Raw genomic sequence first — 62,025 nt, 5'->3', positions numbered from 1 at the left:
TCCTTTGTCCTATCAGTATTAAGCTGCAGGTGGTTCAGAGTCCACGACACTGCAGCAGAGCTGTAAACTCTGCATCAGAGCGATCAGCTGATACGACAGTAACTGAACAAAATACAAATGATGAAAACATCATTTCTGACTCACCATTGAATGTCTTTACAGCTGCAGTAACAATGTTTGACCAGCAGATGTCATCATTTCGAATGTCAGAGGCTCTGAAAAAATGAATTAAAACACATGGACCTGAGTTTTCTCCTCAGTTAACAATGATCACACATGCAGGTGAACGAGCAGGTGAGAGGCAGGAAGTCAGCTTCTATTTTAGGTCAGGTGGACCAAAAGCAAAGATTTGTCTTTTCAAAAAAACCTCATTGCAGCCTGGTTTCATTCAGCCTGTTCTACAGACAAAATGTTCTTCAGCAAAATTCAAAGATGCTTTTACATCAATAAATTCTCACAGAGCAAACGTGTGTCTTCTTTCTTTGTTTGAAAAACTGACCAGAAGAAGAAGAATCACTGTGATGTTCCTTTAAGCTGCCTGTAGGGATTCACACTGTCACTGCACGGTGAATCTGTCTTTACCTGAAGCCACATAACAGAGACCTTTTTCCACTTGTTGACATTTTCTGTCGTCTGCGCCTGTTATCATTTTAATCACAGGATCTCACAGTGTTGTCATGATATCCAGCTATCTTTCCAGGTTTGATTATAGGATCACGAACGCAGGATTACTGTTTCCTAAGAGCAGGTTGTAGCTCGGCGTAAACACTGCGACGTATAACAGCTGTCAGCTTTACATGGCGTGTTCTGGCAGGGCAAGGTTTGACAAGTTCAACACCGCATGGAGCGAGAGCGAGACGTGTGAGCGTGGACAATTCTTCAGGGTCTCTGACTTCAAAGGATCTCCACCTTTAACACACACACACACACACACACACACACACACACACACACAAGCACACACACCGGATGTGTCCTCCAGCTGTGGAGGCAGGCCTACCAAACGATCCCGAGGGAATGTTGAGGGGAGGAAAGAGGGGGCATAAAGACGAGCACGGAGGGATGGAGTTTCCCTTATCTGGTCATGCTGCTTTTGCTTCCTTTTGAATAGTAAAACACAGTTAATGGACCAATTAACACACACACACACACACACACAAGTACACACACAGACTGGCGGGTTATTGTCTCACCCACCCAGAAACACACACACACACAGACACACACAGACAATGAAAACAGAAAAACCACAATATAGCGCACTTCACTGACAGCGCTCAGAGGGAGGTGAAGCGAGTGAATGAAAGAGAAAAAGAAGACAATCTCCAACAAGTGGTGAAGTACAAAGAACAAGAGAAGAAGTTCCCTGCAGCTGTTTTAGAGAGGAGGAGAGAAGAGGAGGGAGGGAGGGAGGGAGGGAGGGAGGGAGGAGAAGGAGGGAGGGAAAGAAAAAAAAAGAAAGAAGCCAACTCATCTGACACAAACAGTGGGCCAAAGAAAGGGGAAGAGCAGGAGCAGCAGTGTCCAGAGCGAGAGGAAAATCAAAGCTGGAGAAGACGAGCTGAAGTTTAAAAAGACGGAGAGGAAGAGAGAGTCTGCACAAAGACTGAAGTGGAAAAAAAAAAAAAGTTTGGAGGTGCCAGACAAAGGAGGAAAAAAGGGGGTTGAAGCAGCAGAGAGGGCCCCAACATTCAGAGGTAAGGAGCCGCTTTCCAGCCAGATCCCACGCAGTGAGTCCTATTTCTGCTCTGTGCCTTCATTTGTTACTATATATTTCCTCTATGCAACGTGTGTGCGTGGTGAGTTATGTGTGACAGATGAAACGGGGACAGGGGGAGGAGTGTGTGTGTGTGTGTGTGTGTGTGTGAGTGTGTGTGTGTGTGTGCGTGCAGGATTCAGGGGTGAAAGAGCTGCCTGGTTTTTTGAAGCTCTCAGCACTCAAACGCACCTCAGTTTGACTTTGTTTTTATGAAGTTTGTACATGCAAAGTCAGAGTTTTAGATACTGGGAGGATTACTGGATCGCTTGAGGACTTTTGAAAACTTGGGGGACAAATTTCCTGTGTGACCTGCCAAGAGATTAGAAAAAGTCTGCGGGACACATGGTGGAGTTAGCTCTGAGCTGGTAGGTGGTAACTTATACAGCCTGTGTTGTACTTATAGGATGACGTAGTGTGCAAAGTCAATGACATGATACACACTTTAAAACTTGCTTTTAACCTCTGTAGCTCAAAGAAAGTCACAAGCTAGAGACACGGCGATACGCCTCGCAAATGTCACAGAGCCGATTGAGTTAAGCACAGCATACAATCAGGCCTGTCTAACTACAATTGTTTAGATTTACACACGTTTTTTAAAGGTTTCAGACTTCTGGTTATTCACATATTAACAGAGCAGCAAAGTCAGGGTCAATCCCGGCCTCTTAGAGGGCGTTTAAATGGATTATAAAGTCTCTGAAATCGTGGTTGAAAGGCCTATGGAGCCATCACATTCAGTCCAGTAGATATGGAGTTGCACAGCACAGTACATAGACATACTGCCTGTAAAGAGCATGAAATCATATTTGAGAGGCATGCAAGCAGATGATAGCTAAGAGAGGAGATGGGAGGTTAGACTTTATACTTTTTTGTGTGTATACAGGGAAAATCTTACATTCAGTTGGAACTGACGTCACAGAAGCATTTTGCTTGTGTCAAAGGGAGCCTACTTTGCAACCAGTGCAGGAATGCATCAAATTATTTGATAATTGGTGGGGACAGCAGAGTTCCCCCACCCCCACGTTCTGCTGAGAACTCGCACAGTAATACCCCGAAGAAAGTTAGCCATCAAAGCTGCAGGAAGTGGAGGTCAAGGGTTAAAAGGGAGGCGATTCATTATTTTTCTGACCCCGTGCAGATGTCAGTGTTGTGTAATCTACAAGGCCTTGGTGGTGGAGACATGACAGAGGCAAGCTGAGGAAGATTCAGGCAGGGAGAGGCATGGCATTATGCTGTTTCTGGAGCATGTGATTCCCTGTGAGCAGCAGAATGTGGAGGAACATCATTGAATCTAATTGTGTGCCGAGCAGAGCCACGGGGAGAGATGGCTGCAGGGAGGAAAAACAGGCAAGACATGAAGGCTGTCTGGGTGGAGTTCAGCTCCGAGTGCATTGAGGGTTTGAAACACCAGAAGGCAAAACTGCTGTGTGCTTAAATATTTAACTGGAAAAGTTTCTTTTTTGGAAGTGAAACCACACGAGCATAAAGTAACATTCAAAGACCACAAATACTTTAAGTAGATCACTTGATTTTGAGTCAGAGAACTTTTTGCGTATTTCCGCCACCTCGTGCTCTGCAGGCTCATGTCTGTCATAGGTTAGCTTCCACGCCATTGCTCCGAAACTCCAAAGTCCGAAAAATGTCCCATTGGACCAAAAGCCCATTTGTCCAACAGCCCGTTATCCCAGAAGGCCAATTACTCTGAAAGATCTTCGTTCCCATCCGTATTTCACAATGACCAACTGCTATCCTGCCCCTGGTTGGCTCTGACTCTGACTTTTTTTGTACCCATAACATCTAACCAACCATCTAACTCTTATCCTAATCAAGCAACGAACACTGGCCAATCAGGGGCAGAGTAGGGCGGGACTTTGTGGAATGCTGGTGGGAAAAAATCTGGGAAAAGTCTACATTTTTGGACCACTGGGCCTTCGGAGAGCTGGGCGCTTGTTTCCAGGACAACAGGCTGTTGGACAAATTTGGTCCAATGGGACGTTTTTCGGCTACAGGGCTCTGGGATTAACGGGCCGTCGGAGTGTTGATCAGAGCATTTAAGCAACTGTGTCTGTGTTTCTTTTCTTTTCAGAACAGAGAGTAAAGCAGCAAAGGAAGAAGGCGAATGTGAATGATCGGATGTGCTGACCTTTACCCCTGGTTTATTTTAGGACAGCTCATGTTTCAAAGCTGGGAATGCTGGGACGGGATACTCTTGTCCTTGATTTACTGTATACCTCATGGTTCAAATTTACTGTACACATCAACTTCCAACAGCAACCATTTACAGAGCCTCCATTATATGATTCAGTCAGACACATTACACCTGCTGTATAGCTTCATATTAGTCCTGACAAGAGTGCAGCAGTCATTTATCTGAGGGCATATCAAATGCTTTCATATCATATACACTCAAATTGAGTTTTAAAGTGGTGATTCACAACCAGAGGTACTTGTGCCTGAGGGGGTACTTTTGCAGCGGTCAGGGAAGATTGTGAAATAGCTCAAGGAATTTGATAAAACAGGAATTACAGTTTGATTAAAAATATGTCCACATATTGGTTCAGCTGTTAACGCCTGAACTCTACAAAGTAAGAGTGCCGGAAAATACTCAGCAATCAAGCAGAGAAGCAAAGAGAAACAGTTAGCTTAAAATGATTGACACATGGTCAACACAGAGAGCTGAAAGTTAAGGGTAAATACTTAGAAGATGAAGCTAAAAGTTGATAAAGAGTTGAAACACTTAGCTACAAGCAGATAAATATTGGAAATGGTTAGCTACAAGTGATCGATAAAGAGTTTAAATAGTTTGATAAAAGAGGATGAACAGTTGAAACAGTTAGCTGTAAGCAACAGCTCAATAAACAGTTAGCAATAAGCAGATAAACAGCTAAAATAGATAGCTTAAAGTAATGGACAAACAGTTGAAATACCGTATGTAAGGCTAGCCAGAAGTAGATAAACAGTTAAAACATTTGGCTCACATTAATATCAGATGCACAGCTGAAGCAGTTAGCGATAGATGAACGGCTGAAACATCCAACATTCCTGGTGGTTGCACAAGTGTGGACTTAAGCCGATTTAAACATTCACAGTTCAACTGTATGACAAAAACGTTGTCTCGCTATTATATCCACGTTTTGATTGATAATTAAATTAGAAAATGCAGTTTAAAAGCAATTTAAATGAAAATATTTGCAACTTGGGTGAGATCAATACGGGGGTAATTGAGTTCATCTGACAGGGCTGTGGGGCTTGAGAGGACATGGATTTAATGGATGTGTGCTTCTCCACTCACTCCCACATGGAAGGACTTTTGCTGCTATTGTGAACTGACTTTAAAATCTCCCCACAATGCAAGTCGAGAGATAAAGCGAGAGCAAAATCTATAATTAATTTGTAAGTCACACACATCGTTCAAATGGGTTCACTTCTGCTGAACCGAGATGTAACATCATGCTGGAGACGGTCCCTCAAGAAAGGATCATTTTAAAAATGTCCGACTTAGATAACAGTTCATTCTTTCTAGTGTAGCTATAAAGCCCCAAAGCCCTCATTACCTGCACGTGAGGTGATTACAGAAAGGTCAGCGCGCAGATTAAAAGGCAGAGCGAGACCATACTCTAAACTAATCATATACTCTTTTCTCCCTCAGAGAACACGATGTCGACGCTGCCCTCAGAAAACAGCCCTGAAGATGCCAACAATCGCAGCTTCTGGATGGTAAGACCGCCTGTTGGTGAGCTTTATGGCTCCGTCTTTATCTGTTTGTCTCAGAGAGAGACAATAAGACTGATTGCAGATAGTCTTTCCTTGCTTTCTCAACTCTCAATGACCTCGCAGTCAAAACAGACAAGACCGTTTTGTCATTCAGGCTGCGTATCAGTGTGAACAAGGCTGTGCCTTCATTTTTAAATGTGAGCAGTAACCACTGTACGCTCTGAATCGCCTTGCTTGGGTTAACTGCTCTCCGGGAAAGGTTTAGTGATAATGTTCAGCTCATTAGGTATTTGATTGTCTGTGTTTGCCCGACAAAGTACACTGTATAACACAGGGTCATGTCTCCGGGGATCCAGGACAAGTTATTTATTTATTTTGTATTAAACTGCTCTCTGCAACATCATCATTCTGCTAAAGTAATGCTGCATAAGAAGAACGTTCACAGTGAACTAAAGGTCAACTCCTGTACAGATTACATTAAGTGACTTGAGGGTTCAACAGCGACTTCGTGAAGTCTGCACTGACAAGACCCCAGTGTTAATTAGGGCTTTTCGGGGTGCTGGTGGGTGGATTTTGTTTCCTTCAGACAGAGCCAGGCTAGCTGGTCCCCCTGTTTTTAGACTGTGCTAACAGCAAAGCTAACTGGCTGCAGCTCCGTTGGCTTTGTTCAGTCTGCTGGCAGATCGCGTTTGTTTTTCAAATCTGGTCTCAAAGGCAGATTGTTTGCGCTGTTATTTGCAGGTGATCGGATCAGATTTGTGTGTCCAGACGACACCAGTGTGTCTGCACATCGAACTCTTGCAAGGCACCAAATAAGAGCATTTACCAAAACTGTTCCTGCAACATAAGATCTGAACCACAGTCGAGGAAGAGTCACTCAGACGGAGCCTTTCCAGGATGCCGCTTTCATACCCAAAGCCAACGTGTTGCTGGCATCAGATTCAGAATAAGCATGAATTCAGTTGATGCAGTAAAACATTAAATATATCTTCGTTGTACTGTTTTCAGTTCAGTCTAAACGTGTGTTATCGTCAGTGGAGCTTCGTTCCTCCACAGCACACTTCACCGTTTCACTGAGAATAATTCCCGGGATGTTAAAACACATGATGAATTGCACTGACAGCCAAAAACCAACTTGTTTTATTTCAGTGTAAATCTCTGTGACTTTTTTTTTTATTGCAAATAACTCTTGTCATTGTAAACTGCCTCAATCTTCTTTACTGTAATTTAGCACTCGTAACAAACATGGCACTATTTTACTTTTCCATTCTGTGAGCTGCTCTGCGCTCTGTTTACAAGACACAGTTTTGTTTTGGCTCAGAGTTTTAAAGCCATAAACACTTCGAACATGCAAAGTGCCTGACTATCTAATTTGAGTGTGCTACCGCTTTAATATTGGCTTTGTCTGCCGTTGGCCTCGATGGGCTGCCCCACTTTCATCTCTCCCCTCCTGTAATTTTGGCAGCCTCCCGTTGTGCTGAATGCGTTTCCAGGCCAGCTCCTGTCTGTGTCATCCCGCCGCCATGCTCAAGGCCTGTCTGTCATTATACTGCAAACTTAAGCTCTTTTGTTTTTGATTTGCAATATCACCACCGCTTCAAGAGCTTTGCAATAACAGTGAATTTTGTCGAGTTTACAAGTGTGCAATTCGTACTAATACGCAGATACATTCGTGCTGCTGTGACGCCTTGGACTCGGTCCACTGTCCACTACTGATTATATAGACACACTGTGTGATCACTGACATGGTGCTACATGGTCAAAATGTGATTTTTTTAGTTTTGTGCATTGATTTATATCTGGTTTAAGTACTTTGGAAGGACATAAATATAAATGCTGGCATAAATATGGTTTACTTCTACTATCTCCATCTCCATTAATACTACCAGGGCTGCTACAACCTTTACGATTTCTTTACTAGCACTATAACTGCTGCCATTGACACTGCTGCAGCCTCAATACTGCTGCCTCAATACATCTACTGCGACCATTAGTAGCTCAATAACTGCTAATATGACTACTCCTGATGCTCTGCTTCAGCTGGTGGTTCCCAGCGCTCTTTCAGGGCACTGACATGCTTTATAGTCAGGACGGGATGGGATATGTGAAATGTGATTTTTCAGTGGAGGACTGAGGCCATTTTCTTATCCTGCATCTTGTTGCTTGGACAGATTCTGGAGTATTGGATTTGCATGTGGCTCAGAGATTGGCCGTCTGGGTCTCTGCAGTGTCCCCGTTGGCCTCAAACTGGATTCCTCAGCTGTTTCTGCTTAATTCTCAGACGAGTGAGGAGAGTCAGTGCAAACCACAACAGAGACGGAAAGCAAGAAAGGAAGGAGAGAGAAGATGGGGGCGGGGGGCTGATGAGAAGCCCCCCAATTGATTGTGATTAAGGCATGAGGAAACTGCAGTGTTTCATTAAAAGCATATTGAGCTGCGATCGCTTTCTGCGAAGGCTGTTAGTGACAATAAATCACTTCCACATTCACATTTTCACACACGCTGTATTCTAACCTCTGACCACTTTACATTTTATGACACCTGAAGCTTATCATGAATGGTATGAATGAATATCTATATGGGACGAACACATGTCTACACATGACTTCCTGCAGCAGGAAACGTGCTGCATATTTGTCTGACAACCGTTGCTCGTGCTGCCCGAATGTTTTGACACATAGACTGAACAGCTTGACCTTTCTGATGCACCTGCATCTAATTACCCACTAATTAAGAGTCCAATCGGATCGAAGATGTCAATTAGTTAAAGAACAAAGATTTAGGTTGGCGGTCGAATACAAATGGCAGTCGTGCGGGAAGCAAAGGTCTGCTCACGGTGGAAGAATGAAATATCATCTTACAGGGACTTTGCCAAAGAAAGGAAGAGCGCTGTGGCTGTGCACTGGGAACTGTGTATGATGCACTTATTGTACATGAGAAGTATGTTAGCATCAGTCATACAGGCCTGATTGGTCTGATATAAATCCCTATTATCAAAAACGCAGGCATTTTGACTTGACACATCAGAAAAAGCACAGGTGTATAATAACATCAATTATGTCTCTCTGGTATGTTTAGCTTTCCTGCTAAACCACGACACTGAGCCGGCATGCACAGCACCAGTATCTGCAGCTCCATAATTGATGTTATTAGTTCCACCTTTGTTTGACAAGTGCAAATGTCAGCCATGAGAAAGTTCTGCTCACTTCTGTCTATTTCTTACTCACATATTATAATTTCACGCTGTTTACAATGAGCGCGTTGCCTCAGATCATTTAACACGACGCGACAACGTATACGGCGTCCAGAAACTTTCAGGCGGCTGTTTAAGTGTGTCGGTGACGAGCAGATAGAGTCCGACAGAAAGTGAAAAAGAGAGTAGGAGTGAGTGCTGAGTAGGAGCTGACGGCGGCTGCCAGGAAAATTGCAGAGAGATTTCCAAATACCACATCTACAAACAACACATTTGCTGCAGATATGTTATTACACTCAGGGCCTTGCCTGTGCTGCCCTACTGTTCTCCCTCTCTGTCTGGCTTTTCATGCGCCCGGCCTTGTCCTCGTGTCCAGTGACCACACCCCGCGCTGCTGCCGGCGTTAGAGTTTACCACAGGAAACCTAATGCTGGTAAAGTGTCAGTTGTGGCACGTGGGGGTTGACCTCAGACGGCTGCAGCAGCGACACAGCTGCGAGACGAGACGAGGACTCAAGCTGGACTTCGTTATGAGAGACTGACCACAGACTACAGACAGACAGAAGCTCTTATAGAAGCAGAAGTGCTGGTGCCTATAGATATTTCACATGTTGGACATTCGCCAAACACAGATTAGCTAATAACATTATGGATGGCTGCATTCCATTTCGCTGTGCCAGCTCCAGTTCTAGGATTTCTACATGCTGGTTAATGCTGGCACGACTTACTGGGAACACCTAAAAGCAACAGAGCGATCATTAAAGGAACAGTTCAACATTTTGGGAAGTGATTGGCTTTGAGTGACGATCGAGAGTCACAGCACCTTGACTGACAGATTTCACACGTGAGATAATGTGTTTATTAGTGAACTTTAGAGGTGGCGGTAGATGGGTTTGCCACCTTTGGACAGATCCAGGCTAGCTGTTTCCCCCTGTTTACAGTCTTTATGCTAAGCTAAGCTAAGCTAACTGCTTCCAGCCACATTTCCACCACAGAGTGACGGAGTGACATCAGTCTCCTTGTTTAACTAACAAAATTAATGTTAACAGTTGGAGCAGTTGTAGTAGTAGTAAGAGAGGAAGAGTCGTGCTGGATTGGACCCTTTCAGAGTTCAGTTTTTAGTTTCTAATTCAGTTTGTCTAAATCAGTTCATGGTCTACAAGCTGCTGCCACTCTGCCAGGAATAAACTGTGAGCAGATGTAGGATTCTGTATTCTCTGGCGCTGAGATGGTGACATTAAGAGAAAAGAAACTAAAGGAGGGTATTGAACAGGGAGCAGGACGTCGTCCACGTTCTGCTCTTTCAATCTGAGGACTCAGTTGTGGGGTATTCGTGTTTAAAGCCCTCCGCTGGACCTCCCTCCTGCCCCTGTTTATTTTTTGTTAACAGAAGCTCTTCCTCTTTCTTTGTGTCCTGGCAGCCTGGGAACTATCAGCCCACTGTGAAGCGAACAGAGGATGCCTTCCAGGCCTGTAATGACATAGTGGCGTGTTTCCAAGAGCGGGCTCGCGTGGAGAGGCAGTACGCCCAGCAGCTCAGCGAGTGGAGCAACAAGTGGAAGCCCGTCGTGGACTCCAGTAAGTGCCGTAGCTGCAACGCCGGCGAGCTGTGTCCACCTTCTAGTGTGCATTTGCTGTTTCATGTCAGCAGTGGCGAGTCATCAGAATTGTTTCTGAAGTACAAAGAGAATTTGAGGAATGTGTGATTCGCTGGTCTTCGTCTTCTTCCCTCAGGTCCTCTGTATGGATCTCTTCTGAAGGCTTGGCAGTGTTTTCTATCCTCCGCTGACCGGCTGGCCTCCTTACATGCCTCCATCTGTCGCTCCCTGGTGTCGGAGGATGGAGACCGGGTCAGGACCTGGCAGAAAGACACCTTCCACAAGAAGCTATTTGGAGGCTTTAAGGAGTCCCAGGACATTGAGACGGGCTTTATACGTGCTCAGAAGCCGTGGGCCAAACGACTGAAAAAGGTCTGAATATTTAAGATTCAAAGTCAGGTTCTGTGGGGTTTTTTATATACTGGATTATACTGATGATTAAAGGCTGTAGCCTGAAAGACTGATATAAAATAGATGAATCCAGGCTTCATTTTTGGATGACAGAGTCATATTCAAAGATGTAAAATGCCTGATGCCAGCGCACCTGCTAAAGTCCAACTGAAATGAAATCTTTTTTTTGGTCTTCTCCTTTGAGAAAGAAACTGGAAACCAAAAGCAAAAAATAGTTTTTAATATATTTTTTGGTTTCATAATGATGGCCCCTAGTTCCGCTTTGAGGGAACACTGTTAAGTACTCGCCCATGCAGGTGGAGACCTATTTCAGTACAGCCAATCAAATCTTGCAGCAGTACAGCAGTGGTCTGTCAGCAGATCAGAGCAGACACAGACCCTGAGCCACAGCCCACATGAGCTTCTCCTTCTTATCTGCAGACATGAATGCACGTCTTATCCTGCACCTGAGCTCAGTGAGCGAGCCACCAAACAAACATCCACCACATGCACTTCTAACGTCAACAGCCTTCAGCTGCAGCACATTAAACAGCGTGTAAACATACCTGCAAAGCTCACTCCGGTCCAGTCAGATGCTGGTGTGGTTCTTACTCCAGCAGGCTGAGATGAAAAGGAGCATGTCTGATAAATCCTTCAAACCGTTTCCATTAAACTGGATGGCACCTGGAATATCAGACTCCCCTTATGGTCCATATGTGGACTGCTGCATGTTAAAAACTTACCTAAACATCATGATCTTTCCCACAACTTCCTGATCCACGTTCATCAGTTCTGCACATCTACCCAGTAGAGCTTTGGTCACATTTTCCCATGCAGACCAGGACTTCACTGACCTGAACAAAGACCTTTAAGCAAGATACCCACTTCTCAACAGTTTCCCTTCTGCCTTCAAAAGCAACGTGCCACTTGAATCAGAGCCCTTCTGTAATATGAGAGCAGCTAAGGACATTCATCAAAAGCAGAATCACATATTTGCATCAAAAATATGCGCGAGCCCCTCAGGGAATCAATACTTCATACATACTAAAAGTGACTGCAGCATCACAAATGGGTACTCATTAAGTAAATGGCCTCAATTCAAGATCTATATTTAGACCACGCAGACTTAATACACCACTAGTTTATATTCTGGCTAAGATGCTTTACAGAGACAGGTGCATCTCAGGTTTTATGTACAGATTAAACTGCTTTGGAATGAATGAGATGGTTTTTACAGCCTTTTAAAGTCCATATAGGCAGAAATATGCTCCTTATCCAATCACGACTGTAGATAATGTACTTCTGGTTCGTCCATAGCTGGACAAAGCCAGGAACGCGTACCACAAAGTGAGCCGTAAGGAGCAGGCAGCCAGGGAGCGGGAGGCCCACGCTCAGGGAAACCCGGACGTCGCCATCGACAAACAGAAGAAGATCCAGGAGGAGAGAGAGCTGGCTCAGCAGGAGGCCGAGAAGGTAATCTTTCATCTTTTTCTCGTTTTCAGTGCCTCTGTATGATTTGTGAGTGGGACTGTTGATTAGTCTTCATCTGTTCAGCAGTTTTGTCAGCCATTAAAAGCGGTTTTTGACCACTTTTGGTGCTACGGAGCAGTGTTTTTTTTTGAGTGGCTCTACAAGTTGTTGCCATCTGTGGGGCCAGGAAACCTAGCAATGCTCGGATTAGCAAGGCTGCTAGCTAGCAAAAATGGATCTAAACAGTGTAGTAGGAGGAAATGGTGGCTTATGTGGGATATTTAATTAAAGTTGGCATTGAATTTCCAAGAGGAAGAGTCAGGAGGAAGGCCTCCACGCTGAGAACTCCATCACAGCAAAAGTTATGACCAATCTTTTTGCTTTATTTTAGTCCTTTTAGATATAAGGTGTTGGGGTTGGGGTCAGGTTTAAAAGTGTGTCTAAACGTTTCCAGGTTCGTGCCCGCTACGAGAAAGTCCTGGAGGAGGTGAACCGCTACGCTCCGCGCTACATGGAGGAGATGGAGTCCATCTTCGACCAGTCGCAGGACGAGGAGCGCAAGAGGATCGTCTTCCTCAAACAGGCCTTTCTCTCCATCCACAAACACCTGGACATCACCAACAATGAGAGGTGAAGCGCGGCGCTTTGCATGTGTGTGCGCTGCTCAGCTGCTGTCTGCTCATTAGATGAAGATCACGATCAGCGGTTAAGCAGGTGGAATAGATTTTCTTATTTGCTGTTTGCCCGTCGCGTGTCTGCCTGTGTGTTTAGAGCTAAGTGTGTTAAAATCAATAACTTGACTTACTTTAGCTGTGATTAAATGCTGTTCCACTACACATGGCACACGAGTGTTTCTCAGTGACTCACTTCTACTCTGATAAAGAAAATAGCTAAGACGGCAACTTAATTACTTTACAAAATCTTCAGGGGCCACAGGGGGATATGGGGTAGATGAGAGAAATTATATACTCCATTAATCTGCTTAATTTTGGGGTAACACTTACTTAAAATGCTCTGGGTGGCAGTGCGAGGAGATTATGTCCCAATTAGAAATTTAGATAAACTTTAGTTACGGTGCAACCATCAGAGAGAATATCAGCAGGTTCAATGAAAATGATTACTATGTGATTAGCTATACAGCTGCCCCATAAAGTGTTCAACCTCCGACACTCCTGCATGTTTATTATATCATGCTTACATTACGATGCACTGTAAAGCCTTATGAGCCCCACTTTAAGCACACTGTCACCATTAGGCTGATATTTTAATACAGGAAATAACAACGAATTGAGCCTTTGCATCTTCTCGACTGAGGTTTGTTTGGCTCAGAAAGTCAAAATATTCAGGAGTCATTTCCCTCAGCTGGTATTTAAGGAGGTCAGATCATCCTTTCTGACTCTACAATGAGCTTACGCTGCTGGTTTTATGCTGAAAATTGCTTGAGGAAAAAGTCGTAGTCGAGCTAACAGTTGGACAGGTGAACTGAATTCTCTCAGTTCTTGAAAATTAGTTTATTTAATTTGATGAAGTGAATCTTAAAAATCATGAGTGAGTAGTTTAATGTACTTATTTTTTCTAAGGCAATGAGTTTGCATGCTTTTTTTTTGTAAGTAAAGCCAACTTATTACATTTTACATTTGTCAGAGATGGAAGCAGCTGAAACGTCGATGAAGTGGAAGCAGCCTAACTGCTGTTTAAAGAGTGCGATATGAAAGCAGCTGAACTGTAAACAGTAAAATGCAGCTTAAATTTAAGCTAAATTTAGCGAGTTAGAGTGTGTGCACTGTAAATAACTGAAGCGTCAGCTGATGTGTAAGCAGTGATAGCAGCTGAAAAGGCGGCTGAAGCGTAAGAATCAGCTGACGTGTCACTTGCTGTGTAGAGCAGCTGCAGCTTTCTGAAACCAGTGAGAGGCAGCGGGCTACAGGTCTGCGTTGTTTGTCCTGTAAAATCTGCATTTTGGGTGCACGTCTTATCCGTCTTCCTCCGCTCGTTCAGTGTGAGGGCCGTGTACGATGAGCTGCACAACACACTGATGGCCATCGACGAGCACGAGGACCTCCGCTGGTGGAAAAACACCCACGGGCCCGGCATGCCCACCGACTGGCCTCACTTCCAGGTACTTCATCATGTCAGTGTCCAACCGCATCTATTAGTTGAATTTATTAAGTCCAGTTTATTCAATAGATGTTGTTCTAATGTCTTCTTAGGAATGGACGCCCGAGAAGAAAACCAAAAAAGGGAAGAAGGAAGTAGAAAAGAAAGGAACAATAGAAAGAAGGTGAGGAAATTCATCCCAAAGCAAACACTGATCTGAAGCCGTGTGGCTGTTGGCTCAAACGTCCTTCTGTCTGTCTGTCTGTCTGTCTGTCTCTTCCACCAGTGTGATGATTGGAGGTGTGAGAGTCAGAGCTCTGTATGACTACGTTGGCCAGGAGACAGATGAGCTGTCATTAAAAGCAGGTAATCCTCCCACCGAGCTGCACTGTGCACAGCAATGATGACCGACAGCAGAATAATTTGTGTGAAGTTATTTGTCTTACTGTCCGTCTTTCAACTGTAACTGTCTTTTATTCTTCTGGAGCTCAAACAATTAGTTAATTACTGGAGTAGCTGATCAGCAGAAATCAATCGTCGACTGTTTTGAGAATCATTTAATGGCTTTTTAAGCTAGAGTGCCAAAAATGCACTGATTCTGTGCGAGTCTGTTGAATATATTTGGGTTTTGGACAGCTGATAGGACAAAACGAGTAATCTGAAGACGTCAGTCAGCCTGAAGCCTAAAAACTGGCTCTGTCTCCCTGCAGGTGAGGAGTTTTTGAAGGTCGAGGATGAGGATGATCAGGGATGGTGTCGGGGGATGAAGGACGACGGGTGGGAGGGGCTTTACCCAGCCAACTACGTGGAGGTGGTTTAGTTCAAGTGCGTCAGCCTGGAAATGAATCCTTTCATTTCGCTGTGTGAAGTCACAGCCGGGTCGAGCGTGTCAATGACGTGAAACCAGTGCTGCAAAGAAAAACACCAAGTCGCCAAAGATCTGGTCTGAGATGACAGCGTGATCGTGCTGAGGTGGATATTTTAGCACACAGAGATTTAAAGAAACTACGCAGGTTGTGTAATCTCTCGAAGGATTTTGACAAATGTTTTAATATATACAGTACGCATAGACCTCTCGTATTGAAGCCATATGATACACCAAGCTTTAATGTTAAGAAACAGGTACAAAGTGCTGCCGTATGCTATATAACTAGCCTTTTGGTGCTGAAACTGCATTACAGGACTGCTATTTTCTTTTCTTTTTTTTTTTTTTTCTCAACACATTGCTATTAAACTGCTCACAAAGCCTCTTGAAGAAAGCGACGTTAATACTGTGATTAGGATGAGTCTGAAGCAGCCATGCGGTGGAGTCAGCTGGAGAGATGTGCTGGATGTGACCTTTCTCTTCTGTTTTTCTGTGGTTTAATGGAACAGTTAAGACGTTTCAGGAATATGCTTGTCAGCTGTCAAACGCGCAGGGAGATGCGGAGGTTGACATCAGTTTCATCTGCTGGACGAGAGCATCGGCACACATTCCTGGAGCTCCAGCGACATCTTATTGTCTATCGTGTTGATCTAAAGTAGCTGTAAGAGCCTGCAGAGAAATATCAGCACACTCTGCAGTTCCCCTCTGCTCCACGGGGCTCTGTAAGATATTTCAGCACATTGGTTTTTTGGCTCACCGCTCCCATCAGTGTCGTTTTCAGCCGCAACAGGCAGCAGTTTTCAGCTACAAAGCTCTAAAAAAACCCACTGGACTCTACCTGCTCTGCACTGACCGACAGAGAGACACAGTTAGCGACTAGCTGGTGAACACGGTGGAGCATTTAGCAGCTAAATCACCACATATTTCCCCCAGGAGCTGCTGTAGAAGACAAACAGAGCTAAAAGAGAGTGAATATTGGACTCGTATTAATTAGCTGGCCGATAACATGACACCAAATGAACGCTAATGTCGCTCCATCCATGCTGGATGTGTACCTGGGGAACCAAGCTCAGCATGTCAGCTTGAAAGATGAGAATATGTCAGTTCACAGTTCCCACTTTGACTTCTTTAACCTCCTTTGCCTCCACTTCATTCATTACTTCCTGGTGGTTGGACACCTTGTTGTTCTTTATGGCTTACATTATGTGTAAATGAGGGCAGCTGAGGCTCAGGGTGAAGAGAGGGTTGTCCATTAACTGCGTGGTTGGTGGTTCAATCTTGCACTGGACCTCAAACTTGCTGCTGATAGCCCCCCAGTGCCTCACATGCAGCTCCACCACCATTAAACTGGGTGAACGCGATGCAGATTGTAAATCATTTTGTCAGCCAAAGCTGGAGTTTCTGCTTGTTTCCAGTCTTCGCACTGAGCTGGGATCCATTACGTACAAACATCCTGATGCCAAAATGATCATTTTTGGACGAGGATCATCAAAGCGTCCAGATGCTTTTGACAAACAGGCCCCGGGTCTAAACGTGTGCCAGATGCAAAGCTATTTCTGCTCAGAGATGAAACTGATACTGCTCTTCATCAGACTCTCAGTTTGACGCCAAACATTGACATTTCTGAGCACATCACTGTTCCTTTAAGACGAGTTCTGGGGAACAAACAGTTTTCCTGTCTGCCTGTAATATCTAATCATCTGTTGCTATGCTGTATGTATGATGCTTATCATCCTTACCAAAGTAAGGAAACAGCTTCCACAAGCTGCTGGGTTTGCCTTGTAGTTGGCCTTCTTCAGGCTCTGTGTGTGCTGTGTGTCTTTATTTGTCATGTAAAACTATGCAATCTTCTGTTTTTTTGCAAACTGCCTGTCTTTTGGAAATAAAATTTGAAACTCTTACACAAACGAAGTAAGTATCGTTGATTTTGTGTGTGTGTGTGTGCGTGTGTGTGTGCGTGTGTGTGTTTGCGTGTGTGTGTGCATGTGAGCAGACAGAGAGAGACTGTTGTTGTGTGTGTGTGTGTGTTTGTGAATCACTGTGCCATCATCCTCCGGCCTCCTGAAGTCCTGCCTGTGGATGTTAAAACATGTGCAGAGCTGTCAGCTCACACACACACACACACACACACACACACACACACACACACACACACACACACACACACACACACACACACACACGCACACACACACACACACACACACACACACTTGTACACAACAGTCACTTTTAAGCCTCACGCCCGTGTCAGGAGCAGTGCGTCCAGGTCAAACGCTGCTCTTTGTGGCGATGATGCCACCACAGAGTCAGATGCAGCCTGACATCAACACATGGCCATCAGCCAAGCAAACCGCCCCACACCAGTGTTTATGTTTGAGCCAGCCAACAGCAAGAAGTGCGGTGATAAATCCTGGTATATTGTTACTCCCTGCACACACACGCACACGCACACACACACACACACACGCACACACACACACACACGCACACGCGCACACACACAGTGAGTGTGAGTGAGTTTTGCAGTAAATACAAGCAGACAGGAGTACGTGGGAATGTCTGTTTCCACAGGAGTAATGGAGATAATGATGTCACCCTGGAAGGAATTTCCTCACCTGATGACAGTTTTCTTGCTCGTAGCAAACGTGGACTGATCTGCAGTCACGAAGACGGCTCAGCTGAGCTCTGACACCCCCCCACCCGCTGCCGCACATATCCGACAAAGGGGAACCTTCAAGAGAAGAAGAATACAAAGGACACTGAAAACAGGTGCTTTTTATTTGAGAGGAGCTTGTTGGTGACTGTCAGTGGTAAAATGATTTAGTATTCCCTTTCTACGCTATAAATAGCAGAAGTACAACCTAAAAATGCTCCTGCAGCATTTCTGCATTTCAGATTTTACCTGGAATAACTGATTCTTCGGCCACACTGACGTCTGCTCATTTACATCCAGTTAAGGAGGAACATCATCCTTCATTTGGAGTCACGTTTCTCACTCTTCTTTAACTCATTTTTGGTCTCTACCAAGTGCTGCAGCAAACATTTGGCCCTTGAGCTGCTAAAATGCTTCGCTGTGTTCACCAGCTAGTCGCTAACTGAGTCTCTGAAACTCACTATAAAGCTCTGTAAAGCCGATAGGAGCTGCAGAAGATGGTTACCTCCACTCTCAGTTTATCTTTTAGATGGTCAGTTCGTCAGCAGGGTTACAGGAAGACTTTACGTCCAACCTTCATGGAACTTGGTGGACAGGTGTAGCGTGGGCCAAGGAAGAACCCATTAAATGATGGTGAGGATCTGATTCAAGGGGTGGATAAACAAATGATTTAGCTCTGGCGGAATAAATGCCATTCATCGTAGAGTCCAGTAGATGGCAGTAAAGTTCAACAGTGATAAAACATCGCCAATAGAAATATAACGACTGTCTCACGAGCTATAACTAAGGCGTGGCTGGAAATGTAAAAACACACATTATCATGCAACTCAAGCCTACGTTTACTTACTTGTATCCAAATGTGAAACTGGACTATTGGCCTCTGAGCGCCTCTGTGAGCGGGTCCCTAAACGGTGAGCTACGTTATTATTCAAACCTTAACCTGCAGTGCAATAAGTCAAAGCTGTCAAATAATAAGCTGGAAAATTAAATAAAACTATTTGTTGCTTCCAGATGGAAACAGCGAAGTATGAAGACCACAAAATGTGACTTTTCTAAGTGAAGTGTGCGGTTAACATCCACCATCTGTCAGCCTCTGTCTGCCGCTCCGCTGTTTCATTTCAGCACACCTTGACTGCTCTGAGTGACAGCTGGTCACTGCACGGAATGAACCGGCAGCTTCGCCTGAAACAATCCATCAAAGAGAAGTTCAGCGGCAGAGAAAAACCCCTCATGACACCTAAAAATGCTCCGTGGGGAGAGAAGTCACACCGCCACCGGCAGTGGTCGACCGGCAAGTGGGAAAAGTCCCTTTGTCATGAGTCATCCTTCATCTTGTTTTTTAACAGACGGAAGAGAACATTTATGGGCGATGACGAACCGAGTGTGTGACCTGTGTGTTTGTTTCCTGCGCTGAAGTGTTCTGCCAGCTCGCTAACGGTGTATTTTGTCTTGGCTTTGATCCACCAAAGCCTTAAAAGAAAAAGGTTATTATCAGTAAATTCTCTGCCAATCCTGTGACAGATCACACTCATCTTCATTTAGGGAGTCTTCCAGGATGAAACTGGCCCTCACTCACACCTCAATTAATACAAATGATGTAAACAACACACGATAGGGGACGAGTGATGCGAAATTCAAGAGCTCTCTGGACGTTTCATTTGGCAGCTTCACCTGTGGGCCACTTTAGACGCAGCGCAGAAGCTTGTAATTGGTGGTGCAGACATTTGATCTGCATCCAGGGCTCAATGTCTTTTTCTGTCATATTAGAGGAAGAGCTGAAGGGCAGCAAGTTGTTTTTATGCTCCAGTCGTTTTACAAGAGCACGCTGAAAGGGTTGAGAGCAACACTGAGAGAAAGGGACTTTTTCAATTTACATCTTGTACCCAACTTCTTTCAGTCCTGACATGCTCTGTTAGCATCTTCCAATCACACAAACCGGGCGCCGCGCACCAAACTCCACTCTGAACTCTGCTCATTTACATTCATTAGCTCGAGCTCATTTCATACTGTAGCTGCAATGCAAACGCACACCCATTAACAGGTGCTTGTTTGTCAGAACAATAATGAGTGGAAACAGCTCATTTGCATGCTAATAGCCTCGTGATATTCAATTTGATGCCACTGAGCTTTCAAATACAAACTGCTCGACAGTTTTAGCTCTTGGTCTTAGCGACATGTGGACACCCACTTTCAGCGCAGGAGCATCGACCCCTTTAAATTAAATGAAATCAAATTGACTACATGCAATTTCTGATTGTTCATGAACCTAAAACCGTGTAATTATTCTATGATGTTATTGACATTGCTCGACAATCAGCACTGCCTGTGACAACAGTTATCATTCACGCCAATTTTTTGGGTCTCTGCACCGACGACGGCCTGATGCCTGATGTTATCTCGTCCTCCAGCAGAGGGGGCTGAAAGATCAGCAGCTCGACGCCTGTCTCCAGGAGAAATATGCACGCTGGGGTGGCAGCATAATGGGAAAATGTCTTTATTCCCTCATCTCTCATGTGGTGACAGGCAGAACTTTAGGTTGCCATGGAGAGAGCTGCTGAAAAGGGGCCATAATTAACGGAGCCATAGGACTCGGTTCAATGACTCATTACGTTCGGAGGAGTTAATGAGGAAATCACACAGCTCCTCGAAGGCAAATGACTCCGTATGTGTACATATGATAAGTGTCACATCATGAGGTGAATATTACTGTATGCCGCTGCAGTCGGTTCTGCAGGGTTAACGACGAGCATGTGATCTGCCCCCGTGCAGTCTAGTCGATAACTGGAGATGTACGTGTGTGTGTATATCTGTGTGTGCATGCTTGGGTGGGTGCATTACTGTGTGTGTATTGAGGGAATGACTCACCTCCTTGTCAGGGAGAAACAAAACATATGAACACTTTCTCAGGCTGTCAAACAGACACACACACATCTACTCCCCAGCTCCTTGCTCCAGATGTACTCTGGCGTCTATCTCTCTGCCTCAAATCCTCTCTCGCTTTTCTCTTTCCCCCTCGCTCTCCATAAGCTCAGGCTGCCCTGGGGAGACTCCTGTCACAGCTAAGGGCCAACAGTGGGCCTGCTTGGGGGTTTACAGAGTGGCTAAGAACACAGGAAAAGCCGCCCAACCACCTGTAGACCTGCCAAGAGCACTTAAGCGCAAACCGTCTCTCACAATTTGTCTCAAGGATGTCTGGAAAATCCCACTTGACTCTCTTGTTTAAACAACACCGAGGCCACCACCCGGGGACGCTCCCCCTGGAACTGCAGAGGCAAAGTAGAGGCCAGAAAGCCAAAGGTGCAAGGAGTCATAAGAGCAGAGTGAAGAGCTAGACTTCAGGCAGGCCAGGGGTACAGCCTTCGGGCCCCGGCTCACAGGAGCCAGACTCATCAGCACCAAGCAACGGGGTCAACCAAGGAAAGAGGTAAGCCCGCCTCTCTTGGCCTCTGCGTGTATAAGCATTCTTTTCATTTTAAACTGCCCAAAAATAATGAGCAATCAAGAAAATGGTTATTCTCGCATTTCAATTAGCCTAATTAAAGAGAGGGCAGCGGGCTACTCAGAAGAATGGCAAGCACTACAGTACAGTGTGTATTTGTAGGTGTGTGTGTGTGTGTGTGTGTATGAGTGAGAGAGGGAGAGACTCTCCAAGGGGTTCAGCTGGAACACTGCATCAGCAGTCAGAATGAGAAATTAACCATTTGCTTTCTTCTCCACAGCCTGAAGCAGACACACAATCTGGTCAGCGAACAAGCTGCCAGAGAAGCTTCAGCATCACACAGCGTCTGCATGAACCCACCGGATCATCAATCATTCACATCTCTGACTCTGAGCCCTGAACGCCTCACGTTCTCACTGTGAGCAATAATAATAATGATAACAACCGCTAAATACGTGCTCATCTCTAAGCGTCCTCAGCGAGGCAGACATGGTGTGTTCGTGTGTTTCTTCATCGCACAGACGTGACGGAGATGATGGCAGTGAAGGAGTTAAGCATAAGTTCAGCATCCAGTCTGACAGTGGGAGCCAGATGGTCATGTAGAGCACTTACAGTGACATGGGCCTACACAGCTCCCCCTGCTGGAGCACACACACGCACACACGCACACACACACACACCCATCAGTATCCACACATCACTCATTTGCATGCGAACACACACACATGAACATCTCCGGCAGATTACAGCGCCTGCGATTCCCAGGTCACCCCCCCCCCACTCCTCTCCTTCCCTCACTTCCTCGCTCCTCCTCTTTTCATTTCCCTCGGTCTCAGTCTGATGGCCAGAGTTAATTGGCTGCTGTCTAATTGCTGCTCATTAGCTTGAGTAACCAAACATGTGAGGCGTAACAAACAAAACCTTCCTCCGGCTCTCGCTCGGCTCGGCGCTGTGTTTTTGCAATTCCCACTCCAAGTCATCCTCACCCGCTCCTCCGTGGCTTCCTGAGCGTTATCTGCCTTTGTTTGTCGCTCCATCTTTCACTCCATTGCCTCGCTTACCCTGAACTGGAAGACATCAGACAGACAGAGACGAGTGAGCTCAACGCCAAAGCAAATAAGCACAAAATTTGAACATTAAAACATCTTGAAACTCGGCGAGCGTTCCTTCTTTATGCTGCTTTGTATTGTCGTATTAATGTCAGAACGTTTGCTGTTTAATCTCCTGCCTCTACTCATACAACGTGCACACAAGCTCGTACCCACACACACACGCACAGGCATATGTTTTTGCTTTTTTTTCATTTACACACATCCTAGAAATCCTCATAATGCATGCAAACACCCACCCACATGTGCAGACACACACATCAGAAAGGCCAGCCTCCTCGCCCACACCCGTTGGCATTTGGCAGGTTCTCTATATTTGGGTAGCGCCCCTCCCATGAGCCCAGCCTTCTCAGCTCCCCTCCCTATTTAATCTATCTTAGAAAAACCTCAGGGGTTTAATTCCTCTCTCAAGGCAAAGTGCTTTGCTGGCATGGCAGCCAAATCCATACAGAAGGAGTGCATCAAGCTTTAAAGTGGACATCTCAACAGCAGAGCAGTTTAGTCGGAGTGACGTGAAATATAGACCGTAGTGTGTCACTGTGGAACGAGAAAGAAAGGACAAAAATTGGTCTGGGGCTACTGCTGTCCTCGGGGGATTTGGAGTACGGTGGTGAGAAACAGTGGAACGAGTGCGGAGAATTACACAGCGCTCGTAAATGCACACACGTGCACAGACACACAAACACGCACCCACTCGCAAACCTTGTGATATGCCAAAAAAATTATTTACTACTCAAGAGCGGGCCCTAAATGATTAGATTAGTCTCCTGGCTCAGTGGCTCCTGTAGCACCAAGAGACGGGATGGGATGAGACATTAGTAACAGCAGAGACACAGAAAAAGAAGTGACGGACAGTAAATATGATAAGAAAAAAAAGAAGGAAGAAGGAAAGAAGTGTACATCTCAAAATAGCAGTAAAATCAACTCCACCAACCCCCCACATGGTGAGTCAGACCCTTTTCTCCCACCATACAAACTGGCGTTTGCAGCCCCCAAATATCCATACGGAGACCAAATCATTCAGTGAGACAAAAATATACACGGAGCAGTCGGAGTGCGAGGCTTCCAGCGCGCTCTCATTGGTCTGAGAGGTCGTCAGACTAATCAGCAATCAAATGAAGGACAGGAGCGTCTTTGGAGAGTTTAGCAGTTAGTTTGAGAAACGGTACACTGAGACAGAAGAGAACGCTGCACGCTGCTGCAGCTGGAGTCGATGTTTTTATCAGCACAACGCATCAAACCACCACATTTCACAGGGAAACACTGTCCTTTTTAACTTTACACCTTCAGTTACTCTGCTGATTTGGATTATTAGTACAAAATATAATTAAAGCATAAATTATGAAGTATTTTCATGGATTGCATAATGAATACTTTTACTTTTAGTACTGCAAGTCTATTCTGATGCTAATACTTATAGTTTTATTGAAGTAAACATTCAGGAGTTTTCTTTCCGGTGGACACGAATTGACTCCATGAAGGATAATGTCTGAGCACTGGATGTGTAAATAAGCAACTGTTTGCTTATAAGTTCACCGTATCAACTTAAAGGTCAGAAAATAGTTACAGGTTTGATATGAAATTCATGAAAGAAACGCTGAAAATGCCAGAATGAAAAGGCAAAGGATGAGTTTATGTTTACAGCAGCAACAAATGCTCGCTGGAAAACTGGTTTATTTCCAGTGGATCCAGAGCAGCATGGCATTTACTTTTGATTTGGTTTTTGGCCATCTGGCACATGTAAGTGCAGTAATGCCTCTTCTTTGAGCTCCGTTTTTGTCTCCACCAACTCCTGGAGGAAACATCTGGCTCAGGGTGTGACACTCAACTTTCAAATTAGGGACAAAATAACCACCGCTGACACAGGAAAGAGACACAGGAAACCACCGGTCAGCGTTTGTTATTTTAAGAAAGTAGGTGCCTTAACTTAACCAGACTGTGCAGAAATGTCCCTCAGCAAGCTTTATTTTATTTTGAAAGTCTAACCAGATGTTGTGCTTTTAATGTTATTATTGCTAACACCACAGTGGAATGAGAAAGACACTGGACGTGATGCAGGCACGAAACATACTTCCAAGTGTTAAAGTCAGGCGGAGCATCCTGACAAAATTAGAAAATTAATCTCCGTCTACACGAATCCTACAGATCAAATTTCATGACATTTCACAAATTGCCGTGGAGTCTGGTGGTGAACCGCTGTGGGTCACTGATGACACAAAAAGACACTTTGAGGAAAAACTGCTGAAATAAATGGAAATCATGAACCAACACAAAGATAAAATTGTGAGTTCATGTTGAAGATTTCAGCTGTGTTCAGATCATGTTTGAGGCGGCGCCAACAGCTTTAGAAGAACTCAATGCTGCCTCACCAAATGTTCTTGTTGGATCTTGGACTTTGGACAAAACTCAACAATGCAAGCCTGTCTATACACCCATCACACAGAGCACCCAGAGCTCAAGAATCACAGATTTTAACATTTCACAGAAAGAGCGCCCGGCTCCAGACCCAGCCATGCCAGGAGGAAGCTGGATGCCCCCACAGTGCAGCCCCCCTGACCTCAGCAGCAGCAGCTTCTTAAAGCCTCAGCCGCTATCTCCTGCCACTGGGGTTCACCAGAGGACTTTGAGGTTCCTGATCTTAACACATAATGCATACGGGGCCTGTCCAAACTGCTCCAGGCTAAGGGTGGGGGGGGGGGTTGGAAAAACCCCCAATGAGCCTGGCCGAGATACTGGACTGACCTCGCTGAATTCGCTGGAGGGCTTCTCTGCCAGATGCTGGCTGGTGAGAGGAGAAGCTGCTGAGTTCTCCTCCACTGAAGGCATCCGATTAAAGGAAGTGCCGAGGAAAGACAGAAAAATGAATAAATTAGGTAAAAAGAGCAAATGGAATTCTCTGATGAGAAATTAAAGTGGGTGATGGCAGTGGCTGATGGGTGAGGGGGAGTCACGATGAAGACAATGAAGAGAAAGAAAGAGAGAGACAGAGAGAGAGAGAGAGGGAGAGAGAGAGGTGGGCGATTGGTCCTATGAGGGAGTTGTCATGGTAACAAGTGATCATGATGAGGTTGAGAATGATCAGAGACGACTTTTGGAAGAAAAGTGCGAACACATACAGATGATGCATAATCTCATCAGACATGATACGGCGATACAGGACGGTGTGACGGAAGGGTTGGCGGCACGTGATGGAGATCGGTCTAAAAGTTTGCTTTTACAGTCAAATTCAAAACTTCTGATTCAATAAAGAGACGTTTCATTTACATTGCATGAAGCTGAAGTAACCCAACTCTCAAGAGAAATACGGTTTCATTACATAATCTAAGACGGTTTTATAATTAAGTGGGTTGTTTGTGCTGCGCTTTATTGCGAAATGATATGGCTGCATATCCAATTAGAAGGTATTACATTAGCAAACACACTGTGTCTTATATAGAGTGCATGCAGCGCCTGCAGCGCAAGCAGAATGCCCTCCTCAACCCTCGCCTTCACGATCCCTCTTGACCTCTCACTTCTCCGAAACTTTTTGTTGCTCAGCGGCGTCAAAGCGCTTTGACCATGTTTTGTTAATTGCTCACATCTATTAAATCACGTTCGTCTGAATGTGGTGAAATGGTACGTTTGAGTCCCCTGTTGAATGCTTCCAAGATGTCAGCAATAACTTTGGCAGGACTCAGTTTGACAGAGGCTGAATTCCACCGATGTTCCGCTTTGTTGGTGTTGCTGAGAAAGTAAAACTTAGTGAGCTATGGGCAACTTTGAATGTCTGTCCCCTTTGGCAAGACAAGACAGAGCAGACGCACAAAGACACCACTTTTTAAGCGATGCCTGTGTCTGTCTCCTCCGTCTTGCCTTGCCAAAAGGGACAAACCATCTTTTCTTCTGGTTAGAGATGCAGTCTTGAATTTGGGAACATGGCTGAATTATAGGTGAAAACTAGCCAGCAAAAAAGTCTGGAAATTTACCCAATTTAGAGAGGAACTGGATGAACAACAGGTTATTCGTCTCCTCTCAATAATGCAAAGTCAGAGAAGATGAGAAGACTGGTTTTCTGGCTCTGTGATTGAAGCGTATGAGCAGGTTTCAACGTACGGAGGGCAACCAGAACCAACCAAGGTATAAAAATCCTGACTTGTGTTGGGTTGATTTTGGTGGTAGTTGCTCAAAACCTTGGAGAACTGACGAGGTATACCCACAGAATGGATAAAACAATGGGTGTAGCCTCTGGCACATCACCCACAGGTGCGAGGCTCAGTGGGTCCGGCCGTCGCCATCTTGGCAGTTCTTGATGCCACCAAACTCCAAGTTAATCAAATGGGCAAAGAGGTGCAGCGTGGGTGGAGCTGACGTAGGCCAAATGAGGCTTGGTTGAAAGGTAGCATAGCCCATAATCACGCATAACTTTAAGCCTTAATATATGTAAAACGATTAAGTTATGTATGTATGTTAATATGGGGGTCTATGGGGACTTGGTTTTAGAGCCAGCCTCAAGTGGCCATTTGAGGAACTGCAGTTTATCACTTCTTCTTATTGGCTTCATCTTTTATCCCCAGAGGTTGCTGCTGGAGCTCAGATAATAAAAATCTCTTAGTTTTTCAGGGCCCGAATTCATCTTGGCTGTAATTATCTCAAATAATACAATGGGTGGTAATGGATCCCTGTGCAGAATCTATTATCTCTATTATATGTCAATCAGTATTTTTAGCCTTTAATTGCTTAGCAGAGGTGGTGGAAGAGAGTAGAAAGAAGGCTCGAGCTGATCAAGAGAGCGAGGATGCCGTGCATGCAGGCTGAGGGAGGAACAGAACCAGATCACGGCACCATCGGCGGCTCAGAGCTCATGAAACGATGCTGTTAGAGGTCAATGCGATGCCTTTTTAGGCACAAACCTTGGAGGAAACACTGGCTGCATTGCAATATTTGGCAGATACATTTCTAACAAATTTTAGGACTTTGCTCTTCGTGTTATTCCTAAAAACATTACGTTAAAATCTGCACTCAGACACATTTGGCCTTATCGAGTTGACACCGAGGGTCTTAGTCACTATCAGTCTCCCTCCGAGGGCTCGTCTCCCCTCCAGCGTCTCTCGGTCTACTTTCTTTAATATGTCCACACATGTGTGATGTTTACTGCTTCATAGCACGCGTGTGTGAAAGCAAGTGCCCAAGTGTGTCTTGCGTGCACTAGCAGGAGTGAATAATTTGCCCCATATATAAGAGATATTGTCACGCCAGAGCCTGTTTTACAGGAAACGAGGTCTGGGGTCTGACAGTCGCTGCTGCTTTTAGTTATCTCTCCTCTGGAGTCCATTTGTTTCCTCCTCTGCTCTCCTCTCCTCTGTATCTGGAGTCCCTCTCTATGTGTCCCTGTCCTCTTCTGTTGTGTGTCTCAGCCTCTCTCTGTGCTCTGCTGTGACAGTTAACAGAGGTCACTGTTTACTCTCATTTATCAGTCAATCATCGACCGCTGCAGGGTTCCAAACACAGCTACTTCTCCATCCCCCCCGTCCTCCTTTCACCACCACTGTTTCCAGAACGACGACGCAGACATGTAATTATGGGGAGTTAATTCATTAAACTACACAGGATGTTTTTTCAATTTCATATAATTTCCTTGATATCAAGTCCAATCCGGCTTAATTTCTCAAGTATGTGATGACTGACAAGATATTATTATGTTTGTCAGTGTGACAAATTATTAGTCATGGAGCTGGCAAAGCATTATTATGTGGTCAGTGAAATAAATCCTGACACAAAGGGACTCTTGAAATATTGTTTTGTCCATTTGGGAAATTGTCAGACATGAGGAGTGAGAAGATTCCATTATTTCGTCGATATGGTCGAATCTTGCCCAGCAGGGACGTCAGTGAACCCTCCCTCAGTGCGATCGCTGTTAGACGTGGACTCCAAACTTTCCTCTGAATCTCTGTCTTGATCTCTGCTCGTCATTATCATAATAAAAAGCACAAGATCAAATTTGGATCCACTTAAGCTGAGGTAATTCAAGCTCCCCTCCACCCTCATCGGCCAAAGCCATCTGATGCTGCAATTAGCATTTTTATGAATTAATAACAGTTTCATCAGAGCCGTTTTCTAAAAGTTGTGCATTTGGAATATTTCTGAGCCACGTGCACGTAGAACATCCACAACAGAGCTCATGATGAGGCCTGGATGTTCTCTGTGGCCCATTAGGTGTTGTTTGGGCTCAGTCTGGGAGAATGATTAATTCAGCAGTGTCTTTAAATATGAAGGTGCCTGCCTCCATCTTGACAACAGAACTCTGAGGAGGAGGACTTTCTTTCTGACCGAAAACGATTAACGCACAGGCCTCCTGTTTCACCGCACGTCCGAAAAACATCTGCAGCGAGGGGAAGTTTAAGAGACGAGGGAACGGCGTCCACGACTGGCGATCCTTTCCAAACTCCGCCATACGTCGCGCAGGGAGCAAGAAAAGCACACACTGTTCGCCATCTTAATTTATAATGGCAGCGGGCCCGTATGCAATGAACATCTTGAGGGGCAGAGGGATGACTTGTCTTACATAACTGCTAAAGTTGGCACCGTCTCAGCAGCAGGCAGAGCGCAAACCCCAATGCAGGCGTTCACACATGTTTTCAATCACACATCGGCCCGAAGGAGAACGCTCGCGCTACGCCACAGACCATCTTCTAATTATTCTATCGCAGAGATGGGATGAGGCTCTTGTTGATGAATGTGATTTGATATGGAATTGCACATCTGGAAATCCAAACATCTCTCATCGCTGTTCAAATTCATTTAGAATTGAATTACAGATTTCTTCATTTTGTTGATTCGACTCCCTTCTGGGAATAAGCCAAAGACCCCAAAACGGCGCCCTGCGGAGCGCAGTTTTAAAAACAACCACTTTGATACAATGTCTAAACCTATTCCCACCCGACCGTGGAGGGTCCTCATTATCCTGCCGGTGATGCTACAATAAAACAGAGAAACATTTTTATGTGCCCCCTCTCTCCATATATGAGGCCTGCAGGAATATCATAATCTAATCATGACTCCAATAAGACTGTCTCATTCTAACTAGATCATGGCCTCTGTGTACCTCAGCTGCTCTTCTTGTTGAGGTTTCAATGGTGCACACACACACACACACACACACACACACACACACACACGCACACGCACACACGCACGCACACACGCACACACGCACGCACAGAGGCTAAGAGCTGTGTCCTTTTTTTGGCTCAGAGCCGAACAACATCGGTCCTCCATCCCCTCTCTGCTCTCCGCCGCCTGACATCCAAGCAACACTTCCCTCTCACACTCCCCCATCCCCACCTGCACCTCCTCCTCTCATCCCAAAAAAGGAGTAACATTTGATGTACCCCCCCCCCCCCCCCCCCCAGCACCACCACCTCTCCAGGGGCATCTGCAGGAGTATTATTATCTAATCATAGCTCTAATAAGACCAAACAAGATCCTGGGCCCTTCTAACCCACCCATGTACCCTCCAGGCTGAGAGTGGCCATTACCCTCCACCCACCCCCACCCACCCCTTTCTCATGGGCTCCCACTGACACACACAAACACACCAGCACACACACACACACACACACCACCTCTCCCTCTCTCGCATCTCTACACGCCCCACATACATCAGTATGTCTTTAGCACTGGTCGGGCTGTACAGGCAGTGAGAGCAGAGACACAGTATTAGTATTCAGAGCACAGGGAGGAAAAAATGAGAGGGAGCGAGCGAGCGAGCCAGCGAGAGAGAGAGTGAGAGGGAGGGGATAGTGAAATAGAGAGGAGGAAAAAACACAAGGAGGGGGGGAAATATAAGAGAGGAATACAGGAAACGGGAGGGAAAAGAGGGGAGGGCAGAGATATCATATTGTTCATTTCTCCCTCTCAGTCTGCCATCCCGGTTGCGGGGCTTATTGCTCGGTGCGTCTTGGAGAGAAGAGAGAGGAAGAGGGAGAGAGGAGGGGGAGGACAGAGCGAGAGAGGGGCGGAATGCCCCTTTACAAGCGTCGCATCTGACTAAAACAGCGGAGAAGCTCGTAAATCGGAAATTGGAGCGAGAGGGAGACACTGGTTTCTGCAACGCCAAGGTAGGAAGATATTCCCTTTGTTGCTCGTGCAGCCAGCAGGCATTCGGCTCTGTGCTATCTGCGAGGTGTGTGTTATTCGCATCATATCGCCTTTGATCCTGCATCCCGCACCGGGCTCTGCTGAATATGCCCTAAATCTAGCAGCATGTGTCTGTTTTCCATTAATATTTAATGTATATTATTCGTGCATCACCCCGGCTCGTCCATATTGCATTCCGCCAGCAGAAGGTCCGTGTTCCGAGCACATATAGTGGGATGCATGTTGTGTGGAGGCAGTCTGCACACGCTATGTAGGATGTACTATCCTGTACAGCAGATAACAGGCTCCTCTCTGTATTACAAGTGTGTCAATGGCAGCTCGCCACACCGGTGATCAGAATTTAACTTTTTTTTATTTTTTTCCACGCAAACGCTATTAGACGTAAGACGAACAGACAGCGGGGCGCGCGCACGAGCACGCAGAAATCACACAGAAGACAGGTTGACGTGCGTAAGACGTGCGTAATTCCCCCCTCCACCCACACCCCCTCTACCCCACCCACTACCCCCACCCCAGTCCCCTCTTTACCATCAAAGGCACAGTTGCTCCGCTTCTTCCCACAAGAGCACCATATTTATGCAAATGGTCAAAAAAATAACCAACCACTGAGACACACTGACTCACCGACTCTGACACAGAGGTAGGTGAAAAATGAAGTGAGGGCGGCCGTTGTCTCTCTCTCTCTGTGTGTGTGTGTGTGTGTGTGTGTGTGTGATTACACTCCCTGTCTGTAAATAGGTCCCACTCTGCAGCTCCACTGGCTGCGCAAGAGACAGGAAGAGCAGCACCAATATCCCAGGGTTCCTGGCCGGCCACTTGCTCTCCATTTCCTGTCCCATGTTATAGATAATTTAGACACTTGCAGCTTCAACAGGCCCAGAGTGGTGGAAAGCTGTGAAAGCCCAAACAGCAACCTTTGATATGTGTGAATGTGGGCTAGAAATAGGTGGAGATGAAAGGAGACGGTGTCTGCCTGGATGTGAACCGGCGTTTGATTCCATGTTTATAGAGATATATGGTCTTAAGCAGATATTAAGGCCCAATCTCGCCCACCTCGTGTTATTTATTTGCTGAAAGGGTGTCCAGGAGCTATTATAGGACAGGCTAAATTGGAACAACCTCGAGGCTGAGGCTCAGCAAAGCTATTACCTCTAGTCAATAGACATTAATATCCCCACGTTCAATCTTGGCCTCATACGGTGCCGTCTCTGTCCCGGCGAGCCACAGTGCCGCTCCTCTGGAGTAACCAAAAAGATGTGTTGTAGTAGCCCTATCTGTTTACCCCTGTGCATCAATCTGTCACGGCCGAACGAGCGGAGAGGAGCGATGATAGCATTGTCTCAGGCAGACATCGCTGTGGCCTCAAAAGGAAGTGATGCAAAACAAAAAGGAGGCGATGCCAGCTCCGGTGGAGAGAGGTCACGACCTCTATGAATCAGGGATAGTCCTGACGAATGGCAGATGATCTAAGGGTACATAAGTACATCGATTTGAGATGGTACACAACACGATACGGCCCAGCAGGGTACAGCAGAGCAGACAGCATCAAAGTGTGGAGCAGAGAGGAGCAGGTCACAGGGCCAAGTCGCCAGTCTGTGGAGCTCAGCCAGGAAACGCTCTCCACGCAAACATTTCCATTACGGCGCAGACGCGGCAAGTGTGAAACTCGCTTAGACACTTAAGCAAATTTGCCGACTTTAAACAATAAACAACAACAAAAGCATTCAGGGCAAGGATGAGAGGTTCAATTAAAGATGACTTCCAGGTACAGAGGCAAACAAAAGAGAGAGCGTGGCAGTGGATAAAAGCAGGTTCAGTGAGATCTGAGTGAAACATCCTATTAGGTATATCCAATGGATTAGTCTCCTTTGTCTACAGAAGCATTATGTTATCACACAAAAAAGGGTCTGACTGCTCTCACTTCAATTTCACAATTATGAATGCGTTCAGTTTCTCCTCATAAAAATAGTTAAACAGTAATTCCTATTAGCTCGAGCTTAATGCAGAGAGGACGTGAACGAGCGGAGGCTGAAAGAGATTTTTATGAAAAGTGAATGAGGATATGATCTTAAACCCGCCCGATTGTTAGGCGAGCTCTAAATTTAAACTCAGACGAACCTCAAGGTAATACTACCACTGTGATATATATATTGATCCCGCTGCCTCTGAACTGGAAATTGCAGCAGCCCCGTGTTTGACGTATTTTATTCAGTGCAAAGACAAATATATAATTTGAGTAGAAAATGAAATGCCAAATGATGAGATGGGGCTGCAATAGATCACAGGTTTGTGGTAAGCATCTGAATGTCTTCTGCTTTTCATTCAGCAGACAGCAGTGTTTCAAATGCCTTATCACTGTAATTCCCAAACCCAGCTGAGGTGTGTGATTCATCCCTCAGAGACAGATTTCACACACAGATTTCAGTCGCACTCTCTAACACGATCCTTGTTACTGAAAAACCTGCCCCCCGGGTTTTATCAAATTCACATTCGCCCCGCTTGAGGATTTTTGTTTGTTTGTCGCTGTTTTCGGTGGAATTTCTGAGCAACGGAGAAAACCACTGGAATTCTTGTATCTGGGGTGCTGAGCCAAAAATATAAGAAATCCAATACAACTGCTCAAAAAAGAGTGAGGGAGCGCATTCGATATTAGATAAATATTTATGCCCCGGCAATAAGAAACGGGAGCGCTGTGTCCGGCTGTTTTTCCCCCCACATTTTGTGCATCCTCACTCTAATTTGTATTGGATTCACTTTTTCTCGCAGCTCTCCGTGCACCTGAGGGCGGCTCCAAATCTGTCCTTTCTGTGCAAATGCAAGAATGATCCCTTCATTATAAGGGGATACAAACATAAACGCCTCATCTGCTTCATCGCCTACCAGCTAGATTGAGGATGTAACTGCTGGACTGAGCCGTTAAAAATGAGACGTTTAGCTGACGCTCTTATCCGGAGTGATTAGCAGGAGGGGCCGGCCGGGGGCTCGGCGTCTCGGTCAAGGACGACCGTGGAGGGTCGAACTGGCAGCTTCTTCCTCACTGACAGACCCTTGAATCCGGGTTTGCGCCTGTTGACTGCCGGGTGCCTGGGCTTTCCCCCCTCGATTTAGCTCATGATCTGATTGGCCTGCTTCGCCCACGATTAGCCGCTGACCTCCTCCAGTTCCCCTCTTCTTTCTGTCACGTGATTGGACAGAAGCTCCGTCTCCTCGCTCCGTGGTGTGATTAGACTGTGACCTTGCATGCCGTCCTGCCTCCTCTACCCCGTCGGACAGTGACCTTACTGGTCGGCCGGTCTGTGCTGTGGTGTGCTCGTTCCTGGGAGTATTGATCCCAGGCAGAGCAGCAGTCAATGGAGCGTCTGTGGGAGGTTTAGTGTTGCTCTGCTCACTACAGTAAGAACGTGTGTTTCTGGTCATGGCGCTATCAGGGTGGAATGATTCGTCAACATGTTTCTGAAGGCATATTTATCTGTGAATAACCAGTGTCTGTAAATATTTAGCTTGTAGTAAATTGCATCCCCAAACCCTTGATTACCATTGTTGCTGTGTCACCCTCGCCGCCAGCTTCCTATGTTTTTTTTTGCCCTTCTCTGCTCCAGTTTTTTCCTCCCTCTTTATCTGTCTCGCCACCAATTTAATGTCAGCATCTCTTTTATCCTCTCTCTCTCTCGCTCCCCCCCGTCTCCCGCTTCCTCTGTCTCTTGCCACACAATCGTTCTTTCTGTCTGTCTGCCTCTTCCATTTCTTCTTCGCCTCTCCCTCCCTCATGATGCTCTCACTGGCATTTGAGGCGGCCAGTTTTGTGCCAGACAGCCATTCCTCAGATTGAGATATCCAGGGTTTTAAAGTCACTCAGACAGATTTACTATCTTAATGGGAGAGAGTGGTGGGGGGCAAGAGGGGGGCCGGTGTAGTGATGTTGGGTTTGGATGGCGTTTTGATTCGCTAATTTCGGATTCCTTTCGACAATAGGCTGAGCTGAGATGGACAGATAAATAGACTCTGTGCATTATCTGAGTTTTCCTTAGACCGACAGACTATCCTAATGTGACAATCAGCTTCTCAAAAGAGACAGAGACAGAGGCCGAACAAGAGGGGAGAAATGTGTTCCTGTCTTCAGGAGGAGACGGAGAAAACTGGAAAGGGAGTGGACGCATTTCTTGTTTCGGATCTTGTTTGGAGTGAAATATGTCTTTGCCTAATGCGGTGATTGATTGACGGTTGGGAGACAGATGGACACATAAGGAGCACTTTGCTAGGGAGGTGCCACTCAATACACAAAGACTGACGCTGACATTCTACAGAACAACATACATCAAATGATCAATAGTCCTTCCTCTGTCCGACCAAGCACCTCGCTTGAGCAATAGGCCCGCCGCCTCACAAGGGCGAAGCAGTTCGGCGGAAGAGTGAGCCGACCCCTCGCCGTGAACACTGCTTTGCTGGTGATTTATTCTCCGACCACACCGCCGCTTCTACGAGATTTTTGGCAAAACAATTCAATACTGGGGCTTTTGCAATGGATCTGTATTATTAGACACAACTTTGCATACATTCTCCTCAGTCTGAGTCCCTGGAGAGTCGCAGACTGTGAGAAACTGGAGTTTGGGCATTGACCTGCTTTTATTTAGACAGAATGAGTTCAAAAATAAAGACCGTATGCTAAGGAAGTCTAGTTTCTCTTGGATGAAAGGACAAGGAGCACGCACATAAGGCAGTCAGACTTAATACATCTAATTATACCTCCATCTGATGTTTGAGGAGGTTTTGTAGTCCTCCAAACCGTGCTCACTCGCTTGCTGTCCTTCTCGTTGCCTTACAGATTGATTCTCATTGTTTTTCAGGTCATGTTGGAGAGCTTCAAAAGAGTCTCCACAAATCTGACAGTGACTTCCAATCCATGCCGAGGCACTGGAGAGACCGTGGACGTTTACTGCCGGAGCTAAATGACTAAGAGCTCAACTCTGTTCCCAGCTTACAGTGAAGACAAAAAGCCACTTGTCTGCGGGCTCCCGTTTCTGCTCTTGGAAACATTAGGAAAATAACAAGCTAAAGGTTATGCATGCACTGCAGGCATAATTCTGCATTCCTCAGCCAAATCTATTTGTAAAGAAAATTTTACATGTAGAGTGTCTCCGCTCTGGCTTGCAAATTCAACATGGCCGAGAACACCGAGAGTCAAGCTCAATAAAGGTAAAACACACAAAGCATGACTTTATGACATTATTAAAGCTAATGAAATGCTTTAATTTGGATTTTTTTCTTCAGAACAATGGAGCTATATAGCAAAATGTGGAGCTAAGTCTGCGATAGCTGGTGGTTCTTCAGCAGATTGAATATGTTGAATAATTGGAAAAAATGTAACCTGTCATTACAAATAATAGAGAAACACTTGTTTCATTCACTTCACTCTCACATTGTTTGCATATTTGTGTTTTAGGGACTCAAAACAAGAGAGCTCATAATTATCTAAATTACTCCGTAATTGCTATAAGGAGTGTTTTGCTTCGGGATATCTCATGAAGTTTCAGGATGATTGACACGTTGGTCAATTTTAGACAGCAAAATGCTCTCCAGGAGATCTTTGACAGCAGGGTCTGTTAAATAACATGCACCCTGCTGAGTGAGCACTGAAGCAGCTGGCATTATTCAGAGTAGGACGATGAACATGTAAGTAAAAGGAACTCAAACATACGTATTTACTGTGCGGCATTCATACATTTTTGAAAATGAACCCAAGTTTTGTTTTACATGGAATTAGCTTTTAGCTGCTTTTTATAATTTTAATTCACTTTAAATTAAAATATTTAATTCGTACTTCAAGGCACAAAGACCATAGCAGGTAACTAACTGAGAACTCAACAGTGTGGCCACAAACTAGATAAGTATGGGTCAGCCTCTAGGGTAAATTTGTGTCCTGCTGCACTTCTCTCACTTCTTCTGTGGTGCCAGTTGCCGGGTTTCACTCTTCACAGTGTATGCTAAAGTGCTATTATATAGCACCGGAGCCAATAATGTATCAGGGACACGCTGATGGTTTTGGCATCACTTTTCTCACTTAATGGTTAAGGTGACCAATCTGCCAAAAACTTGATTTGTACTCTTTTATGTCCTTACACTCACGTTGCCAGTTTCTCTCCCTTTATCTCTTCCAGGGAAAGTGAGAGGGGTGGGTGTCGCTCAGTCATACATGGTCCCTGTGATCCAGACCAAGACACCCTGAAGAGCCCCTCCCGTCCTCCCGTTACTGCCGCTGCCCCCTCTGCTCCATCTGCCTCCTCTTTCTCAGTTCACACCTTGTAAAAGGTGGACGGGCCAACACTCTGCTTACCTGAGCGCCGTCCGATAGGTGAGGGCGGCGAGGGCTGCGCTGTCATTGGCTGACTGCTGGTGAGAGTGCGATGCGGATTGGAGGATGTCGGGGGACTGGGATGAAGACCAATGTAAGAAGGCGCTGTCGTTGGTGGAGGAGCTGTGCTTCAACTCCCCGAGAGGCTACAGCCAGAGCAAACGCTGCCAGGACTTCAGCTACCTGCTGAGAGGTCGACAGCTGGACACAGGTAGCTGACACACCTGGAGCTTTAATCATTTGATAATAATTGCATTTGTCAAGATTTTTCAAAGTGTGAAGGAAGCTTTTCCCCTCTTTATAGGATTCAACAGCTTATAAGAAGACTAAGAGTCTACAGCCACATTAGCGGCTCTGTCAGGCTGTTCACTGCGGCGCTAATATCAGCATGCTAACATGCTCACAGTGACGAACATGCTGATGTTAAGCAGGTGTAACATTTGCCGTCTTCACCATGTTAGTTTAGTGTGTTAGCATGCTAACATTTGCTCATTAGGATAAAGCACAATGTAACGCTGAGGCTGATGGGATTGCCATTAATTTTACTTTGTCATAAACCAAAGTATTGGACAAATTACACAACTATGACCTGATGACGGGGCTTCCTGAATAATACCTGATTACAGTTCATCCTGGGGGTGGGGGGGGTGGGGGGGGGCAATCCTACTGATAGCCATAGCAACATCGTCATCCATAGAGCCATAAAACCCACAGTGAAAACTTTCCTCCAACGGCCTTAAAGTAATACTTCACCCAAAAAGTAGCCTCTAGTATCAAAGACTCGCCCTCGTGTCGATTTTAACGGCACCTCGCACACGTTGGTGCTCGACTGCGGTCAGTTTGATTCATGTCAGTTCAGATATTCTCCAATGATAACAAGCTTTTACAGTGAAAAAGTGTTCAAACATCCGCAGAAACTTCTCAGATGGCTCCTGCAGAATAAACCACCGCTCTCATGCACAGTGTCTTCCGTCATTAAAAACTGATACAATTGGCTCAGATTTTCAATTGAACGCATCCATGTAGACCACAGCCGCGGTGCTCTGTGAAGCAGGAAACTACGAACTTAACAGACACCTTTCGAGCCTACAGGGGGTGAGCCTTTGATGAGAAGATTTGGTGAATTGCTTTAAGGAACTGATCACTCGCTCAAAAGGAATTCATTGAATTTTTAGTATCCCATTATGGTCTGAATCAGGCTTTTACACCCTGACAAGAACAGAAAAGCTAGGAAGACATCTGATGCTTAAAATACGGCGTGTTTTGTCATGAAAGCGGTAACAGTCAGAATATTGACTCTCAAAAGCTTCAGCAGAAGATTTTCAGTATCGCCTTGTCAACCGCAGACACATACGCTAACATGTTAGACTTAGAGGAATGAGAGTGTTCGGAGGAGTGCTCGTGTTTAAAGGTAGTTACTGCGCACTCACGACAACAAACCATGAAATATTAATCTGCAAGACTGAAAAGCTACGGTACACGTCCATCCCATTTCTGTCACGAGCCCAGAAAGAGTCTCGGTAGAATTCTGCAATTGTTAGCTCAGAATTACAAATCTATATACTGTATGTATTTCTTTTAGCACACTGAGTAGGTGCATCACGCTGCACGGTGGAGCGCATTGTGTGCAGAGTATTGTGTGTGGGTTCTCATTGAAGCATTTGGAAGTGCAATGCGCTGTTATGCAGATTAGCGTGGATATCTGTGGCTCAGTGTAGATTAGCCTGGATTGGCTGCATGTTGCCTCTGGAGATTTGGATGGCTCTGCGAAGAAATGTCAGGCCATGGTTTTAGGCGTTGGCCCCCTCGCTTACCAGCTGTGATTTTTCGGTGTTTGCTGACGGAAGTCTCCGAGTCCTCTGAGGACCGCGACTGCCGAGAGCTGTCAGCGAATGGCTTGTGTAAGCAGCGGAGATGTGTTTGATGTGCAGCAACGTACGGGTCCCTGTGGGCTTGCATCAGTCGCTGATTGACAAGGAGTCTCAGTCCCTCTTCGTGGTGCACTTCAGAGGCCTCCCACCTACCCACCTACCTGCCCGCTGACTTGCTTTTTATGTTTTGTGGATTAGTGATGGATCTCTGGCAGGATCAGTCCTCGGGAAGGTACAGCGGCTGCCCTTAAGAGAGACAAATGGAGGCGAGTGGTTTGGCCCCCGACAGTCCCGGCGCACGTTTGATCACAGCCGTGTCTTATCAGCGCACCCTGATCTGCCAACCGCACACAACCTACTCCTCTGCCTCCTCGCTTTGTTTTTCCCTCTTCAGATCAATACATTAACCTTTCCCATCCTTAAACCCCTCCCCTCTTTAGGCTTGGCTCTAAATCACTGTCAGCATGTTTTCCTCCATCTCACCGTTCGGGGGCTCGTTCTCTCTCTACTATCGCCTCTTTAGTTTCGACTCTTTCACACATGAAGTGGCAGTTGCATCGACTGTATCAACCCTCCTCCTCCTCCTCCTCCTCCTCCTCTTCCCCCTCTGAGGAAATGAAAAGGGGAATAAACTCAGTCAGCTTATATGTCTGTTTCAACACACGCACCAATCTGTTGTCAACGCTCTCCCCGTCCTTCCTGCCGTTCTGCGTTCACTCCGTTCCCCTTCATCACCACTGTCCTTTCTTTTTTGATGTTTTCTACCTTGTCCTACCTTCCTTTGCCCTCTTTTCCTTCCTCCCGCTCCATCACTCTGCCCTCCTCCCGTCTCCTGATTTCCATCGTCATGCTCTCTCTTGCCTTGCTTTCTCTTATTTTCCCTCCCTTTCCTTTCCCTTGTTCTTCACTTCCCACCCCGCCGTGTTCTCCACTGAGACAGATCAATGTCCCCTCGCCCATCCCCCACCTCCGCGGCCCCCCAATCATATCTTTTGAACAAGTGCTGATTAATGACATACACAGACTGATGAATAATTCACCATAGAGGGAGCGAGGAAGGAGAGGCAGAGGAGGGGAGGGCGGAGAGAAGGTAGGGGTGACGAACAAAGAGACAGTCGCTGAGGAGAGGAATAAAGTCAAAGCGTGCAGAGGCAGACAGCATGGGAAAAGAAATGACAGCGAGGAATGAGGGGTGTTTGAGGGGATTATATAGAGGAGAAAGCGAAAGAGAAAGAGGAGGAGGGCGGGTGGAGACAGCAGGCGAACCGAATTCCAGAAGATGTACCCCAGGGCTGGAGGATTGGCTGCTGTTGTCTTGTTTTCACTCATTTGCTCTCAGTCTTGTTGTCAGCCTGTTCCAGATAAAATTTCATTCTCTTTTGTGTGATTTAACAGTGTTTATGTCTTTGTCATGCACATAAAGACACCCTGAATTGAAGTAAATTGAAGGAAAACAGGGTTGAATAAAAGGAGGCCTATGTGTGGATCTGGTAGGGGATTCGGGAAACATTTTCCTCAGCGCCGTTCTACACAAAGGTGATGATTGGCCTGCCCGCAGACAGGAAGGATTGTTAATTGGTTGCCCTCTGGTCTGGATGGAGCCCAAGATGGCGAGAGGCAAACACTCCAGTTAGATGCTTCAAGGTGAGGAAGCGTACATGGTTAGCGAAATCTGCACACTGTACCGTAATGAGTTTCTTGGTCTACTTACAGACCATGAATATTAATGTTTAGGGCTCTGGGCCTATAGTTCACTTTGGGCTCTGATTGGTCCTTTTGTCAAGACAGTCATCCGACCCAAAACACGCTATTTATAAGGAGACTTCAAATGGCTCAGGATAATTATAAATATTCATTGTATATTTAGTCTATTTATTTATAAATATTCATGGGATATTTATAGGGTATTTACAGATTTATGAATTCATCATGACTTCACGAATCATAGACTCTGACACGTGCAGATGTGCACTTCAGAAGCGTAAACAGGACTACAGAAGTTGGCTCGCTCTGGAGCTGCTGTCGGCTCTTTGACAGAGGCCGGTGCTGGAACTGTCCGGCAGTCTGGTGCTGAAACTGCGCTTTTCTTTTATTCTGCACGCTTTTTCATTCGGATGAGTCATCCTCCACCCTCCCCAGCACCCACATCCTCTGTCCCCCCATATCCACACACACCCACCCACCCCTCAGACGCAGTCCTTGAGGCCTCACGGATTAAAAAGCTAATAGCCGTGAGGAAATGCTGGATGACATTGCATAGAGACATCACTGATGTTTTTCTAACTGTTTGAATCTTCTGTTTTTCCTCCTCTCTTCACCTTCTCCTCCCTCCACTCCATGTCTTCCTCTGGGCCCCTGCAGAGATCTCTGTCAGCCTGCTGTCGGTCATCGTGACATTCTGTGGCATCGTCCTCCTCTCCGTCTCCCTCTTTGTCTCCTGGAAGCTCTGCTGGCTGCCATGGCGGGACAAGGAGGGCGGAGGCCTGAGCCTGACGTCGGGGTTGCTGCCCGGAAGCGCCGGCGTCGGAAGCCTCGGAGGCACCGGCGGGTCGTCGCTCTTACCTCCGCTGCTGCAGAGGAAGGAGGGCCACTCCTCATCCTCGCTCTACCCCTCCCTGGGCCATCAGGGCCAGCACCACCCGCATTTCTCTGACCTGGTGGGGCTGGAGAGGGGGGAGGTCGGAGGTGTGGTTGGGGGCCCACATGAGACCCAGGAGCACTCGTACCTGGACATGGACTCCTACCCCAACAATGCTGGTGAGAGAGGGAGCTCACAGACATCTCTTAATCCCAGACTGAGTAATGCAACGCCTCAGTCATAACTTCTTATTTTAATATACTTATGGAGTACTGAATTCAATACATTTACCTACATACAGTAAAAATAACTCATCTGTGCTGCAACTGTGTGATGAATGCTGACCATTATTATACATATAAATGGGTTTTCTTACGGTCGTGCTACGTTCAAGGAATATTACTTTTTCATCTTGCTGGCCGCGTCTCTTATTACACTTACTTAGTTGTACAGGAGGAAAATTTAAAGAGGAGGTAGACTTTGAGCCAAAGTTTCAATTACCACAAATTAAAGCTACTCAGAGCAGCTCACTGGACAGACGCATATAATCACCTTTTAGGGCCGCTTTTGCTAACGTGTTAGCACGCAGTTGCCCCGGGCGCTGTCACGCCACTGGAGTCATACAACTCCTATATTCACCTCTCTTTCAGCTCTGTTTTGGTCTCTGCCAACCCCTCGGTTTTATTCTCTCGCAGCTAGTTTTATCAGAGCGTGTTTGCAGGAAACAGCTGCCTGATGCCGCTGACGCGAGCAGTGAAACTGAACCGAACGGTGAATGTGCCAGGAAACAAAAACAATGAGCTCAAAAGCTCGCCAGAGCTGCCGAGTTGGCTCATCATTCTGTGTGGGTTTGTCACCTCAACCAACCATTTTACATTGTACGTGTACAGTTATTTGATTTAATCTTCTAACACAGAAAATACATGCAGAAATTCAAGCTGCAAACATTTGTCAATTGAGAGTAAATGAATACATTTTGATAATCAATTTATCATTTTTCAAGAAAGAAAATGCCAAAATTTGACAGTTCCAGCTTCTCAAATTGGAGAATTGGCTGCTTTTCTTTAAGAAATCCAATACTTTGTGGTTTTTGAGTGTTTTTCAGACAAAACAAGGCATCTGATAATGTCATCTTCAGCTCTCGAGTTTTTTTCCCCCCATTTTCCACACAGTTTAAATAAACTGCTAGCTGCAGCTTTAACACAAACACACATAAAGAAATTGATTAATGTATTTTGACGAGAGTATTTCCAGAAAGCGGGTGATGGAAATCATCCAGTTAAGCCTAACAGGAACCCAAATACGCAGCAATCAGAGCGATTTTCACAATTAGAAAGAATCTGCTCTAAACTGATGTCGGAGAGCTATTTCAGGCCTGATGTGATGAAACAGCTCAGGCTACAGCTCGGAGTTTTAATTCTGCTGTTGTATTTATGCTGGCTGTCAACACTGGTGCAGGCGGTTTATCATTCTTCACAGTTAAACGTTTGCTGCCTTTATTGCCGTACCTCCTTGTTGTTTATGCCTTTCATGCTGGCTCATGTGCTGCTATTGTAAATATGTCTTCCCATTCCTTCCCTTCCCTTGGCTGTTAAATCACTGTCTGTTAAATCGATGCAATACAATCAATGCGATCAATGATGCCGACCCTGCATTACAAAAACAACATTGTTCTCAGCCACTGTGACCACTAAGGCCACAATAGTGACTCATCAAGGACTGCTTTGTCTGTTTTCTCACGCTGTTAGGAACTCTGAAGCTGAGTCAGACGTCTCCGGATGTCCCCAACTCAGAGGTCGGAGCCCAGCCCAATAAAGACCTGCCAAACGCTCACTCCCAGCAGCAGGTCACCTCACGGTCAGTTCATCGCTGTACCTGACACGTCTGCTGCTTTAAATGAGTGTGTGCGTTTGCCGCTTGTGTGTTTTTGTCATTAAACTCGGTGGATAAAGACAGGAGTGAACCTTAACCTCCAGCTGGTGCACGTTAAAGGAAAATCGACTGAAAACCATGATTGAATCTTTACAAAGAGGAGGTTTTTACCCACCTCAAAATGTTTTCATGAGCGCAGCGGTAAAGGACAGGTTGGGCGAGGATGTTGGCTTTAATCTTCCTCACCTTTAATGAAGGCTTTGAGGCCTGTGAACGTGAATCATCTCCATGTTTGATTTCTATGAAGTTTCATCTTGAAAAACTTCTCTTTTTTCAAAAAATGATCAGCACAGCTACAGATTCCACAATTCTACAACACCAGCAGACCCACGCAAAGCGTTTGGCTATTTTTAACAGATCTGCATTTGTGTTTTTTTGTGGTTTGTCCTCCACCATCACACAACTAGCCTTGATTTGGTAACACCTACTATGATGCATGCATGTGTGGAAAAGGTGTGTACTCTCGTATGCAAATAAAAACAGTGGGTGAACTCCATTTAAATGGTTTACCCAACACTGCATCTCTGATGAAGCTGCTGAATCACACTGTTGTATTGCATCCTTTTTTTGGTGTGTGTGTGTGTAAGTGTGTTTGTGTGTGCTGTGCTCTTCACTTAATATTCATCCTCCGAGCTCTTATATGTCTGTTTAGGCCCAAGCCCATGACTCACCAGCTCTCTAGTCCTGATTTCCATGCTGAGGAGAAGGAGCAGGTAACCAGCATTGGGCAGATCAAACCGGAGCTCTACAGACCCAAAGGCGACCAGGGCGAAGGCAAACAGGGCGACAACTGCGGCAAGATCAGCTTCCTCCTGCGCTACGCCTTCAAGTAAGTTCACACCTAAACACCCTACTCGCCCCGTCAGTGCCCTCTTATGTAAAAAGTGTTTACATTAGTAAATCACTGCCACAATAATTTGAATGAAACACGAAACTTTTCTATGGTTCTTCCTTTCCATGTGAAGCTGGAGTCACAAAACCATGAAATCTCAAAACTAGAGAGCGTCACCACAGGCCACCACAGACTGCGAAAGCATTACATGCCGACGGCCCTGTGAGGCTGTACACAGGCACAACGGTGCTTTGAGCTAAATGCTAACATTTGCTAATTTGTACTGAACAGAAAGAAATCTGCATCAAAGCAGTGGAGCGACTAATGCTGACATCCGTAGAGCCACGCTGCACGGTCAGAAGGTAGAAAAACAGATAAATTCATTTTTCTATTTTTAAGAATGAACAGTGTTTGATGAATCCGACACTGAACAGAGTGAACACGGTGAAGTTTTACACGTCCCTTAAAACCTTGTTTGAGGCAGCGAGCGCTGGGGTTCATGGGAAACGTGGTCCTCGGTTTGAAAAGCACCATCTAACATACGAGTAGTATGAAACGAGAGCGGCTGCTGGTTTCGTCCCCGCTGTGGTTTTATTTGTTTATGATAATCATACTGAAATATTAATGTCTAAAAACACGACAGTGGTAGCAGGAAGTGAAGTGACAAAGCAGCGTCGCAGTCTGTTATGAACTGTGTGGCACAGATTGCTGTAGTTACTTTCATTTTGCTCCTTTGACGATTCTCTGCTGAACATTCTGCAGAGCTCAGTGTGTAATTGGTGGACGCCACGCTGTGAGGACTGGGTGATGAGGGACCTCGTATGTGAACGTGCGCACTCTAAGTCAAGGTGGTTGAGGGTCGCGAGCGGCGTGCAGCTCGCTCGCTCGGCCCGTCTGAGGTTCAGCTGGCAATCCCCCATTTCTGCCTGCAGAAACATTACAACAGGCGAAAGTGCTGATGGTCAGAAAAGAAAGGGAGTGAGAGGCCGTTTGAGTCATGAATTATATATGGTGAGCCACTTTAAACAGCAGCCCCTGTCAACACATAATAACACCGGACTGTGTTATAGCTGGAGTTACAGATACAGAGAATTAACAAGGGAGTTGGATGGAGAGGAGGTTAATGATGAAAACTATTCACGTGTCCCTCTCCCCCCATTCACACAGTCACAGGGTGATTTATGTCACGCTGCGGCTGCCTGTCATTACAGTGGAGGGAAATTGTTTTGGCGAGGAAGAGGCGAGTTTATTTGTACAGCAAGTTTAAACAACAAAGCAATTCAAAGTGCTTTGCACCAGACAGGTGGGATTAATTAATGAATTAATTAAGGGAGTGACTGAGGAACAAAGGTTAGAGGTGTAGCTGCAAGACGAGTGTACGCCGACACACATGCAGAGGTGTGTGTGTTTGTGTGTGAGCGCTTGTGCGGCGATAAGACTTGTATGTTAATGTGCGAGACCCCGCTGTTTGGAGCGTAACAGTCAGAACAACAATGTCAATCTTCCTCAGATCCTCTGGGAAAGGCATTTCTATTGACAATCCCATTAAAAGCTGACACATTTCCACTGCGGGAATAACAGCTAGCTTTCGGGCATTGTCTGCCAGGAATAAGGCTGTGAATTTCCCCCCGCGCTCAGGCAGTAATAGGTATATTCTCTGCAGCATGCCTCACCGATTGTGTGAAAACCTTGGTTTTGGCTCGAGCTCGCGTCTTGTACTGTAATAAGACACAAGAGTGCATGAAAACCTGCAGCCGTGTCTTTGTAACAAGCAAGAATGCAGGAAAAATCCTGATGATTAAAGGAAGGTGGGGTTGTTTTTTCGTACACAAGCTTCCTGTTGTTTGCAATTATTTTACACCCGAGCTGCGCTGTGAACCACGCCGGCTCATCGCGGTGAGCCTCGACCAACATGTCCCAGAATCATACTGGATTAAAGATCATTCGATACATACTTGAATTGGTCAGGGTTTTTCTCATTAAAATAGTTATCTGGCTGAGCTGGAAATGCAATTTCCTCCAGCAATTTGCCCCGTGCATCATCTCCCTGATTTGATGTGATTGCAGAGTGGCCATGTTTATCCGATTGCCTTAATTGGATGTGATTCAGAGGTAAACACATGTCCGGATTGGCCGCGGTTGTATTGTCAATGAGCGTATCTTATTTGTGATTGGTACACACGGGCAGAGGACGTTAGAACTGCCGGGGTCACTGCTGGCGTTTTCCCTGTTTATCCTTCCTCAGCCCCAATGTTCACGCTGCTCTCCTACAGCAGCTAATGAAGTGCTGACACACTGGTTAACACGGGGAGACACAGTCTAACGAGGCCTGATTAAAGGCCTCCGAGCCGTCTTCATCTTCATCTTCATCTGGTAATTAAATACATAATAAACGGCGCGTGAGATGCAGCCGTGGTGGAGCATTTGAATGTAAAGTCCGTGTGTTGTATGTTCTCACGTCTATTTATTCCTGCGTATCCGTGTACCTTTTGACATTTGCAGTATTCAAACACATTCATGCCAAAAGCACACGTGTTCAGTGTGACGTTCTGTCGTTTCCGGCGTTTTGTTCTTGTCAGTGAAAGCAGCATGTTTCGCTCATGACACTAAAACTCCTCTTAAAGCCCAAACCTGTCATTTTTTTGGCCACATACAGTATTAAATATGTGCATACATACAGAGTTTGACTTCACAGGAGCTGAAATATTCAATTGATTAATTGATCAGAATCATAAGGAAAATATTCAGCAACAATTAATTGTTAATTTATTGAGCGAAAGTTCTGCAAAAATCAACCGGTCGCAGCTTCTCCCAGTGTTTCTCTTCTCTGTTTTATACCCAAGTAGTCTGATTATCTCACCATGGATTCAAGGACACTGTGATTTCCATTATTTACTTACATTTTGAGGACCACATGATGAATCACTGATGAAAATAATTGTGAGAAAAAAAAAAAGATTATCTGTACTCTACCACATTTTGCTGGTCAAGAAATAATTCAAAGATTAGAAAAACTGCAGCAGTATTTTTGTCTTTTCGTCTTCCCGACTGATTGTCGTGTGACCCCTTAGATTCATCTTAGGACCCCCGTGAGGGTCTGCTTCAGACAGTCGATGCACTGCTCATTCAAATGTTCAACACATGTAAAAACCCCAGTGCGCGAGAGCAGCAGCTCAGCTTCGGCCAGACTCTCACCGACTGCACATCTGTGCTGGCTGCGCTCACGTTTAACATCGCTGATAGTGCAACCACCATACAGCTGCAGGGATGACACACACGCACGGACACACACGCACGGACACACACGCACAGACACACACGCACGGACACACACGCACGGACACACACGCACGGACACAAACGCACGGACACGGATGCTATTTTGGCTACTCCTTGCTCTGGAGACACAAAACCTCCCACGCCATGATGTGTGTATAAATCCTGCACAGGTGTGTGTGTGTGTGTGTGTGTGTGTGTGTGTTGATCCTGTCTGGGTCTCAGTGTATTTGTGTATTTCTTTTAACGAGCATGTGAAAGTCTCATGGCGTTGCCGTCTGTGTGCCTCAGCACGGAGCAGTTGGTGGTGAAGATCCTGAAAGCTCTGGACCTGCCGGCGAAGGACGCCAACGGCTTCTCTGACCCATACGTGAAGATCTACCTACTGCCAGACAGGAAGAAGAAATTCCAGACCAAGGTGACTCCCCCTCCCACCGCGCTCACCTGTACCCTCAGTGGCAACCTGCCACAGAAGCCAACAAACAGAAAAGTCCCCTCAGCGTTGAAACTGGCTGTTTTCTCTCCGCCTGTTTCCCGCTGATGCCCCGGCCTCCTCATGGGGAATCATTACAGTTTCACTAATGTAATCTAATCTAATCTTGGGCATAATTTATTCAAGATAATGTGCTTCAGACTATTACAGGGCAACGCTACTCAGCTGCTGTGGTATTCTGGTGTTTGAGGACAGATGAGTCAATATTTGAGTACATTTTGGGACGTTCTGTACCAGGAAATGTGCCTTAGCCCTAAAAAAAAAATCCTCCTCTCTTCTAATTTATTCTCCGCGGAGAAGCTCAAGACATATGAGCTCAGTGGCCTCACCAATGTGAGCTGTAGCTCTCTGTTTTATGTCCATAAATATCATCTGTACTTCTGTACGTGTCGGGATGAGAGACATTCAGAGGCGGGAATGGGCCAGGACTGCTGTGGAGGCAGGAAAGCTGTACCAGTTTGAAATTTCTCCCCTTTGTGCGACTGTCTCCTGCACATCACAAAAGCCCCTTCAGCCATTGAAAAGTGTGAATGCTTCAGTCATTTGCATAATACAGCTCCTCTTTTGTTTGGAGTGTAGATGATTGTTTCATTTCAATCACGTCCTCATTAACATGGGATTTTTACACCTCTCATATTCTGCGTGCTTTTATCCCTCCAACTCATTTCAGAAGAGAAACCAGCATCACCTACAAGTAGATGGTGGAGCTTCTGGTTTCTAAAGGCACAGCGCCTACATTAGCTGCGCGTTTAATCCCGAGCTAACAAGTAATCATCAAGTGCTAATAAGCCGGAGTGACAGACCCACTCATGCAGTGACAAAAGTTGGATTTGGAAAATCGAGTGTGTCACATTTTAATTATCACAGGCTTTATTGCATGACAGCATTTATATCAAATGCTTTCAGAGCAAATAAATCCCAACAGCAAATCAACAAATTGTAAAAAATTCGTGCTGGAGATTGAAGACTAATTTGCAAATGTTGCCCACAATGTGTTAAAATATGATGAGCAGGAAATTACAGCCGCTCGCTTTCCAACAGACTGCGCTCGGGTTTATTTGACTTTGGCGACGGCGGAAAAGGCAGAAAACACAACAAACGGTCCAGAAAGAGGTGAAATAACTTGTCACCTGAAGGAAATGTGCTGTCAGTATTTAAGAGGAAGAAACGTGTTGGGGAGGAAAACTTGGAGTTTGGGATCTTTATTTCGTTTCAGCGGGTTTGATTTGATTTTTCCACAGAAAAGGGAAAACTCACTTTCCGCCCTGTGGCCGAGGAACGAGGTCGGCCAGCGCGGTCGGGGTTAATTAAGTTGCTGAAGGACACCTCGGCCACAAACCCCCCCAGAATACGCCTCGTGTTTGTAGGAGTGCAATCACTTTCCAATGCTTGGATCTACATGCAGTCTCCAGCATAATGCGATTCATCCTACAGACAATCGAAGGTTAATCAAAGCTTTTATACTCACAACAAGTCTCCGGTGTCTCATCTGTGAGGGAAAAAAAGTTGTCTCATCGGAGGTGATGCCTTTTATGTTTCCAATTATTTTGGAGAAAACAGAGGAAGAAGTGGAGGGTTTGCAGGAGCAGGAAACAGGCAAAGCGAAAAGCAAACATAAAATAATCACCAGCCGAAATCCAAAGAAAAAAGACGAGAAGCACCACAGCGAGAGCTCGGAGAGCTAAGAAGAGAAAAACCAGGATCTTGTTGATTACTGCTTTTAGAAAAAGCATTTTGACCAAATACAGCTCCGGTTTGTGCCACTTTGATCAGTTTAGTGTTCACATATGAGGCTTGTGAGTCACAGATAAAAGCCACGAGACAAACTGTGAAGCCCCGCCGGGCGGTTTGACAGCACGTCCTGTGTTTCTGAAGACATGTCCAGAATCCTCGGGGACGCTCGCAATCCGGCGGTATGAAAAATGGCCAGTTTGCTTGGTTAAAGAAAAAGAGTCTCGCTTTGCAAAACAGGTTGAAAATGTCCGATTTTTCAGACCAGCGGAACACAAGCGTCTTTGAGGATTCTGGACACGTCGTCAAAACAGCATTAAGTGCTGTCAAACAACCTGCTGGGTTTTTCTAGATCTGGCTTGAAGTTGTCTTTGACGAACCCTCGGCTCTCGTCTGTGACTGGAATGCAGTGATCAATGCACGAGTCTCAAACGTAGAAATGATGGCACAGACTGAGGCGAAGCCAGGAAACAAATACGCTCACACGCAGATGACAGAACACAAATTACCCTGTTAATTATTCAGTGTATACAGGGTGTCAATACGACGCTCAGAGGGCACCTACACGGAGATTAACATGTGAGCATCGTGGCAGGAGACAGGTCTGGGAATAAGCGGCTTATTTGGTAAAAAGGCAGGAAAAATGGCGAAAACTTCATATTGTAGTGAAATTAGGTGGTTCAATTTATTTTAAAATGATGACATTTTATAAAATGTACTTTAGGACAATGTTTTTAATGCTTATTGTCATTAATATGCAGTACATTGTTATCACTGGAAAGAGGGCCGCTTGTATGTTTTGCAAAATGATCGTAAAATAGGTTTACGTTTATTGGACGACATGCAGAATAAGGATTCTGTGGCGAGCGATTCATGCATTCAACAGATGAATGAATGAACCTGTCTGTGAAAAGGATGCATGAGTAACTCCAGCTGAGGTGACGGCCGCTGCTTTCAGTGGCAGCACATTACAATGACTTCACAGTGCTTTTGAACAACACGCATGTTCTGTGTGTGTGTGCGTGTGTGTGTGTGTGTGTGTGTGTGGATGCTTTTGTTCATCAGCACTGATTTGCTGGTTTAGTTTAATTTTTTAACGTTAAACACTTGGAGCTGCTTTGTATGAGATATACTGTACAAAGTTTGAATTGAATTTGGATGAGACAAAGTGCTGGAAATGAAGGCATCCCTTATTACACAGTAAGTCTGGAGTGTGTGGGCTGTAAAAGAAAGTAGTCCCTCGTTAACCCCCTTTTCACTGTAATTACAGTGCTGTTTCAGGGTGCAGCCTGTAAAATCACGTCACTGTTTGTTCCTTATACCTGCCCAGTAAGTATTTCACCGGAGCTGCGTATGTACAGAATAATCACCCTGTAACTTCTCCGTCTCTCAGGTCCACAGAAAGACCTTAAACCCAGTGTTCAACGAGACGTTTCAGTTCGGCGTGCCGCTGAATGAGCTACATTCCAGGAAGCTGCATTTCTCCGTGTACGACTTCGACCGCTTCTCCAGACACGACCTGATCGGCCAGGTCGTGGTGGACAACCTGCTGGACTTCAGCGAGGGCAGCGGGGACAAACCCGTCTGGAGGGACATCGTGGAGGGCACCGCGGTAAGGACGAGGCCAAAATAATCTCATTCAGCGTGAGGACGTGGTAGATGAGACTAGATGAAATCTGAATGAGGTTTGTGGCGATATCGCGTGCTGCTGGGCCAAAGCGGCGAGAGGCGGGACAGAACCGGGAAAGGAGCATATCAAACATGACACATTCAATTCAAGGAGAAGCGCACGCATCCACTGAACGTATGAATTCTGTTCAATTTACAGACAGACGGCCTGTAAACAACGTGTTTACGTGTCCACCTCTTCCCATCACAGCAGGGTGGTGTCACAGAGGAAACAAAGACTGAACCCAAACACAGACTGAACAAAGGCTGAGCTGGTGCAGCTCAATGAATTCATTAACACGAAGAGGGCAAATGACAAAGACTTTTGGGAAGGTGAGGGTCAAAACTAGAGAAATCAGGCCAAAAGGCAAACAAAACCAACAAGAAGTGACTGAGAAACAAGCCGTCCAGGGGAAAAACACAGAGGAGGGAGGACTAACCAGGCACAGGTGAAAACACACGAGGGACAGGTGACACAAATCGATCAATCACAAGGGCGGGAAAACACAGGAAGTAAAGCAAGATGAGGTAAACTTTCACTACTGTATGCTGAAATTTAAAATTTCCAACATTATTTGAAGTGTTCGATGTTCAGAACTTCTGAACTTCAGCCGTTTTTTTTTTGTCCGTCAGGAAACTGGAGTGAAAATATCAGGTTGCTCAGATTGAACTGAAATGAAAAATTCAAAGGAGAACATTCAGGCGGCGGCGGATAATCGGGCGAGCTCCAATAGAGCCAATCACAGCACTCAGTCAGCCAGTCACACGGCAAGAGCAAGAACAGGTGGAAGATCTGGAGTTACAAAAAGTTTTTCACATCGCAAAACTTGAATTGACCTTACTGAAATTACAGAAAAAGGAATTTAAAGCACTGAACGTCAGAGGATTTACAAACTGAAATATTCCAATGCCATCGGTTCAGGGCGATTAAACTTTCAAGACTCGGCGTGTTGAAAGTTTCTACGAAGTGGTTTCGGTCTTTCTTTGCTTTCATGTGACTCAAAGGGGGTTGTGTGGTTGTTGTCTGCCGTCTGAGGATCACGACAGGAGTGCCTGATTCGTTCACAGTCTGGTGATGTGAAAACACAGCACAGGAGAGTCCAGATGGATTACTGGAAAGGCACCGCTGGCCACATCCAAACTTTTTATCACGCGGCATCCAAGCAGATTTATATGAAATATTCATAGAAGGCTATTAGCAAATTAGACAGAGCAAAGTCTTAAAAATTTCTGGCATCGATGTTTCATTTATTAAATAAGTTTAAAGCATCAGCCTCTCGACGTATTCCAGTGTTTCACCCGGGGAAGTATTGATTAGCGAGGCTCAAAGCCACTAAGGAGTCATCGTGCCTCAGTGTGACCTGAATACCGCCGGTGTCATTACCGCTGCCGCTGAGACCACAGGCGGCGAGAGGATCGGTGGATGGGAGTGAGGGGGGGTGCGAAAAGCCCGGAGAATCGTCACCTCTACTTAACACTTTCCTCCACTCGGGGACATCAACAGATTGGCATATGATTCATTTACAGTGACGGCGCTCCCCCTCCGCCTAAACACTCTGCCGGTCCACATTAGGACGCCCGCTGTCACCGCCGTCAGTCACAGATGCAGCTCTTTTCTGGCCACAGACAATCATAGCAGCCCAAAGGATATCTGTCAGTTAGTGTTTTTCCTGTCTGACTGTTCCTGAAGCTGTGTGTGAGCTTCATTTCTGATCCCCGCCTGTGTGTGTGTGTGTGTGTGTGTGTGTGTGTGTGGTGACCTACAGGAGAAGGCTGATCTCGGGGAGCTTAATTTCTCGCTGTGTTACCTGCCCACTGCAGGCAGGCTCACCGCTACAATCATCAAGGCCACCAACCTCAAAGCCATGGACCTGACTGGCTTCTCAGGTAAAGGATTAACACACACACACACACACACACACACACCACGCTGCTGCGAGACCTCCGGCAGGCCGTCTGACTGGAAACTCATTTAGAGGAAAAATATGACAGAAACAGCTTTAACACTGTCTTAAAAACAGCCGGCAGGGGTGTATTTGCTTTCTTGAGCTCCTTCAGGTTGACATCTTACTCTGGGTGATAACCGGCCAAACATGCAGAACACTAACTGGCATTGAACCAGTTTCTTGGAATAAAAGAGGAACTTTTAAAGGACTTTTCTCCACTGATTGCAGCTATAATGTTGCATTTTGATTGAGGAGCGCAACCCGTCATTTGCTTTAAAGCTGTCTTGCGTCTACCTTCATCACCACCAGCGTCCCCTCATCCTGCAAGTAAAACCAACAAGGATGCGCAGAACATTTTTCAAAGCCTTCTAAATCACTAACTGACTTAGAACTAGATGAAGCATGTTAAAGGAAAAGTGCCAAGAAGTAAATTAGTATAAATCTTAGCTAAAAAATTCCTGAAGTGCATCGAGCATCACAAGATTGATGGTTTCTAACTGTGCAAGGAGTCGAGGCAGAGTTTATACATTATGCATATATTACCTGAAGCTCTAAAGTTCATTTGTTACAAACACAACAACCAGTGAGAAGGTGTTAACAGTGTGTTTTGTTGCAGGTGTAGCACCAATTACATCTGCAGAATTAGAGAAAACCCAGCTGATAATCAAGAGCTGTGATTGGTAGCGCTAACATTGAATTAACGAAGGCTTTATGAAAAGCTTTTATTCTTTACTCATCCTTCACTTAAACAGCGCCGATGCCCTCGCACATCAAATGAGATCTCTAATGATAACGACCGCATGCCGCCGTTCCTGCCACAGCGATCCCGAGATGATTGCGGTGCCTTAAAAATGCAGCATAAAAACCGAGCGGTGTGTGTGTGTGTGTGTGTGTGTGTGTGCGCGTGTGCGTGTGTGTGTGTGTGTGTGTGTGTGTTTTCCCGGGCCGCTGTCACCGAGCTGCACATGTTGAATGGATAACTGAAGTGATTCAACCTGTGCTGCTTTTCTACCTTTGTGTTCTTAATCCAGCTTTGCCAAGGTGACTTGATTTTCATGCCTTTTATGTGTTACAGAAGCGGATACCTGTGAGCATAATACCTAACAGTGTTTGCAGGAGTCCCCCTTATCTTTCTTCTCCCTGCTTCCTCCCCCTCCCTTTATGTGTCTTCTTTGCTGCTTCTCATGCCTCCTCCTCCTCCTCTTCCTCCCTTTTTTCTCCCTCTTCCCGTCCCTCCCGTCTCTCTTGTCTCTCCTTCAGACCCGTACGTGAAGGCCTCTCTGATCTGTGACGGGCGAAGGCTAAAAAAGAGGAAGACCTCTATTAAGAAGAACACACTGAACCCCACGTACAACGAGGCGCTGGTGTTTGACATTCCCAATGAAAACATAGAGAGCGTATCCATCATCATTGCAGTGATGGACTATGACTGGTGAGCAGGCGGAGGTGTTCTTGTGTCGTGGCGTGCGGTGGGGAGATGAAACTCATCGGTGTGAAGTGTGCTGCGCATTGTGTGTTTACACATGCAGCGTGATGTTTGTTGTGACTTTTGGGTTGTTGCATTTTGACGGTGTTGCGCCTGTGTTGAACACGACGAGGGTCCCCTCGTGAGTCAGCCTCCTGGTGGACGTTCCCTGTTTTACATAGACGGGCACCTCATGAATAAGCATGATTTATGCTAATGGTGCAGGAAGAAGTGTAACCCTGCCAGTGTTTGTCTGTCTGCCGCTTGCAGCAACACTTGGCTGCTTGATGTGTTTGTGTATAGATGCACCGCCTCCCTATTATGTAGTCTGCCCTCCATTTGGCATCTCCATAGGTGTGTGCTTTTGTATGTTAGTGCTCGTGCCTGCTCCCCCACTGACATCCAGCTTTATGCGGGGCTGTGTGTATTTGTGAGCTGCTATTCAATATCTGCTGTACTCTTTTCCCAGTGCTCAAGGTTGATAAATGAGACTCTCTCTGCCTGTTTCTTACAAGCCCTGTCTCCCTCTCTCTCCCTGCTTTATTATATCCTCACTCTCTCCCTTTCTCCATCCCCCCTTCCCTTTTCCACTCCGTCCTCTCTGTCTCTCTGTCTCCCTGGTCCTTGCTTCCATCCCTTGCTGCGTGTCAGTATTGGTCATAACGAGGTTATAGGGATGTGTCGTGTGGGCAGCGAAGCTGAAGGTCCAGGGAGGGAGCACTGGGCAGCCATGCTGGCCAATCCACGCAAACCAATAGAGCACTGGCATCAGCTTGTGGAGGTAATGAGCATATGATCATGTGTGTTCATGTGTGTGTGAGCGTGATTGTGTGTGTGTGTGCATCCATGAGTATGACCTCATACCACATATGTTACGTTCAGGTCTGCAGTTGGTTCTGGGCCTGACAGTCCAAATGATTTAATGATACGGTGATTATCATTACGATTAGAAGTGGCAGGAGCGGTGATACTTGAAGAAGCAGGAGGAGTAGTGATAGCAGGCTAGTAGCTACAGCAGTAATGGCAGCGATACTTTAGCAGTACTGATATTTAAAAATATTCCATTACCAAGTAAAAGTCGCTCGCTTGGGTAAAAATAGCAGCAAAACGTAATATGTTGAAAAAATTAAAGTTAGATGATAACACTGACACCACCCTTATTTCTGTTTGGTACACATGAAGCTGCAGCTAGCAGCCAGTTAGCTTAGCGAACCCACCGCTAAACCACAAGTCCATCTTAGACTTTCTCATAAAGATTAAACAAAGGACATGAAATGTGCTGATTAAACTTTAAAGGTGCTTGATGGTGGATTTTGCTCATCTTTTGACAGAGCCAGGCCACATTTTAGCCAATTTCCAGTCTGTATGCTAAGCTAAGTTAGCTCGCTGATGGCTGTAGCTTCGTATTCAATGTATAGAAATGAGAGTGGTATCAGTCTTTTCTTTCAAAGCTCAGCAAAAAAGTGAATCATCATTTCCAACATTCATTTAGGTACAGGAAATGACTAAATGTTCTTGCCAATAAGTAAAATAATAATACTAGTAGTAACAGTGGTGGTAGACTACTTTAGCACAGCAGTAGGCTAGCTGTGCAGTATTAAAGCATGTAATACTGGACCAAAATTTCATTTATTTCCTCTGAACGTATAAAAAGTGGTTCTTCTGGTCATGAAGTATTAATAAAAACACATTCTCTCTATTTCCCTGCAGGAAAAAGCAATCGGCACATTCGTGTCGAAGACCGGTACAGCATCGTCCCCTAAGCCGCACATCGTGGTGGACAGTCCTCACTCCGATTAAAACTGTGAGCCTCTCCCGCTTCACATCTCACATATAATTATTCATTTTTTAATCTCATCAGCATGCTTTCACACGTACTGGAGGATTGCTTTCCAGGCAACCGCCAACTGGAAGGAGTTTCATTATTCCGCATACCTTCCAACACGTCCCTGATTTCTGCTTGTAAACAGGAACGACTGTACTCCTAAAGTACATCCTCGTACTGCGCGGCAGACGCTCTCAAGTCAGATTTACACAGCGAAACGGTCGAGTCTTTAAAAGCATGACCTAACTGTGAGCGTGTGATAAAGTGGAGGCTGTGGAGCTGTCAGAAGTAGGAGCTCTAAGGCAGAAGCATCTGTATAATCTAGATGTTACGGGTTATGTAATGCTTCTCCCCCTCCTCCCCCCAAACGTACAGTACTGCATACTGTTTATATATTCTCTCGCCCCCCTACTGTCTCTCTTGCTTAATCTGCCTCTTCTCCCTTATTCCCTCTTTCCTCAGGTCATTATCATCTCTCCAGCTCCAGACTTTCCTTTCTTTCCTCTCATCTGTGAATAATTCTCTCCATCAAAGAAAGAGAGACGCGGAGACACTGCTAGTGTCCAACTGCTAGTGCTGTTTTGCTCCTGCTAATGAATCCTTCAAGCCCTGTGCTGTCTTCACCAAGCCGGGGGGGTGGGAAAAAAAAAACAACAGCAGCATCCATCACAAGCTACACTTTGAGCATCAGACTACACATTTACAAACACACGCAGACACTAAACGGTACAGCAGGTCTGACGGTGGGTGTAAATTTGGGATCTAGCGAGGGGACGCACACACATAACTCACACATGCACACACACACACAAATACACACAGAGTTTGTAGTATGTGCGTAGTTCATGTGTGCTTCAGATTAGTGTAGTATTTCATCGAGGAGGAGTGTGATGTGACAAACTTTTCTCTCTTGAAAACAAAAAAAAAAAGGAAAAAAAAAAAAAAAAAAGACAGCCATCCCAGAATGGTCATTTCAACCAGGACCAAAGGTTCATGCCCTTGTACAGACTCTAAAAGAAGAAAATCACTATGTCGATATTTTTCTTTGCAACATTGGTGTACAGTATTTGCCGTACTGTATGGGAAAACATCTCACGTAGTACTTAGCAGGACAAAACATCCAAGGTGGATTCTCCCGGCCATTTTGGACGCCGCCTCCAGGCTCCGCACCCTCTCGTTTCAGACTTAACTCGCTTATTTTCCCCAGAGGAAAGACGACAAAGCGTCCAGCGGTCTTTATTGATGTCAGAGGAGCGAACGATGAGGACAGACTCATTGGTTTCAGCATGTTAAGCAACCTTGAAGTGTGTCCCTCTCCCTCATGCTTTTCGTCACGGTCCTAATGGTGCTCATCGGTGTCACGTTTTTTTATTATCGTTTTCCTTTGTTGTTCTTGTGATACGACGTACATAAAACCATCGGGAAAGGTTTATCCATGCCATTTTTTACCGTCCACCGAGGATGCAACGGTGTGAGCTTCTGAGAGACACGGACTTATCGATCGTCCTCTGCTTTCCGGCCAAAGCGGCAGACTTTTCCTCGTGGAGGACTACACAGGTGGAATGACACCTGCGTTTGGGGTGGGACCAGCGTCTGATTGGACGGCGCTCGCTGGAGGATGTATCCGCAGGGAAGGATATCACCACTGCTTTATTTTTCTATCATTCCGGGACCTTTTTTTCTTTTCGTTCTCGAGAAGTCATCGTCCAGCTTCAGCCGAGAAAATGATTATCTTCAAGTCCACATCATGTCCCTGACAAGACTTTAGAAGGACACACACGTCCGTGTTGCTTTTATTAGTGTGTGTTTCCGTGTTTGTGGGCGTGTTTGTTTTGTATTTGTGCGCGTCCGTGTGTGCGTGTATGCCTGTGTGTCACTGTGACCTTGTGTGTGGCACGTTTCTGTGCTCACCGCCTCCCTCGTCCTCTCTCTGTCTTCGCCTCCCTCACCCCCCCCCCCCCCAAATCCCGCTATCCACTGACTGAAACGCTCGTCTCGGAGCCAAACGTGTCTTCTGTCCCGTGTCTTGACAAGGAGCCACTGTGTGTGTGTGTGTGTGTGTGTGCGCGTGTGTGTGTGAGTGAGGGTGTGTGTGCGTACTATACGTGCCTCATTGCACTAGGTGGGGAAACACTGTCTGTCATAGACATTAGTTTGTATCGTCTATGTCGTCTCTGAAATCAGCTGCCAAATCATTTGACCCCCCCGTCCTCCCCAGCCCTCTGCCTGATGTAAGTAACTGTGTTGATCGTGTACTTCTTTCAGTAATTTGTGTACTGTATGTCCGAGGGAAAAAAAAAAAAAACAGATGGCACCGTGATTGAAAATTCAATTGTTGGATGTGTTTTGAGTAAATTTAGGAGAAGAAACACAAAAAAAAGAAGAAAAAAAAAACATCCGAGGGTCACTTGTTACGGCCCACAGACAAATTTCGATCCCCTTAAAGCGAGACAACAGGGAGGAGGTGTTGTGAGAAAACAAGCGCCTGGATTTTCTGCACTTCCTGCGTAAACCGATGCAGACTTATAAAGCCATGTCTGTCACCGCTACTACGACTACTACTGTAACCTCAGCAAAACGACAGTACGACACCTCACTACAGCTACTTGTATTGCTATCGTTGCCATTTCCCTCTCATCCTCTCACGCACGCACTTTTAATGGAGGAGTGTGTGCGTGCGTGCGTGCGCGTGTGTTTCAGGGGAGGGATCTACTTTCTTTCTCTTTACCTCTGGACCGTGGAAGTGCAGCGAGGCGCGCCGGTGTGCTTGATCAGGTATACGGGAGGCGACACAACCCGCATCACGCCTGCGAGTATTCGGTGTGGTTAGTCAGCTGGGGATTATTGAGCAGCTTGTATAAGTAGATATGGTATTGATCCATCGGTCTGGAGGCCCCATAACTCTCTCTTTCCCAGCCTCTCTCTGCTTGTGTCTACCCTCTGTGTTACTGCCTGGTGATAGATTACACAACTCATAGTGGAACCAGCACACTCCCTTGTTCTCTTCCTTCCTCTGCCCCCCCCCCCCCTTTCTGTTTCTGTCTGTCTGATTACTGTCTGATTAATCATTCTCTCCTCCAGCATCCCTTACCTTTCCTCCCGGCTCCACTCCCCCAGCTCCCCCTCACCTATCCATTTCTCCCCCCCACCCCCTTCCTCCCCCCTCTGCTGTCTCCCATCCCTCCATGTTGCCCTCTTTCTTTCCGTGTATGACACCCTCCCCTCCTTCCTCTCTCCTCTCTCTCTCTCGCTGTCTTCTCGTGTTAGTGCAGTTCTGAATGGTCATGGGGAAACATGTTTGCATGCTTATATTAACATGAATGATGTCAACTTGATGCAATGAAAAATTATATAAGTGATGCTTTAAGCAAAATCTGACAATGAACTTGATACTAATACTACTAATGACGACTAAATGGAGACCTAGCAATTGTTTATCTCTGTGGTCAAAAACAACGATGATGAAAATAACATTGTTTATGCTGTATTTATCTTTATCGAATTGGTATTCTTTTTGATTTTCAATTGTTTTTTTTTTTAAATATATAATTTATTCAAGAGGTTTACTTTTTTATTGGTTAAAGCTGAGAATTTGAGTGAGGGGTTCAGTCAGGGCGATTGTTTCAGTCAGGACAGCTGTACCAGGTCGCAGGATTTAGATGAATGTGTAAGTAACAGTGTGGCTGAAGCAATGATAATGGAAATAAAGGATATGTATCATCCGTCTTTGTCTTTCTGACTTCTTTTAATCCGCTGGGTTGGGAGGCAGAAGAGGTGGTGAAGCTGCTGTCACACATCCCAGGCAGTGTGCTATATATACTGTGCAGGGCCCTGGGCATTTCAGACGCACACAGTCTATATTTGACTCGGGGGTGGAAGGTAAGACACTCTACCTGGACAGAAACAGCCTGAACTTTTTTTCTTCTGACTTTCTGCTTTAAGTCGTGGGTAATTATTCAGCCACTTTGTCATGAATTCTTTATTGTGGCCGCGTTTTGCCTAAATGCAAAATGGAGCGCGGCTGCCTGGCCTGTGTGTGCTTTCCTCCATCTGGCCTCCCTACTTCTATTTTGTCTCGCCTTATTTTTAAAACGCTCATATTATTTGTCATGTGGTTATTATCTCTCGTTAAAGCGAAGATTCACACCAGCAGCAATCAGCAACTCGGGCGCTTCAGCAGAGAGCAGAGAGAGGAGGACGGCGGAGCTCAGATGTGCAGGGCAGTGACAGAGAAGGAGGAGTAGGAGAGGATTAAACAAATGAAGGAGGATGAAGAGCGGGAGAATGCCAGTGAGGAGGAGGAGGAGGAGGAGGATACAAATGGGAAAACCTGGAGAAGAGAGGGGATGGCTGTGGATGTGTGTGTCAGTGTGTGTGTAGAAGTGGAAACAGGAGGTGGAGGAGGATAGCTCCGCATATAGACGCACTCATCATGGGGCACCTGCAGCACACTGACAGTGTGAACAGTTCAAGAAGAGCGAAATGCATGCACACGCACACACAAGCACACACACGCACACACGCCATGATCACACAACACACACACCAGCATCGCACAGCGCACACACACACGTGACAATGCGCCAGTTAGCACAGCTTTAATGCTCTAGACTGTTGAGAGAGGAAAGTGGGAGGAGGGGCTGGGGGGGGGGGGGGGTACTGTTGTCTCCATGGCAACGTTCCCACCGTGCAAAAAAAAAAAAATCATTTAGTCGGAAAGACATTTCACTCAGTTCAGTGAGCTGAAAGAGGCAAAGAGGGAGGGGGAGCAAGTTAGAGACTGGGGGAGGTGTGTGTGTGTAATATAGAGCTGTTTGTATCACACTGGAGGGATTTATCTAAAGTAAGCTGACAGCAAGGCGTTAGCTCTTATTGCTAATATATCTGATTATTACACATAACCATAACGAATTCCCCTGCATCATTAAAGATGAACGCCGTAGCTGTGGGTGATACTTTGGTGTTACCATTTTCCTGACAGGACCATCCGAGTTCATCTTAATGTTCGTCTTTATGTAACATGTTAAAATCACCTTCATACCATGACGTTACGTGCACCACCTACGCGCTGCGAACCTTTCGTGACCGGGACCACAAAGTTTTGTTTTCTCATCTTGAAAGCGCTGTGCGAAGGGACTCCGACCTTTTTACAAGACCACTTATTATGCCACGTATACAGTTTTTAACATTTTATTCCACCTCTATAAATAATATCCCAAACCTTTCAAAATAATGAATTCAATGAATGCATGCAAGTGGAAATCTCCACCGGTAGGAGTATTAAAGTAGCTTGCCTCTGCAGGGGGAGAGTGTATTAGTGCAGGAGCTGGGCTCCAGGATCTGACCTTCTCCATAATTTGCTTTCATGGAAAAACCTGAAAAGGTTTTCGCCTCACAAACAGACACTTGAAACACTCTTTGACATAAATTCCTGCTATCATGGCTTCAAATGAGGAACGCTAAAGAGGAATTTATGACTGTGGGTCTCTTTACAAAATGAAGTTTCAAGCTTCAAAACAAAATCAATAAACGAATCTTGCCTTTTAAGGAATGGAAGTAAAAATCCACATTTGAGCTTGTTTTCATAAATCACTACTTCTACTGCACAGCACTGGTGTCAGACTCAATAGAAAAGGC

At 45.7% G+C, this 62,025-nt stretch overlaps 2 protein-coding genes across 3 annotated transcripts; both read left to right on the top strand.

The window, feature by feature from the left end:
* The first annotated feature begins 1,491 nt into the window (after nt 1–1,491).
* LOC143333458 (protein kinase C and casein kinase substrate in neurons protein 3) lies at nt 1,492–16,980 on the top strand. Of its 2 annotated transcripts, none has more exons than XM_076751498.1 (10): nt 1,492–1,697; nt 5,406–5,473; nt 10,084–10,240; nt 10,397–10,632; nt 11,968–12,123; nt 12,575–12,750; nt 14,119–14,239; nt 14,331–14,401; nt 14,504–14,583; nt 14,928–16,980. In XM_076751498.1, the coding sequence occupies exons 2-10, from the start codon at nt 5,414–5,416 to the stop codon at nt 15,035–15,037; spliced, it is 1,167 nt and encodes a 388-aa protein (XP_076607613.1). In that variant the 5' UTR covers nt 1,492–1,697; nt 5,406–5,413; the 3' UTR covers nt 15,038–16,980. The 2 variants fall into 2 exon arrangements, with proteins under 2 accessions (XP_076607613.1, XP_076607614.1); XM_076751499.1 differs by lacking the exon at nt 1,492–1,697 and adding an exon at nt 1,909–2,124.
* A 12,937-nt stretch (nt 16,981–29,917) lies between these two features.
* On the top strand, nt 29,918–58,751 carry syt3 (synaptotagmin III). The gene is made up of 13 exons (XM_076751982.1): nt 29,918–30,382; nt 35,267–35,615; nt 36,578–36,982; nt 41,004–41,399; nt 42,969–43,077; nt 43,805–43,981; nt 47,552–47,678; nt 50,878–51,096; nt 52,919–53,039; nt 54,359–54,530; nt 55,215–55,344; nt 56,274–56,367; nt 56,851–58,751. The coding sequence occupies exons 3-12, from the start codon at nt 36,838–36,840 to the stop codon at nt 56,361–56,363; spliced, it is 1,686 nt and encodes a 561-aa protein (XP_076608097.1). The 5' UTR covers nt 29,918–30,382; nt 35,267–35,615; nt 36,578–36,837; the 3' UTR covers nt 56,364–56,367; nt 56,851–58,751.
* Nucleotides 58,752–62,025: the final 3,274 nt, after the last annotated feature.

Source organism: Chaetodon auriga, chromosome 16 (assembly GCF_051107435.1).
Source record: "Chaetodon auriga isolate fChaAug3 chromosome 16, fChaAug3.hap1, whole genome shotgun sequence".
Lineage (NCBI taxonomy): Eukaryota > Metazoa > Chordata > Actinopteri > Chaetodontiformes > Chaetodontidae > Chaetodon > Chaetodon auriga.
The sequence above is the reverse complement of the archived record's forward strand: the minus strand, read 5'-3'. Positions and strand labels throughout refer to the sequence as shown.

Bases quoted from the DNA above. Each gene is read 5' to 3' on its own strand.
- LOC143333458 (XM_076751498.1), top strand. From the start codon at position 5,414: ATGTCGACGCTGCCCTCAGAAAACAGCCCTGAAGATGCCAACAATCGC. The intron at 12,124-12,574 runs GTAATCTTTCAT...AAACGTTTCCAG, and splicing joins CTCAGCAGGAGGCCGAGAAG to GTTCGTGCCCGCTACGAGAA. The intron at 14,240-14,330 runs GTACTTCATCAT...ATGTCTTCTTAG, and splicing joins CCGACTGGCCTCACTTCCAG to GAATGGACGCCCGAGAAGAA.
- syt3 (XM_076751982.1), top strand. From the start codon at position 36,838: ATGTCGGGGGACTGGGATGAAGACCAATGTAAGAAGGCGCTGTCGTTG. The intron at 53,040-54,358 runs GTAAAGGATTAA...TCTCTCCTTCAG, and splicing joins GGACCTGACTGGCTTCTCAG to ACCCGTACGTGAAGGCCTCT. The intron at 54,531-55,214 runs GTGAGCAGGCGG...GCTGCGTGTCAG, and splicing joins GCAGTGATGGACTATGACTG to TATTGGTCATAACGAGGTTA.